At 40.4% G+C, this 53,040-nt stretch overlaps 3 protein-coding genes and 1 long non-coding RNA gene across 7 annotated transcripts; 2 read left to right on the top strand and 2 right to left on the bottom strand.

The window, feature by feature from the left end:
- Nucleotides 1–561: 561 nt before the first annotated feature.
- Nucleotides 562–10,727, bottom strand: srsf4 (serine/arginine-rich splicing factor 4). Of its 2 annotated transcripts, XM_004911582.3 has the most exons (6): nt 10,417–10,727; nt 8,058–8,185; nt 6,262–6,374; nt 3,962–4,170; nt 3,005–3,046; nt 562–2,700 (listed from the first exon to the last, which is right to left on the bottom strand). In XM_004911582.3, exons 1-6 carry the CDS (start codon nt 10,536–10,538, stop codon nt 1,089–1,091), a joined length of 2,226 nt encoding a protein of 741 aa, XP_004911639.2. In that variant the 5' UTR covers nt 10,539–10,727; the 3' UTR covers nt 562–1,088. The 2 variants fall into 2 exon arrangements, with proteins under 2 accessions (XP_004911639.2, XP_004911640.2); XM_004911583.4 differs by lacking the exons at nt 8,058–8,185; nt 10,417–10,727 and adding an exon at nt 6,744–7,924.
- A 10,347-nt stretch (nt 10,728–21,074) lies between these two features.
- Nucleotides 21,075–26,106, top strand: tmem244 (transmembrane protein 244). The gene is made up of 3 exons (XM_031896903.1): nt 21,075–22,176; nt 24,442–24,525; nt 25,760–26,106. Exons 1-3 carry the CDS (start codon nt 22,166–22,168, stop codon nt 25,929–25,931), a joined length of 267 nt encoding a protein of 88 aa, XP_031752763.1. The 5' UTR covers nt 21,075–22,165; the 3' UTR covers nt 25,932–26,106.
- Nucleotides 26,107–26,802: 696 nt separating this feature from the next.
- Nucleotides 26,803–28,134, top strand: LOC116408849. Its single transcript, XR_004221312.1, has 3 exons — nt 26,803–27,015; nt 27,721–27,765; nt 28,044–28,134. It is a non-coding gene; the product is annotated as an uncharacterized LOC116408849 (long non-coding RNA).
- Nucleotides 28,135–28,199: 65 nt separating this feature from the next.
- Nucleotides 28,200–39,637, bottom strand: mecr (mitochondrial trans-2-enoyl-CoA reductase). 3 transcript variants are annotated; one of them, XM_012956964.3, is made up of 10 exons: nt 37,506–37,530; nt 35,274–35,371; nt 35,060–35,191; nt 34,684–34,827; nt 34,427–34,529; nt 33,884–33,986; nt 31,545–31,618; nt 31,005–31,065; nt 29,140–29,212; nt 28,200–28,995 (listed from the first exon to the last, which is right to left on the bottom strand). In XM_012956964.3, the coding sequence occupies exons 1-10, from the start codon at nt 37,526–37,528 to the stop codon at nt 28,829–28,831; spliced, it is 978 nt and encodes a 325-aa protein (XP_012812418.1). In that variant the 5' UTR covers nt 37,529–37,530; the 3' UTR covers nt 28,200–28,828. The 3 variants fall into 3 exon arrangements, with proteins under 3 accessions (XP_012812418.1, XP_012812419.1, NP_001016371.1); XM_012956965.3 differs by lacking the exon at nt 37,506–37,530 and adding an exon at nt 37,336–37,360; NM_001016371.2 differs by lacking the exon at nt 37,506–37,530 and adding an exon at nt 39,361–39,637 and having other exon boundaries at nt 28,625–28,995.
- Between the last annotated feature and the right edge of the window lie 13,403 nt (nt 39,638–53,040).

Here is a 53,040-nt window from a genome sequence, read left to right as displayed (position 1 = left end):
GAAACCAGTGTATGCAAGTCATCCCCCATTCTTTAAGAAACACTTACCATAAACTTATTTCACAATAAGATGAAGGTAATGTAGCATTTATACCAAGTGTCTGTAGTAACAGGTTGTAATTTAGGGGGGGGGGGGGGGTAGCATTGCAGTAAAACTATGATGAGGAAGTAATGCCAGATTATATTGCCATACTGTATTTATATGGCACTGACATACTCTGCAGCAATTTTGCATAGCCTATACACCATTTACATCTGTGGAGCTCACAATCTAGGGTCCCTATGCCATTCACACACACTATGGGCAATTCTTTCAGAAACTGCCTGTATGTTCTTGGATTGTGGAAGCAAACTCATGCAAGCACCAGTAGAACATACATGCTTAATTATTTGCTTCTTTTTGCAGAATAAGTTGTTAGCATGTATAATTTTTTATTGGGCATAGAACCTTAAAATACCTTAAACCTTAAATACAGCAGAGTTTCAGATCTTAGAAATGTACATAACTTTTTTCTCTCAAAGATTTTTAAAAAGATAAGAACGAATGAAAGATTTGCACTAGTAATTTCCAAAGCAATGTCTTTATTTAAATTTAGGAACAAGATTCATTTTTCTGAAGTCAATACAATTGCGAGAGTACCAAAATTAAAAAGAAAAAAAAAGGAATATAAAAAAAGAAAAACCTTCCCAAGACCCCCGCTTTTCAGGATATTTTTCCAGGCATTTCTAAAACTCCTTAAGAACCGACTGAATGAGAGGCCAGACAGGGCCCAATAACAGCAGAATGCAAACTGAGTCATACAAGGTTACTATATATTGTACACTTAAAAAGATTGTCGCACCCTAGTATGTCACCAAATTCAACTTGCAAGTGCTGTAGAGGGAAAACCAGCTTGGGTTTAGCTATAAATCACATGAATTAAGCCCATGCAAAATTTGTAGCAAATATGCATGAAGAGATTTCTTTTGCTCTAAATGTCCAGACAGACAGACCTAGTTAGAAAAAAAAAAATAAATTTGAAAATAAAAATAAAATATTCTGCATGGAAAAAGCTAAAAGTAGCTTTATTTGTAAGCAGGAAATGCTTGTCACACACCAGCCTCTGCGCTTTCCTCAGTACAGGTCTCTGCACTAACTTCATCACATGCCTCAGTGATTGCATTGGCTTCAGCTTCAACACTAGCCTCCATAGGAGATGCTGATCTGGAAATAGGTTTGGGAGTCTCCTCCTCATTTTGAGTGACCCCAATTGTTTCAGCATGTTGTACAACTTCAGCCTTGCTTCCTTCCTCATTTTCTGCCTCCTGGTCAGATTCTGTAGTGAAAGCCACTGTGTCTTCTCGCTTAACTTTTTTTGAGCGCTCAGCACTGCTACTCCTTCGTTCCCGACTTCGCTTTCTGCTTCTCTCTTTGCTACGGCTGGATCGTCTACTTCGTTCACTCCTACGGCTTCTCTCCTTACTACGGCTTCTATCCCTGCTGCGTTTTGACTGCCTCTCTCTAGATCTATCCCTACTGCGGCTCCTTTTCCGGTCCCTACTGCGATTTCTAGAGTGCTTATCTTTGCTTCTGATGTGGTCCCTATCCTTGCTCCTGTTTCTTCTCTCTCTGCTATGGCTCCTATCTCGCTTTCTGCTATTCAGCTCTTGTCTCTCCGTGCTTTCATTTCTTCCCTTTTTATCCCTGCTATTGCTTCTGCTTAGCCTCCTCTCTTTACTACGACTTCTGCTTCGCTCAGTGCTCCTGCTTACCCTTTCTTTCCTTTCCTTGCTCTGGCTGTCTGTTTCCCTCCTTCCTCTGCTTCTACTGCGGCTCTTACTCCTTTCACTATCTGCACTCTTATCCCTTCCATTTGCTCTATCTTTGCTCTGGCTTCTACTTGCTCTTCCCTTGCTGTGATCGCTGCTACCCCTCCTCTCTTTGCTAACACTTCTTGTTTCTCTCCTCCCCTTACTGACGCTTCTACTCTCTCGTCTCCCCTTGCTGACGCTTCTACTCTCTCGCCTCCCCTTGCTGACGCTTCTACTCTCCCGCCTGCCCTTGCTGACGCTTCTACTCTCTTGCCTGCCCTTGCTGGCGCTCCGACTCGTTCGCCTCCCCTTGCTGGCGCTCCGACTCGCTCGCCTCTCCTTGCTGGCGCTCCGACTCGCTCGCCTCCCCTTGCTGGCGCTCCGACTCGCTCGCCTCCCCTTGCTGGCGCTCCGACTCGCTCGCCTCCCCTTGCTGGCGCTCCGACTCGCTCGCCTCCCCTTGCTGGCGCTCCGACTCGCTCGCCTCCCCTTGCTGGCGCTCCGACTCGCTCGCCTCCCCTTGCTGGCGCTCCGACTCGCTCGCCTCCCCTTGCTGGCGCTCCGACTCGCTCGCCTCCCCTTGCTGGCGCTCCGACTCGCTCGCCTCCCCTTGCTGACGCTCCGACTCGCTCGCCTCCCCTTGCTGACGCTCCGACTCGCTCTCCTCCCCTTACTGACGCTCCGACTCGCTCTCCTCCCCTTACTGACGCTCCGACTCGCTCTCCTCCCCTTACTGACGCTCCGACTCGCTCTCCTCCCCTTACTGACGCTCCTACTCTGTCTCCTTCGCTTACTGATGCTCCTACTCTCTCTCCTTTTTCTGCTGTGGCTCCTACTGCTTCTCCTTTCTTTGCTGCGACTTCTGCTCCTCTCCCGTTGTCGGCTTCTACTATGGGATCGAGAGCGGGATCTGCCAAATAAAGACATTTTAAAAGATGTAAAACAAAACGGAAAAAAGCTCTAAGGACTTTACATAAGTTAAGAACTTTGGCTGTTTATTGGAGGGGTTTAATATATCCAGGATAAATTTAACTGACTACACTTAATTTGTTTTGCCTGCATAGCCAGTGGTACTGCTCTGCCAATAAAAAACTAATATACACCAAACAGATGATACTGTAATTGACAATTTAAAGTTGTTGGCAACTGAATGGGGATCAGATTAGAAAGTATATTTTTAAAGAGGCTGTACATCATTTTCAAAACCTTCTGACCTGGATCTGGAGTGGCTGCTTCTACTCCTCCTTGAGCGGGATCTAAATAAAAAGTAGAAGTTAGTAAAAACCTTAGTTTGCTACAAGGAAAAACGAATATTTACTGGCAGAGTGGTGGAATTGAAAGCAATTCAAGGGGATGCACAGTACTCTGACTCCAAATACCCCAAATTTTTTTTGAACACCCTTTTTTAATACAAGTATCATAATTCATTGGCAATGGATGGAGATAATGATTGAAGTCAGAATAGAAAAGTGCCTGGATAAAAAAAATTAGTGCAATTTTACCCAGCAATATGTAACCCTGCCACCCGCCTCCTAAAACGAAAAAAGGCTTATATATATAGTGTCCCTCATCTCAACAGTTTGAAAGCATTAAGCATTTAAAACTGCCATTAAGGAAGTCTTAGTCAGACTTCCTCTTTATTAGTCAGTAGTGACGTATAGTACTTCCCACAGGTATTTAATGAGTTTAGAAGAAAAGCAAGCAATAGGGGCAACAGAAAATACTCCAAGCTGAAAGTTTCTAGGAAAAGGTGAGAAACACTGCTGAAATCACCCTATTTAAAATTTTTCAGAATAATTTACAAAGACACAATTTAAATATTTCTGCAGCATTATAGGAGGCCCTTAAAGGACACAGGGTATATATATTAAGTTTATTCAATTACAATTATATGTGCACATTATATCATTAAATTATATTCTAAAGCTAGAAAAGCTATTAGGTGGACTAGGTGTCAGTAAAATTCTGGGTTAATGTTACCCGAGATCAGCCATTGCTACAGGTAGGAAGAAAATTCATAATTCTTTTCACTGCCATGCTAAGTAAATACTGTCAGACATTTGCAGTGTTGTTCTAATGACATTATGTGCTGGCACTGAACATTTTAGCACTGAGTAGAAGTTCCAAATAAGACAGATCCTCTATTATGAAAAATGTAAAATATTACCGACCTGGAGCGACTGCGAGATGAGGAGCCTTTGTTCCTGGAGCCAGCCCTGTCTTCCACTAACTGTATCTTGCGCCCATTGATTTCACTCCCATCCAGCTTTTCTAACGCTCGCCTCATGTCAGAGTAGGAACGGAATTCTATAACGCCTTCATTTTGTCGACGCTGGTGGGCATCTGCATAGGTAACCTCTCCAGCCTGCCGCATAAAATCCTGTGGGAAAGACATGCTAGGCATTTAAACAACAAAACATACATATTTTGAAGGAAAATAAGTGAATATGCTGATAAGTAGTGAACAAGAACCAACATGAATAACATGACCCAAATAGTTTAAAGGGATTCTGTCATGATTTATGGTGTACTTTTTATTTCTAAATACACTGTTTACATAGGAAATAATTGATTCTACCATTTAAAATACTGGTGTGCAGGCAGCCATTTCAGTACATTGTGCCTGAGTCTGAGCTTTCAGCAGGAGTCAGCACTACACATTAGAACTGCTTTCAGATGTTTCTGTTACTGTTTCGCTTACTCTTATGACCTTACTTTTTACTTTATTTCAGGGTTATAACTTTTTGCTAACATTTTATAAATCTTTCTAATACTATATTGATGGACAGACTGTTGTTCAGGGGTCCTCAAACTTCAGCCCCCCAAGGTCATTTACCCGGCCCCCGCTGCGTCCTCACCCCTGGCTATTACCTGTCAGCCTCAGCGCATCACATCACCAAATCCCACCGTCCGACACTACTGACGCATCCAGCAGGGGCCCGTAGTTTGAGGACTAACTATAGTCCGGCCCCCCAACAGTCTTGAGGGACCGTAAACTGTCCCCCTGTTTAAAAAATTTGAGGACCGCTTCTTTTGTTAATACTGTTGCTGTTCTTATTCTGTGTGCTACCACTAGGTGGTGTAGGAGGATATAAATTGATGTGCTTAAGTGTGTCAGTTGATCTTGATTAAGGGCCTAATAGGACTTGAAATGTTGCTGTAATGCCCTAAAGTCTGCAATAAAGGCATTTTAAATATATTAGTGCAGTGCTGTTCAAAATTGATTTTCAACTAACTCGCTCTGTCAGACATTAGCCCAATAGTTTAGGGAGCTGCTGGGGGTGCACATCAACCTAACTATAATTTGACGGTATTGTTGGATCACACTGAAATTGGTTAAGTAAAGAATATTTTACGTGTACGGACATCTTAAAGTTGATTTTTATTATCCCTATTTAGCATGTATAAGGTCCCTTTACGTGTCACAAAACATGAAACATATCATATACCAAAATGCAGCTAAAATGACTATATGCAGGCAGAAGTGCAGCATACACACCAATACACGAGTCATCTTCTGTTACTTTAAAAAGCAAGGAAACACAAAATCATGGAGAGGGAATATGTTAGGCACCACCCAGTGAATTTAATCTCTCAATGAACTTTTTATAACAGCACCTCGCTGCAATATTACCTGGCTTTTCCAGTAGTTGCTTGGTTAGACAAAGGCCTCATTTACTTATGCAAGTGCAGTGAGCAAATTGCAATTTCAAGCACCATTGGTATATTTTTTTTCTCCACAGTGCAACATTTTTCCCACAAATGGGCCATTCTCTTGATGTAATTGGATGCACATGTGCAGAATATTTTCAAAATCTGCACAGCATCATTTGCAAGTGGCTTGTGCATCCTATTCTTTTGGCGCAAGTGTGCTGCCCCTATTGACCCAGGGTGCTTAAGGAACCATGGAGCTACTGCCTGGTCCAGGTTCGTTTTTTTTTTTTCTCTTACAACATAAAGTTAGCAGTGAATACTAAAATTAAATCTATTGGTTTCTAAGTATTAGGTTGTGTAACATTCAGAGCTGCTGTGCCTTCTTTACCCCCCGTGTCTAGGTCAGCAAACCTGCCCCTGACATGGTTGCAAGTTTAGTAAACACCCAGTAGCCTTAGTGATTCCTGTTTTTGTTTTAAACCTGAATGCCTGTAAGTTACAAGCTGATATAAAACTAAGAATTAATGGCAGCAAGGTACTAAGCATATTACTATAAAGAATTGCAGCATGTATTCCATATATTTATAAAGTATTTGCCACTGCAAGTGGTATTTTTCTGCTATTATTTTAGTATCATCTAATTCTTTTGATATTCAAAGGGAACATTGATAATGGTAAAATCTGCCACAAAAGATGGCAAAATACTATACTTTAATGATATATTGCAAAGTCTGCCCTTTACCCACTGTTCCTGTGCACCCCCTTAATGTGAGAGAAATAGTATACTGTAGTGATAAACGTGTTTTATGCTGCCTACCTTTAGATCTTGCCAACTGCATCTTGAAGATAGGTTCTCCACTCTCAGTCGGTACATTGTACGGACTGGAGGGCCATACTTGTCACTGCCACCTTTGCGGTAACCATACCCGCCTGGGACACACAAAAAAAGGAGAGAGTTTCAGAGAAAAGAGGCTCTCAAGTAGGAAAGGATTGGCAAAAGAAAATGTACCACGCAGGCTACTCCTGCACATTTTACATGTACAGTGTCTGTTCTTAGGACACTATGATCAACTATCACACCATTGTGTGGTAGAGCAGCCGACTATTCAACCCACCCATTAAAATGTTCTAAGTGTTTCTAAAATATACCCTCTAAAGAACTGCATCTCTAGCACGCAACACATCACAATCAGTTCCCTATCTTTTTCTTACTTCATGATACCTCGGTTAACACCCACCCCTATACAACAACCCTTCAGGCGTCCCACATGCAACATACCCCCTATCCCATTCACTTACCTTGGAGCAGGGGACTCCCTTCAGCCACCCGCGCTCCATTCGCATGCCCCAGATCGTACGGCCGTGAGGAACCCCTGCAACCGACTGCCAAACCCAACGCGCTCCCCCACGCACGCGCCCCCCCAGCGGCACCTCCTCGAATCTCACGAGAAGAACAAAGAGGAGGGGGGGGAAGGAAGAGGCTGCGTGGAATTTGCAAAGGAGGAACGCTAGCTGCGCCAGTCTCCTGTCAGCCTCTGGCTAAGGCACCATTGGCTGTTCAGTTACAGATCACCAATTTTTTCCCTTTCGTGTCATCTTTCCTCCCCTTCTTAAGCAATAATTTTAAATATCCAAGAACACTACTTTAAACTTTATTAGAACCATTATACAAGCTTTGCTTTCTATGTACTCTTTAGGAGTTAATTGTATTAAGTGTCAGCTAGATTAAAAACTATGGCTATGCTAAAGAAACCAAAACAGAGGTTTGTCTTCTAACTAAAAAGTGATTTTTAAAAGGGATACCGATACCAGAACGCAAGCAGCATTTCCTATTCGAATTTGACTGTAAAATGTTACCTTTAGGGCAAGGGCACACTAAGTGGTTCAACGCTGTCCTCCAACATAGAGGAAAGCGAATCCACTTTCATGCACACATTTACACAGCTCCATTGACAGGCCTGGCATCCACTTGTTTGGAGTTACATAGAGTGCATAGCGTCATGAAAACCTGAATGTATGCATTTCACGCCTTAATCCACTCTGTGTTGCTCCACGCAGGCTGATGCAAGTCTATAAAAAAAAAAACACCTGCAGAGGAAAGTGATCAATAGCCTAAGCGTGCCCTTGCCTTTAGTTCTACCTAGCTTTCCCAAACTGCGAGATTAGCTTAAATGCCTTTTCACTTATCTTGAGAGGGTTTGTGCTGGGTAAGCTTAAATAGGTGGCAATACCTGTGGGCAGGGCTACGAATTTACATGCTGAAGGCATTTCTGTCTACATAAAGAAATGCACATTAAGAATCAGAGTTAAAGACAATAAGGCCTAGCACTTTGTTAGACACTAACACTCTAGAAACAAGGAGGGAATCAGAGAATTTGACAAACCAGAGCAAGCCCATGTTTGAGAAAGAAAAGAAAATAGTGCATTTGTATAAGTTCTATGTTTAATTATATCTTCAACATTAAACCTACCTGTTTAAAAATCAGATTTCAGTCCTAATCAACCCAGTACTGACCTGTAATTATGAGCTAAAATGTTTTCTAAATCTGGCAAAACTGGATTGTGATAAACCTTAAATGTGCATACACATAGATCTGCCTACTATATACTCACTTCGGATGTCCCTCCTTGGGGCACGTGCGTGCTCCACAATGACTCTCTCACCACATAGTTCCCTTCCATTCATTTCATACACTGCGTCCTCTGCATCACGACTGTCTTCAAACTCAACAAAACCATACCTATCAATGGAAAAAGTAATTCAGATCTCTTTACATTATAAATACAGGCCCTTTTAAAGGAATTGATAATTTCTGGCCACAATTCTTGTAACAATCTAGCAAAAGTTAGTTCTACTCCAGAAGTTTAGCTGGTGCTGCTACATTGTTTCAGGAGTGGGGAACCCCCTTTGACAAAAAAGCACTGATGGAAGATATACAGCATCTGCCCTCATTATTCACTATGTACTTGCCAGCAGCCACAATTCTTACTGTCTCAAATGAGTTATATCTGTGTTTAACAGATAGCGCACAAAATGCTTGGAGTACAAATGCTAGGGTTGGCACCTGGATGGTAAATATGATGCTAAAGCTTTTAATATGAAAGAATGCTAAATATATATTAAGGCCTGTATTTGTTTCCAAAGTGGCAGCCCTAACTACAGCTGAGTAAGTAATTTTAGGATAGCAGTTTTATAAAAAAGCTTTGGAGTTTGCCAAAGATAGCAGTTAAGGCATATAATGTTTATTGAAATTTTCAGTAATGACACACTGTCCTGAATTTAAAGGAAAAGTAACACTAAAAATTTTCAACTAAAAAATTCTATTCTACCCTGCCCCAAATAATTGCCCTATCCTACAAACCATTTATTATTTTGAATGCTGTAGTACAAAATACCTGTTAAAAGTTGGCTTCCGGTCATTTGAAGAAAGGCGATACGGCGATGCAGGTGAAGTATCAGGGGAAGCGTCCACTAAGCGGCGATCGATTGATCGAGCCCAGCCTTCCTTCTGTAGTCAGGCTAGACTATCAATCGATCGCCACATAGTGGACGCTTCCCCTGATACTTCACCTGCATCGCCGTATCGCCTTTCTTCAAATGACCGGAAGCCAACTTTTAACAGGTATTTTGTACTACAGCATTCAAAATAATAAATGATTTGTAGGATAGGGCAATTATTGGGGCAGAGTAGAATAGATTTTTTAGTTAAAAATTTTTAGTGTTACTTTTCCTTTAAGCCAATACAAGTTAACAATTATTCATTACTCTAGCCTGCTTGCTTGAGAACTGTGCTTCATGTAGCGGTTATCCCCATCTTAATTTCATTTACATTTGTCACTTAACTTCAAACTTTATTTCTGAAAGCAAATCGTCCTTATTAAAAACTAAATAGTTGATTTGCTTATGCTACATAGATGCTTCCAACAGCTTCTCTGTATGATGATGTCCAGCTTAAAGGACAAGGAAAGGCTAAGTCACTTGGGGGTGCCAAAATGTTAACCCCCAAGTGACTTAAATCGCTTACCTTGTACCCCGGGCTGGTGCCCCTGTTAGGAGAAAACAGCACCAGCCCGGGGTAACTGTAGCGAGCGCTTCCTCCCAGCGCTGCAGCCAACTGTCCCGAACAAACGCATGCGCAGTAGAGTGAAAAGCCGACTTCTCTGTCCAAAGATAGGCTTTTCACTCTACTGCGCATGCGATTGTTCAGGAAGGAGGAAGCGATCGCTGCTACCCCTGACTGGTGCTGTTCTCTCCTAACAGGGACACCAGCCCGAGGTAAAAGGTAAGCGATTAAAGTCACTTGGGGGTGCCTAACATTTTGGCAACCCCAAGTGACTTTGCCTTTCCTTCTCCTTTAACAGACATCATAAATGTATTATTTTTAAGATCTGAATTCGAGCTGGTACACAGTAAGTAGAGAGATCGCTTTATTGCCATGCACTGTAATATCACATTGATTTCAGTGTTCTGGAAGATGCTGCATTCTCTGACCACTAATTGCATCTTTGGACACTATTAATACTTAACCAGTGGGAACTGATATTATACTGGAAAGTGTTTAGAGATCCTAACGTAAGATGCACAATAACATGCATGCTGTAACTGCCAGCTGTTTCTAAATCAGTGTTCAGCAATATGATGTAAAGTGTGAATATGGATATAGAAGGTAATCACAAGTGCAGCTACAGATGTACGAATACATTCTACAGTTGCTATTTGCGTTTATTGCTCTGGCGCTGAAAGTGCATCTGTGGATAGGGAGAGCCTAACTATCAGATCATTCAGATATATACCCATCTGCTGACCTTGATATTCCGCGGCAGTAACTAATAGTAACCACACTTTTGCTATAACCGCGCATGGCTGCACGAAAAAAAATCCCAGGGTTGCTATGGCTTTATGTGTAGATACAATTTCCCCAGTATTATAAACATTGATCCTCACTGTTCAAATTCCACCATCCAATCTCACCCATTTTTTAAATCCACTTCAACAATCTTGCCGAAGCCCTTAAAGAACCTCTCCACGTCTCGTTCCCGGGCTCTGTGACTGAGGCGCCCGATATAAACCCTGGGCATCATTGATCGCGACATGGCCACGGTGGTCGTAAAGCGCTCGGATATTTCGGTTGCTTGCAAGACCTCCCGCCGTTCTACAAGGTGTCGGGGAAGACCCCAGGCACTTCTCACGAAGGTTCTGCCGGATACACTGCCTGTGCGCGGGCTTCAGACCGGAAGAGGAGAGAAAATGACACGCTCGCTACGCGTCAGCCTCAACGTGAGGCGTAAATCCTGATTGGCTCTGCTATGTTCTCTGATGGCGTAGTGTTGTAATGGACTGTTAGAATTGTGATATCCGATAGCAATAAAGTTATTGGAATAATCAAATCCAATCTGTGTAACAGTAAGCAATGCGAAAGAGTCACTCGGTAGTAAAAATGTTTTTTACTACAGCATCTGATGTAGTTTGTTGCACAAGTAACACAATTGGAACTTGGGCGCTTAGTTTAATCGTGTGATTGTATTTGTATAATGAATCTATCAAATGTATGTATGTATAACTTTATTTATAAAGCAGCGCTGTACAATCTTACATAATACAAAATTACACACAGGGAGGACAAGTGTTATAATAAATAAATACAATAAATATATATAAATGCACAGGGAATAAGTGCCATGTGGTATGAGACACAGTAGGAAGGAGGTCCTTGCCCCACAGAGCTTACAATCTAAGTGGTTGGGTGACATACAGGCACAAATTGGAAGGTAAGAGTGCACCAGGTATGGGCATTTGCCAAATCCTCAAAGTGCAGGACTGGGCAAAATAATGTTTTAGTGCTCCAGAAGGTATCCAAATGCAGGATTCCAGTTTTTTACTAAAAGCATTTTCAGGGACCAGTAACACCAAAAAATGAAAGTGTTTTAAAGTAATTAAAATATAATGTACAGTTGCCCTGCGCTGGTAAAACTGGTAAGTTAGCAACAGAAACGCTACTATAGTTTATATAAATAAGCTGCTGTGTCAACACGGGGGCAGTCATTGAAGCTGGGAAAAAGGAGAAAAGGCACAGGCACATAGCAGATAACAGATAAGCTTTGTAGAATATAATGGGGTTTTATCTGTTATCTGCTAAGTAACCTGTGCCTTTTCTCCTGTAAATGGCTGCCCCCGTGGCTACACAGAAGCTTTATTATATAAACTATAGTAGTCTTTCTAAGGAAAACACACCAGTTGTACCAGTACAGGGCAGCATTATATAGTAATTACTTTTATACACTTTCATTTTTTGGTGTTACTGTCCCTTTAAATCTTAATACATCATGGATTCACGATACCCAGTATGCGAATCAGTAGTGCAAAATGTGAGTTCTTATGACAGTATTCTCATATCACTTGCATTAATAGTAATTTCAGAAATACTGGTTTATTTAACAAAACACTGCAAAAAAAAGTATTTTTTTTAACCCATAATGCCACGTTCTTACAGCACAACATAGCTGCTACAATCTGTCGCCATATTTGGTACCAAATGCTGGAGGGTCATATTTGTGGCAGTGTGGTGCACTCTTTGACCCAGTATGACCTATGCCCAACCTGACCTCAATAAGTATGCACAAAATTTTGGCCTAAACCACCCAACATATGGGCACTGTTAATTAAATATATTAATATCCTTAATTTAGACTTAACAATAAACCACCTTTGACACTGTATATAAACATCAGAGAAAACACTTGTACAAGATGAGACAATTAAGGTACATTGAAATTTAAGGATAAAGTTACCTTAAGATATATTATACAATGCCACCTACTTTAATTAAAGGTGGCCTTACACCTTCAGGTTTTAGTCTTCTTCCGATGAATCTTCTAATATTAGTTGTACGTTTAAATGCAACGAACTGAAACTAACATTCAGACTGAAATTGTATTATAAAGCCCTTAAAATACAATCGAAGGTGTTCTGAACATGAAATAGTTGGCAGACATCAGTCGTGCAAAAGGATATTGTCCGATACACAATACATGCACAAATTGTTTCATTTACCAACCAAAGTTTTTTGTCCTGGCTGATTGACTAAATGACCGATCGCCATGCTACAAAAATTAAGTTAATCTTAAGCTGCAGGCATTCCTTCAGTTGTCTCAATAGTGCCCTTAAGTCTCCCCATATTTCTCCCATTCAGATGATCAGAAGCCTCATAGGAAAAAAAACCGCTGAGTTGTGTAAAGAAAGTTCCCATAATGCCTCACTCCTGCACCGAGACCAAGACCAGTGTACATGCTCAGTTAGTAAGACTATGAGGAAACTTCCTGCTGATTGGCTTAGATCACACATTCCTAAGGGGGGGGAGGGAGTTTTTAGCATTCTTGAGGCAGGAGAGAGGAGAGAGGCGATGGCTGCATGTCTCTGGCACAGAAAAACAAAGACAACAAATCTTTTGACAGAGGACTCAGTGCAGCATTACTGTGAGTGTTTATGGCTGTATTTACATAGACCTTTCTGATAAAGCTTACTTAGTTTTAACCTTTCCTTCTCCAATCGTATAAATTTATTCAAGTTACAGGACAGAATAATAAATCGACTTTTAGAGTCAGTATACTTATTTCAGCAAGATATAATTTATCAGAAATTTATTTTGGGAATGTTCCCTTTTTAGGCGAGTTCTCTTTCAGTTTACTGTCTGCTTGTAAGCCTGACTTTATCTGATTTCCTGGGTCTATTGAGCTTCTTATTTGATTTTTTGGTTCTCATTTTGTGCCTGCCCATGCCCTGTTTTCTGGATACAATTGATAGCAGCCTTCCTGCACCTTCTGTTCTGTTTTCTGATTTTGCTATTTCCTTCTTGTTCTCTCTTAGTACTTAGGGGCCTTTCAAGGCAAACACTTGTTTGCTTGTATCTCAATAATCATTAACACAATCACTAGCACAATGAGCATTCGTTGAGTGTGCAGCCTGCTGGGTATATATTGGTTTTCTCCAGAGAAGTGCCTGCCCCCTTGCCAATGTCCTCATGTCAGCAGAGCATCAGAAGGTTGATATAAGTTTGATATAAAGGAAAAAGTGGGAACTTATCTAGAAAGAATTTGCATGGGGGGAAGACACAAACCCCACTGGTTGGTTCCCCATCACACCCTTTAATATGTCTATACAAAACATGTAAAGGCTCTTTTCTTAATACATATAGAATAAGGAGAATCACTGAGTCACTAGAGTGCAAGGTCCAAGCTTTAAAGGCACATTTATTTATGAATACCATATTACAATGTAATGAGACATAATATTCCTTTTTACAGCTAGAAAAAAAGGAATGTCATGCCTTTAATGACTATTGGAAAAAAAAACAAGAAGAGAGAGACAAACGGAGCAGGCAGGATTCCTACTGGATCAGCAATCAGACCACTGGCTATGGAGAACTTGGAAAAAGATCTGGGCTACAGATCACATTTTTTTTTTTTTTTTGTATATTCTTTATTTTCAGTTTTGTATTTATACAGTACATATCAGAACTAAACCGCTTTTTACTATAGGCGTAATAGACACTTCATATATTGAGATGAGACAAATATACTTAAATTATTTGCAATCATGCGTGATATTATACCAGTTTTCATAATATTCTGCTTTTACAAGATTATTTACAATAGCTTTTTAGTATTTATTATACTTAGTTAAGCTGTGACAGTGTTGTCTCCTGTTGCTGTCAATATTACCCTGTTGTTGTCTGATATGGTACTGAAGGAAAAAAGAATGGTAAGGAGGGGGAGGGAAATAACTTTTTCCAAAAACCAGAGAATGAAAGGGGAGAGAGAATATCCATAATAAGGGGAACAGAACTTGGAAGTGCTCAGTCGCTCAGCCGCTCCGTTATTAACCTCATATCGTTTCCAGCAGTTAACGTTTGACCTTTTCATATAAATCTGCTTTTTAGTAGTGCTCCTAGTCCGGTATCATTCATTTATCTTTATAAGATTCTAGGAACATAACCCATGGGGACCATGTCAAGACAAATTTGTCTGGTGTCCCCTGGACATTACTAAGTAGTTCTTCCATCCGCATTACATTTCCCATCTCTTTAACCCATTCATTTATAGTTGGGGGGATAGTAGATTTCCAGTGGCGTGGTATCACTGTCCTGGCAGCCCCCAAGCAGAAGCCTAAGAGGGACCTTTTATATTTGGTAACTGAACCTGGGAGGATTGAGAGGATGCCTATCAAAGGGTCGGGTTTCAGGTCTAGGCCTGTGCAGGAGTTAATAACCTTGAATATTTGTTCCCAGAATGGGATCAATACTAAACATTTCCACCATATGTGCAAAGGGGTCCCTATGTCTATTCCACATCTCCAGCACTGATTCGTAACCGTGGGGTAAATCTTATGTAAAATTTCGGGGCATTTGTACCACCTTGAGATTATTTTATAATTTGTCTCTTGAGCTTTGCAAGCTATAGAGAATTTATGCGTAAGATAAAAGCAATTTCCCCATTGGTCTCCTGTGAGATGTGTCTGCAGCTCCCCCTCCCACCTCCTAGTGAATTTGGGTAACATGGTAGTTTTGCTAGCGGTAAGTAGCTGATATAATATCGAAATTGTATGCTGCACCGGGTTATTTGTAAGCATAATTCTTCAAAGGGAGTGGGGGGGAGGGCTACACTTTGTTTGTTACCTGGGCCCATCAACCAGTGCTGTAGCTGGGCATGTTTTAACTGAGCCAAGAAAGTATGTGCCTCGTCAGGGCAGATAGTTACCAAGGGGAGTAGTTTGCCATCCTTTAATGCTTGAAAGCATACAAAACTCTCATTGTACCTCTTTCCTAGAAAAGTTCCCTTGGTCATACCTGGGGGGAAGTTGGGATTTCCTACGATTGGGGAGAGTGGTCCAGTACGATAGATTAAGGAAGGGCTGCTTTTCAGTAGTTTGTCAGCTTGAAGAATGGTTTCTTTACAGATTATTGGTAAGAGCCCACTATCTGGTCTTTGGGAGGGGGGGAGCCACCAGAGGGCTTGTAGTGGCCTGTCCAAGATAGATTGTTCTATCTGTACCCATCTTTTAGTCTTTTGGTGCTGGAACCATTCTGTTACTCTTGAGAGGACCGTTGCTTCCCAGTATTTTTTAATATTAGGTAGGCCTAGCCCGCCTTTTGCCTTCTGGCGAAATAGTATTTTCCTATTAATTCTGGGCTTAGAGCCTGCCCATATAAAAATAGAAAATATTGCATTCAGTTTATCAAAAAAGCTCTTAGGTGGTTCTGTAGGTATTGTTTGAAATTGGTAAAGGAGCCTTGGTAAAATGTTCATTTTTATCAGGCCAATACGGCCGAACCAGGAGAGTTGTAAGGGCTGCCAGGAGTTAAGATCATGGGTTATCTGGGTGAGGAGTGTATGCTGATTAAGTTGATATAACTTAGTTTGATCAGCAGGGATGTTGATACCTAAGTATTTTATGGAATCTTTGCTCCACTTGAATGGGTAATGGTCTTGTAATGATTGTTGTATCAGTGTGGGTAATGATACATTCAATGCTTCCGATTTCCCAAAATTAATTTTGAAATTACTATATTCACCGTATTCCCTAAATTCTTGCATGAGTGCTGGGAGAGATATTAATGATTGCGTGATGTAAACCAGTAGATCATCTGCATATAAGGCAGTTTTATGGTGGTTGCCCCGTATCTGCACTCCTGATATATTACAGTTTTGTCGTATGGCAATAGCTAGGTGTTCCATGACCAGAGCGTACAGGAGTGGGGATAGGGGGCATCCCTGCCTTGTTCCATTGCTAATTTTAAATGGTTCTGAGAGGCTTCCGTTAATCTTAATTCTGGCCCGGGGGTAGTTATATAGTGCCATTATTCTGTGTATAGCTTTATGTCCTAACCCTATCTGGGCGAGAGATTCCCGGAGGAAGGCCCAGCTGACCCTGTCGAAGGCCTTTTCGGCGTCCGTCGACAGGGCCAGCATGGGTATCTTATGTCTCTTAGCATGGTCTAGTATTGTAATAGTCTTTAGCGTGTTGTCTTTAGCCTCTCTCTGGGGCACAAACCCTACTTGATCTGGATCCACTAGGTGTGGTAGGTATGTTTTGAGTCGTTCTGCTAGAATTTTGGCGTATATTTTTATATCAACGTTCAATAGTGATATAGGCCTGTAGCTGGGACAGGTTAGAGGGTCTTTCCCTGGCTTATGTATTAAGGAGATATGGGCATCTAACATTGCTGAAGGTGTGCATGGGTTGGAGTCTAAATTGTTGAAGGCATCTAGCATCAGGTCTGATAGTTCGGATCTCAATGTTTTGTAGAATATAGCCGTGTACCCATCTGGTCCTGGGGCTTTTCCAGATGGGGAAGCTTTTATGGAGGATAATAGTTCTGCCTGTCCTATCGGTTCTTCAAGTAGGTCTCTCTCTTCCTGCTTAAGGCAGGGTAGTGCGGTCTTATTAATATATGCTTTTATTTTTTGGAGAAAGGCTCCTTCTGCTATATCTGTGGGCTTTTTAATATTATAAAGATCCGAGTAATATTTATGCATAGTGCTGGCAATTTCTGTGGTTTTATAGACAATTTTATCATTTTGTGTTTTGATAGCGGGGATATAAGACATTCCTATCTTTTGTTTGACCGCACGTGCCAATAATTTACCCGGTTTATTGCTGTTTTCGTAATAAAGGCTTTTACATTTCTGTAAAGCATATGTTGATTTTTTATTTAATTCTGCCTTCAACAATTCACGGGTGGTTGTGAGTTCGGTCAGGGTGTTTTCGGTTAAAGAGTTTTTATGTAGTTGTTCTAGTTTGCTAATTTTCTGGGTAAGGTCTGTAATGAGTTGGGATTGAGCTCTCTTATGTCTGGATCCATGTTTTATGAGTACTCCCCTAAGTACTGCTTTTAGTGCTTCCCATTTTATAACGGGATGTGTTGTGTCTGGGGCGTGTACCTCTTTAAAGAATTTTAATTCAGATTTTAAATCTGATATACAATCTTTGTCTCTTAAGAGAGATTCATTAAGTCTCCATGTCCAGGCCCTTCGTTCAGATATGGGTAAGGATAGTTTTAGGTAAATAGGGGCGTGGTCTGAGAGAAATTGAATTCCTATTTTGGTTTCTGTTACCCATTCAAGTGCAACGTGAGATAGAAATAGATAGTCAATCCTGCTGTATGTTTGGTGGACCGGGGAGAAGTAGGAATAGTCCTTTTCCCCTGGGTGAAATGTTCTCCAACTGTCCATTAGTTGGTTGCTATGGAATTGGGTTTTGATATGTTTTAATTTGTTATATGAAAGGTTAGATTTACCCGAGGAGGTGTCTAATGTAGGGTCAAGAGATACATTAAAGTCTCCTCCAAATATGGTTACACCTTCTTGGAAACCTTCAAGGCGGGTCACTACCATTTCGAGGAATTTATGTTGGTTTTGATTTGGAGCATAGCAGTTTACTAGTGTCAGTATGTGTCCCGAGATATTTAGTTTCATAAATATGTATCTCCCATTGGGATCTATTACAGTATTTAGGAGAGAGTAGTTTAATTGCTTGTGTATGGCAATAGCGACCCCTTTGCTTTTGGAATCTGGGTTGTCGCTGAAGTACCAATTTTTGTAGTATCTATTTTTAAACTGTGGTCTGTGACCCGTCTTAAAGTGAGTTTCCTGTAGAAAAATAATCATAACCCTTTGTTTATGCAAACCTGTGAGGATTTGTGCTCTCTTCATTGGGGAGTTAAAGCCTCGGACATTATAGGAGCAGGTTATGAGGTCAGACATGGTCAAGTCGGTTTCGTAGCGTACACGGATGGGAGCGACTGAGCGACTGAAGGGGAGAAAGAAAAAACAGTAACATTAAGAGCAATGTCATCATACATTTTCAGACCATTTAACGGTGTGAATTATAGTGCATATCGTAACCTTAATTAACCCATCTATGGTATGGGCTAGGCATTCCTGCCTTAGCTGTGGTAGCCTATGTGGGAGTATAGGCACGGAGGTCAGTAACAAGTGCGAACTATAATATAGTAAGAAAAGGGGTAGTGAGGTATACAAGGTTATATTAACCACTGGGGATAGTGAGCAAGTGCACTAGAGCCATATTAATGATTTCTTTGTGGGCGGCTATTAGTTTTAGTCCGGGCTTTGCTGTTAAGCGTCTCAGGCCTGTATTGGCCAAGAGAGTTTAAGGGGCTCAGTTCAGTTCATGTCGAGGTAATTCTTTTCTTTGTTGGTGTGCTTTGGCCACTTCGTGGGGTCCGCTCTCTTTGGGGTCGAAGTTTAGTAGAGGTGGTGTTGTTTTGATTGTAGCCAGCTCCAGTGATCCAGTCCCAGGATTCCCAGTCCGGGGTCTCCACTTGTGGTAGTTGTAGGCTGTCCAGGAAGGCTGGGATGTCTCGGGGTGACCTTATTGTAATAGATTTGCCTTCTTTTATCACGATCAGAGCGAATGGGAAACCCCACTTATATCGGATGGCCCGTTCCCTTAGTAGATCTAGGACTGGTTTTAAGGCCCTTCTTTGGCGTAAGGTGTGTCTGGATAAGTCTTGAAATAGTTTCACCTTTGAGTTAGCAAAGTCGATTTCTCCTCTGTCTCTCGCTTTCATCATTATGGCTTCCTTGGTTTTGTAGAAGTGGACTCTGCATAGCACGTCCCGTGGGGTTTCAGATGTTAAGTCTCTGGGTCTTAGTTCTCTGTGGACTCTGTCCAAGTTTATTGTATTGTCAGGGTGCTCACCTAAAAGCAAATTGAATAGCTTGATGACTGTGCTGGTGAGTTCTTGTTGAGTTATGGTTTCTGTGAGTCCTTTAATCCTGATATTGTTTCTCCTGGAACGATTTTCCTGATCGTCCAGGAGGTTTTGTAGGTGTAGAAAGCGTGCTTCATATTGCGCAATAGTCTTGTCCGCCTTAGAGATATTAACTGTGTTATTGTTTACCGCTTTTTCCAGTTGTGTATATTTTTCTGTTATCTCTAGTAGCTTTGTGTGTAGTAGGCTGATTTCTGTTTTTAAAGTCGTTTCTGTCTTATGGACCAGCGTTTCGATATCTTGGCGTGGGGGCAGAGAGAGAATGTGCGCTCTTAGTTCTGCGTCTAGTACTGAGGCCGCGTGTTGTTTAGCGGGCGAGTGCGTAGGCCCAGATTGTGGTCTGTCATTACCATCGAGCTGGGAGTTAGTTGGGCCCTCTTTCCTTGCTGTTTGAGAGGCCTCTCGTGAGCTTACACGCATTGGGTTAGGCACATTATGATCAGTAAGCGCAGTTTGAGTATCGACTCGTGTCTCTGATTCCCCTGATATTGGGGTGGTGTGTGGGGTGGTTACCGGTTGCCATTCCTCCCCAGAGTCCCATTGTGGCGATGCCGCGGGTTGTGTTATAAAAGGTGCGTTAATTGAAAGCGGTATACTCGCCGTGGTTTCGCATTCTTCCATCGGGTCTGAGTTTTCTTTTTCCTCCTCCGATGCAGTCCTAGTGTCGGTACTGCGCGTTGGGGAGTTCCAAGATGGCGCCTGTTCGCGCGCTTCGGTCTGCACCTGTGAGCAAGATACCGAGCGGCGTTGGAAATACTTAGTTAAGTGCGATTTTTGGGGTATTTCCTGTGTCTCTGGGCTTTTGCGACCCCTCTTGGATTTGCCCATGTTTTTTATCTCGCTGTTTTGCCCGTCTGCTAGCGAAAAGAATAGCTCTGTGCACGGAGCTCTCTTCACTCACGTCCGCTCATCACCACGTCCAGGCCACGCCCCCCACAGATCACATTTTTAATTATTGTACTTTATAAGTTATTTGTATGTGTAACTGCTATTAAAAGCAGTATTTGTTTATTCGTTTGTGCACATCTGGTTCTGTCTCTTCAAACAATATAACAAAAATCAGCCCTCAATTCTACAGCCCAGGTTTGTTAATTAATAGAAAACTTGTAATTGATGTATTGATGTCTAGGCCTTTCTCCCATAGATTTGTGAGAAGTTCTCATCATTGCAAAAAACAATGTAGCTAACCAACAGTTGATTTCAATTTTTTATCAGATTGAAACCATTGTAGCTATAAAGTGCTGTGAAGTCTGTGCAGGGCTGAAGTGCTTCGTATTTAGTATTGCCACCGATCCAGTGTTGACCCGGACAGCCCGGTTTTTGAGAGGCCATCCTGGACTCCCCCTGGATTGACTCGGCAATCGACCAATCGCTGGTCGCCATGTCATAACACCACCCACATGAAAGGGTCTTGTCCTGCCCCCAATAGCACTAGCCTCAGGCCGTGACATAACTGCCGTCCCCCTCCTCATAGTGCAGGCTGTCGAAAGGTGGCAACCCTACATATTTGTGCTGGTTTTCTGGAGTGGAAAGGAAAAGATGCAGTTATGTGTCTGAAAATCTAAGCTGCACTTGGCATCCTTTGATGCTCCATTGACTGTAAAGCGACAGGTTGGCTAGCCCCAATTCACCTAGCAAAGAGGTTATAAATAATAGATTTTTTATTTTTAAATATTTATTTTTGTTTATTATCAATATATTTCTCCCCAGGGTCCTTGCACTGCTGGGGGCCCAAAGCAAATTGATCAAAGACCATAAGTAGCCAGAATAACTAGAAGTAATGTTGTCCCCACTAAATAGTGCTTTTGGGTTTGGTGTCCCCAGTAATATAGGTTCTTAGGATTAACTAGCATGTTGAAAGGTTCACCTCATCCTGAGTTGTTTTTGGCTGGAGGATTGTAGTTAAAAATTGCTATTTAAGTTGTTCGCCACCTCTAGTAACAATGTCTAGAAGTTTATCTAATGCTTCTTTTGACCCACCCAGATTTGAGGTTTGCAGGGCAAAACAGATTTTAATGCAGGATTCTGCTGGAAAAGCTCTATTAACTGATGCATTTTGTAACATGGTTTCCCGTGACAGAATCCCTTTAAATATTATTCAGGGGCTAAATAGGTCCTTACAAGCTCAGATTTGGTTGTGCACTTTTGTCAAGTTGGAGCCATACTACATGACAGTCTAGGAATGTAAATAATCTCGGGTTAGTTCCACTATGCTATAGAACTGTAGTTTATCTGTCCAAAATTAAAATATAAATGGTGATGCCGCCATACATTTCTTTGTCAGAAAGTTGTAAAACCATTTCACCAGTTTAATGCCAATTTTTGGGATTTGATGTTAACACCAGCAAAATGTTAATAATAACGCCAAAACTTCCACAAACTTTAATTTAGTGTAAGTTGTACTGTTAGTGGCTTTGTATGGCGATATCTGGTGCTCCAGATTCACTAAAGTGTACAAAACAGCTGTATTCACGAAATTAAGTTTTTGGCCTCAGTGGCCAAAAAAGAATGTAAAAAAAAATATTTCCCCACTTCCTGTTACTTAGGAAGAACATCTTTGGCTGCACCAGGAAAGCTGGATAAGATGGATTAGTGATGCTGTGCTCTCAGATGCCCAGTATTGTCTTACAGACTGGAGCCCTTATTTGTGCTCCTGATGTTACTGAGCATAAGGAGAGAAAATGTTTGTGTCCTTTCTGTGACTGGGAATGAGAACAGTAAGTCTACCTAGGGTGTTGGCAGGGTGTGCAATGTGCCTACTATGCCCACAACATCAGGCAGTCTTAGTTACCAGGTGTACACCTATGGTGTGCTTTCGATTAGAAAAGCTTCCTTATGGCACTCTAGCACTATTCTGACAGTTCTACAGGATGCAAAGACTCATCAGGCATGCTGGAAATTCTTCACTAAGCTGCTGGAGTGAGAGAAAAGATGGCTGCAAGGTATGGGATGTCAGTTAGTGAATGGAAACTGTGGTGTTTGTGTGTTTATCTATATTAGTGAGTGTGTTCAGGTCTACAATAGTGTCTATGAAGGTGTATCTATTTTTAGATTGTAAATTTTGATGAGTAGGACCCTCTTAAGATCCTATATTGAATAGAATTTTATATAAAATGTAATCATCCTTGTGTTGTACAGCGCTACAGAATATGCTGGAGCTTTACCAAATACATACATGTAATAATAATGATGTGTATGAGTATGAACAAGTGTTTGTATTTGTATGACAGTGTGCATTTATCCATATTGTATCAAGTACAGCAGCAGCCCCAGAAAGGCCCATGATATTCAATACATTTATTAAATGTACCTTAGGTATCTTGCTCTGTCCAGGGCCCCCTATTAATCTGCCACTACTTCTGGGACACTTAATTCCGTAATGCAAGGCAATGTTAAGGTTGTAGGTTCTTTAACTGCATGCCCTGTTGGAGGGCTGTAAATGTTTAATTTACTGGTTACGGTCAGTGTGATCTGACTAATAAAGCTTACTAGGTTTTGGACGTGTTTGGGGGATCTCATGGTTTTATGTAGGTACTCTAATGTAAAAAAACATGAATACTATAAATACACCCATAAAAAATATATATTTACTAGATATAAACATTAATGTGGTAAAGATTTATGCACATATAGCACACAAAAGATATCCTTTACACTCTGAATTTGAATGACCATTATCCTTTGAATGTCTCCTTTTTGTACAGATGTCTTTTATGCTGGAAAATTATTTCAGTTCAAGCAGTGACAAGGATACAAATGTTTGTTGTGGACAAAAAAAGCTGTGACAGTTGGTCTTTCTGCAGCTTCTCGCTTCTCCTTAGATATTAACTGAATAGATTTTTAGTATATCCTTTAATCCTCTTTGTTATCACAAATCCCAAACTAATCCCAGAGAAATGCAACCTGGTACTAGGTACTATGGGACTTATAGGTGACAATTATATGTGCGGTGGTGATAAATTAAATAGGGATAGTAAGGAGGGACAGTTATGTGGAGCGATAGAAGGAGGAATAGCAAGAGGTAATATGGAGATAGGAGAAGTTCCAGTGAGAGGTTATATGAAAAGATGGAAAAGATCGAAGCAAGTAAAAGAAGGGGTTATAATTAGTGATAAGCAATTTTTTTTTTGCCAGACATGGATTAGCCGTGAATTTCCGCATTTCGCCATTGGTGAATAGTTTTGTGGAACTTCAGCGTAATTTCACTGTGAAAATTTGCGGTCTCATAAAAAAGATGGTCTCGTAAAATAAATTGCGTCAAAAAAGATGCGCAGCACCCGTGTTTTGCAAATTTACAAATTTTTCCATGGTTTCACAAATTTTTCAGTGAAGCAAAATGGGACAGATTCGCTCATCACTAATTATAATGAGAGGCTATATGGAGAGACTGGATAGGTTACAGTATATAGAGAGGCAGAAGAAAGTACAAGGAGCAGTTATATGGATATAGGAGAGGTTTAATTGAGAGGTAATATAAAGAGATGGAATGAGTTATTGTGACTGGTCATATGGAGTCATAGGAGGACGTGCTGGGAGAGGTTATATGGATAGAAGATAAGTTATAGGGGTAGGTTATATGCAGATATAGGAGAAGAAATAGAGAGGAGTAGCATTGACTGCTGATGAAGAGCATGTATAGAGGTAGCCAGTATGGTCCTGATTTCCAGTTTGCATGCTTTTGCTCAGCAATCGACACCAGGGAGCCCACTGGGGGGGGGGGGGTGCAGATTTATCAAAATGTGAGTTTAGAGTTAAATACATAAAAACTCACCCATATTCTATCCATTCATATGGGATTAATGCATAGAGCATTGGTGAGATTTTATGTATTAAGCTCTAAACTCACATTTCTATAAATCTGCCCCTTGATGTGATGCAGGCACACATGGCAGCTGCCAACCCTTTTTCACTACTCTGCTTTCTTACACCAGGTACAGGGCAAGGGGACAGCTGATGGGAACCCAGGTGGGGGGGATACTTTTTAAAAAGTGGTTTTGAGAGTTCCTTGTCTTTTAAGTAAAGAGATGGGAACAACACGGGAGCAGGTTATGATATAGACTAAAGGAGAAATAATAAAAAAACTATATGGAGAGAGTAATTATCACATTACAATTTATGGGATAATATTAGGGGAATGGGATTGATAGGATAATTGCTAAATTGTATTCCACCAAATGACTCTCATCCTTGTCTCCTTTGTTTGGCAGCATATCTGTGAACATTCTCCTCTGCCTTCTAATCTTCTACTCTCTCTTCTACATGGTATGCAGTGTATGTACAGGAGCCATGAGGTAAGAGATTAACATTTCTGTCAAAACAACTCTTAAGGATATCTGGCATTAAATATATCTTAAATGCCAAGCTGGTAAATGGAGAGATGGAATGAGTTAATGGGACAGGTTATATGAGATAGGATGAAGTACAGAGAGAGGTTATATGGAAATAGAGGAAGTGAGATGTAATATGGACAGATAAAATGAGTTATGGGGGTAGGTTATAAGGAAAGACAGGAGAAATTATAGAGAGAGGAGTAGCAACAGACATGTGGACAGGAAATCAGTCTAGTCCTAGTTTCTGTGTGCATGCTTGGTAAACTACATAGTATGAAATGCTTGTACAGAAGCCATGAGGTAAGAAATTAACATTTATTGCCAAAACAACTTGGACTCTGGGCTAAATGCTTCAATCTTCTTTTTGGGTGATGATCTAAACAAAATGATTTATGTTATTTGGCTTATTTGTTTTTCTTGTTTGGGTGACTACAAAAGTTTTAATCCCATGGCCCAATAAGTTGAACTAAAGTAACAGCTTCCTGTTTATGGCAACCTTTTCACACCTTAAAGCAGAAAGAAAGTCATTTTGGCATTTTACTGCCAATATATTCGCCACATTAGTGCCACCTAGAATGCTATATTTATTCTGCAGAAAGCATTACCATACCTGAGTAAACAGCTCTAGAGGTTTTCTCTGTTTGTTTAAGACAGCAGCTGCCACCTTAAGTAGCTTCCTGCTGCAGCTTTAGCCCTTAGAGCTCAGATCACACATTCCTAAGGGAGTGGAAAGGGAGTTCTTGTTCTTAGCATTCTTGTGGGAGGGGGAGCAGGAGAGGGGAGAGAGCTGTGCAGACTCTGAGAGGAAGTCTGATACCCTAAGAACATGTTCTGATAAAGCTTACTTAGTTTTTACCTTTCCTTCTTCTATAAGGACATGTAAGACTTAATAAACATACTTTTACTTTATTGAATTGTGTTGGATTTTTTCAAGTGCCTGTTCAGATTCTGGTTACATAGCATAGAGACTTCCCAGACTTTATAATTTCACAATGGAACAATGTGAGAGTAGTTGCATAACACCGTGAGCCCTAGAGGGGCCTATATATTGACTTTGACCTAGATATTGCTATAGAGGACTGCACTGACAGGCACAGCATCGACTTGTTATGGTGGAAAAGGCCTTGGTGCCACACAAGCCCACAAGTAATTTTTCCATTTCTAGAATAACATTTTACCTTTTATTTGTCAACAGGATAGAAACATTTGACTGGAAAATCCCCTTTGACCATAAAAGGCAGCCATCACTTAGCAATGTATATTATCTAGGTAAGTACAGATCAAATCTGAAAGCAAAGGTGTTAAAGGGGACATTTTGTGTGAAAAACAAAATTGTGCCAATGAATTGTACTCATCTAAATATATAAAGAATGTGCTTTAAAAAGTATTGTGTAGTGCTGATTTTTTGAAAATTTGTTCAAAAACCCTACTAGTGCGGCCCATCTGTTCCACGTCCCGCTGCCTTCTTTCCGAGGCTGTGTAGGTAGGCCGGCAGCACTCTGCACTGTAGAATAGGAACCAATTAGCAGCTAGGCTGACCATATAGGGAACTGAAGCCTGTTTTGTGTGACTACAGGGCTGTGATTGGCTATCCCTCTGTTTCTGTGCTTCTGGCAGGGACCATTAGGTCACACCTGCCCCTCATTTAAAACATGAGAGAATCTCTAGGGAGCTCTAACAAAGGGGCCATTTTTAGAGATACTATTCATTTTTAGACCAGAGTGAGACCAGCACCATGTATTATTTATAACTGACTACAAGATTTTTTTTGTTTGTCTCCTTTAAAAAAAAAAGAAAAAAAACTCAGAAAATGTCACAGAACGCTTTTGGGAAATCATAAAATGGGTAGTTCACCTTTAAATTAACTTTTAGTATGATGTAGAGGGTGCTGTTTTGAGACAATTTGCAATTTCATTTTTTTAATTTGCAGTTTTTGAATTATTTAGCTTTTTATTCTACAGTTTGGAATGTCAACCGCTGTCTGGTTGCTAGGGTCCAATTTAACCTAGCAACCAGGCAGTGGTTTAAGAGAGTCAGGAATATGAACAGAGGAGGGCCTAAATAGAAACATAAGTAATAAAAAGTAACAATATAAATAACATTTTAGCTTTACAGAGCAATAGTTTTTTTGCTGATGGGGCCCCTATTTAAAAGCTGGAAATAGTCAAAAGAGGAAGGCAAATGATTCAATATAGGCCAGTCTATAACACACTAAAAGTTAACTTGAAGGTGAACCATTTCTTTACTTGCATTAATAAAATATACACATTATGATAACGACAATGGTACTGTAACTTTTAAAATTAATTCTTTATCTTTTCTCAGTAAGCGTGCTGTCACTAGAGATCACATTTATTCTGAGTGGTCTCTTGTTTGTCCCTTTAGTTGGCTCATTGGTGTGGGATTATGCCATTACTGTCACCACTCTCCATGTATGCATATGTTGCATAGGTAAGTAAACCCACACTTTATTAAGGACACATCAATATTATATTTGTGTAAATGTGATTCTATATAACTATGTGATAATAATGGTACCGAGATTTGACTTGAAAACTTATTACTGCCTTGCAGGGCCAGAACTAGGGGTAGGCAGAAAATACCTCTCCTGCCTACCCCTAGTACGTGCTCTTTTGCCCCTGCTGCTTGTCTAGCATAGCAACAGCAACAGCAACCAGGCCTCAAGCATTCTCTATAACAATTCCCATACCTGTATATGAAACAGTGCTTTAACAATCACCTATATATTTCTTCTTATGATGATTTTGTTTATGTGACTCCATTCTTCTGACAGTTCCCCCTTTCAATTTTGACTATCTTTGTACCTTCTTGACTTAAGACCAGGGGCACATAATGTGCTTTCTCTGCTGGCATAGATAAAATGCATTTTTTTCTCTGTGTCTGTAAATGCATTGACAGGCACAGCATCAGTGCACACATGGGGGATTTTGCCATGAATGCCAGAAATGCAAAAGTATGCATTTTTGTGCTGAGATCTGCCCCTTGTGCAGGAGACAGTGGATAGTGTTTTGTCCACTACAGTCTCTTAATTTTTGGGCAGCAGTATGCATCACTATGAACCAGATTATAGTACAGATAACTCATTAATAACTCATTAATGAAGATAATTGTTTTTTTTTTCTTTTTGTTTTACAGTGACCACTGAATTTCCTTTGATATGGCAATGGTGGGTTGAAATAGGTAAGGTCAGTTTTTTTTGTCTTTAGTGTGAAGAGGAACAGATTGATCTGCATTTACTCACATTAGCTACCATATATGTTTATTGTAATTTAAGTTACCCACACACAGACTTACATTGTGCCGTAACCATTCACATATTGTACATATGAGCCACACAGGTTGCACAGATCAACCTGAGTGAAAGTGTTGCCCAATATAGTACCTCTTGTACCCTATTAATGTTAAATCAGATAAACTGTTCTTGCCTGTGCTCTGACCTATTTTGTTCCCTGTTACAGGCTGTGGAATGCTACTAATGCTTGGCTGTGGGCAGACTCTTGCACATTTAACGGTCACAGGGACACCCAACAAGCATTCTGAATTCTAAAAATTATGCCAAAATACTTGTATATTTGTCTTCCGTCATTACAAGTGTAATTCCAAAAGCCAATCCCTGGAAGGGCCTTTATTTTTATTGTTTATATGGATGCACAGTCAAAATGGTTCTCCAGTGATTGTAATACTCAGGAAATTATGTTGTTTTTGTATTTTAATGTAAATAAATATTCCTTTTAATCAAAACTTTAACTAAAATGTGATTTTTCCCCACAAGTGCACTTTCATATGTATAACAATGGCACATGGGCATTTTCTTTGCTATAGTACAATAATTATTCAGTAGTGTGGATGCCTAGGGTTTTGTGCCATGCTGTATACTTTAACAATCCATGTAAATCACAACCGGGAAATATACTGCTACTGTCCTTTAAGCAGAGGGCAGGAATAATTATATGATCATACTAGGACTAACAATTAGTACTCCTATGTTGACTGCTTTATTTGGATTTCTGTATGTATAAATACAACATAATCCATAAAATTTAAAATGCACATATTTATTAATAAATATTTATCTATATCTTTTTCTAATTATTTTTCCATCCTTTAACATCCACACACAGACACATGTGGTTTTTAATAAACACAAACCCATTGTGGGACTGTACAGAGCTATGAGGATCTGTGTTTAACACTAGAAATGTACAATCTTTGAATATGCAGTGCTACACAATTCATTGCCAAGTCACATTATTAGTATTTGCTTGCGGGACAAGAAAGGAGTCTGAGAATCTTGGAGGGCTCTGGAGAAATCTTCTAGAGGCCGTTGAGTAGATGGAGGAGGAACAAGCTTTCCACGGCGGATCAGATCACAAAGATCCCGTATCATCTTTACAATTTCCTCACGATCAGCTTTTAGATTAAAAAGGAAAATATAATGGGAAAGGTAAATCTACAGAGTGCCCAGAAGCAAGTGGAATGGGGAAGATAAAAATGGGGATAGATAAAAGTGGATAGGAAAAAAAAAAATGTATAAAGTCACATGGATGTTCTTACTCTGAGCTCGTTCTTTCTTCCACTGAGTTACCCAGAAACCACACAGTTTTACATTTTTAAATATAAGTGCGCTCTGAAGAAGAGAAAAAAAACATACAGATTTGTCAAATCAGTCAGTTAAAATATTAACATGTAGACAAACTCAAAGCTGGGTATGTCATGTTGAGAAGCATTTGTTCCATTCATTGAAGCCTGACTCACAGCAATGATAAATACACTCTTATTTTTCTGTACATATTGATAACCATGACCCACTATGTGATGTGAATGGTGAACTAAAACCCAAGAGCTTAAACTTCATCCAATCCCCATAAAATACACTATCAATTTTGATATAATGCTGCTTATATCAGAAGGTAAATATAATAACACCAATGTTTATTAGATGTCTGTGTTTATTCTGATGCCGATACATTGCCTTCAATCTTTGGGAAAGCACATTGCTCATCCAGTTCTGTAACTAGATGCAAAAAATTATCAGTGTAGCACAATGTGCAACACAGAGTTCTATTTTCCTGAGTCTGTCCAGTAATCCTGAAATCACATACTTGGATTTTTTAATGCGACACTCAGTAACTTGATTGGAAGACTTTTGAATACATTCAATTACATTTAGTTCACTCCCATCCTACCCCCATCTTCAGATTACAATGGCTATACTACTGAATACAAGACTGAATGGGTTATAACAGAGTTGCACTATGCTTAAAGGAACAGTAGCATCAAAAAATTAAAGTGTTTTAAAGTAATTAAAATATAATGTGCTGTTGCTCTGCAAAAAAACTGGTGTTTTTGCTTCAGAAAAGCTACTATATAAATCAGCTGCTGTGTAGCCATGGGGGCAGCCATTCAAGCTGGAAAAAAGGAGAAAAGGCACAGGTTACATAGCAGATAACTAGTAGATAAGCCCCATATAATGGGGGTTTATCTGTTATCTGCTAAGTAACCTGTGCCTTTTCTCCTTTGAATGGCTGCCCCCATGGCTACACAGCAGCTTACTTATATAAACTATAGTAGTCTTTCTGAGGCAAACACACCAGTTGTACCAGTGCAGGGCAACAGTACATTATATTGTAATTACTTTTATACACTTTCATTTTTTGGTGTTACTGTTCCTTTAAAGGAACAGTAACACCAAAAATTTTTAAAGTTTTTTAAATCAATTAAAATATAATGTACTGTTACCCTGCACTGGTAAAAGTTGTGTTTTTGCTACAGTAATGCTAATATAGTTTATATAAATAAGCTGGTGTGTGGCCATGGGGGCAGCCATTCAAGCTGAAAAAATGGCTGCCCCCATTGCTACAGAGAAACTTTGTTTATATAAGTTTCTGGGGAAAACACTCCAGTTGTACCAGTGCAGGGCAGCAGTACATTATATTCTAATTACTTTCATATACTTTCATTTTTTGGCATTACTGTTCCTTTAAGGTATATCTTACAATTGCAGATGGATCAAGAGATGCACATTCCACAGAAAAAGTGAAGGGTTTGGATCTGACTAGCTGAGCCAGTTTGTTAGACCGGAATTCCACTGGACACAAGAGATGTGCATGAGGCCTTGCCTTTCGCTGGTCCTGTGAATTGCTAGTTTTTAGAACCACTAAATAATGTATTTAACACCACTTTAACAAAACTATAGGTACTGTCCTCTGTCACACAGGAACCATTAGGCTACTACATGCAAGGGTTTAGCATGGATTCAGGATAACCTAGCAGCAGTACCACAGAGTCAATAATTTTGCTTCATTCAGAGTAATCCACCAGTGCTCTTATGAGGATGTACAGAAAATTTTCACTGGGTGAAAAAATGCAGTGAAATCCAATTATAAATAATACAAATATGTATAATATGTAATACTCACAACAGGGACAGTAACAGGCTGCTTTGACATCCCTCCATATGTCACCATTGTGCCACCATAACTAGGAAAAAAATAAACCATCAAACACTCTGCAATAGTTTAACGAAATCTGTGTTGGCTTCCCAAGTGACATCGAGGTTGGGGATGGGTCAACGTTCTGATAGGCTGGAAGACAAATGTAAATAGTGCCCCAGCTTATGAGCACATTGTCCCACCCACAAGCGCATCATCACTCAGAGACTGTCACAGGTTAGTATGGGTTGAGCTGTGGGGAGTTAGGGGGCCACATCCGTTATAAAACAATATTGGGGCTAGGGTTTAAGTAGGCATTGTATTCTGTGTTGCTGGGTGGCAGAAAGCCTAGATTTACACAGTTCCACTGCTTTAGTCAACAGGAAAAGCTATTAAACAGAGCTTTATAATAAATAATATATTACAAAGAATCTGAATTGCACCTTATATACAATAATCCATTTTATTGTTACTGTGTCATTCATAGCTTTGAAACAAAACTCATCATCCAGTGGCAGTGCAACTTACTCCAAATGACGCAACATTTCTGTTGTGCTTTTTCCACCAACACAATTTAAAGCCAGTCTTGGTCGAGGACAATTCTGTAAGACAAAGAGAGAAGTCTGAAAAAGCATGCTGTACAAGTCAAGTCTATCTGCATACACACACATAATTTGGATGTAGAGATGTAAATTGATATCTAAAGCAAGTGCCCGAATGGTGACTCAGCATTGTTCCTGAAATAAATGGTGCAGATTAACATTCACCACTATGTTAATAAACAATGGGAATTATTTTGAGTTATGTGGCCTGTAAACGCCATTTCATTACTAAAATTATGCTTAGGGACACAGTACCCAGTAGAAATAGACATGGACAGTCCTTCTGTAGTTGCCTCAAAAGCATTATTGGCAAACTCCTCGTTTTGGACAATTATTGTTTAATTTGCCCCCTGTGTAAAGCGAAACACTCAAGTCAAATGTTTTCCCTCACCATAATTTAAAACTTTTACAAATTTAATCCCTGCCACCAGTCCTCAGCTTTGACAAATGTGAAATGCTGCAGTTTTAAAATAGCAGTGACTTCTGTCTGTCAAATATAATCACTGGGTTTAATGCACAAGGGAAACCCTGCCACAGACTATCTAGAAGTGAGCTACAGGTAAGGGTGAAGACACACAGAGCTACTAGTAGCATTCTCAGTATGGTCTATGGCAAGTAGCCTTGACAAGTAGCTGCTACTAGTAGCTCTGAGTGTCTTCACCCTAAAAACGGTGGAGAACAAGCAAACATTAGGGTTAGCTCAATGTAGTGCAGTTACTGCGTCTGTCTTTTCTCTATTGTCAGCAATGGGTATTTCCTTTTAAGGGTGAAGACACACAGAGCTACTTAGTAGCAGCTACTTTGAATGCCTACTAAGGGCTCTGGCACACGGGGGAGATTAACTCCCTGTTCGCGGGCGACTAATCTCCCCCGTGTGCCAGAGCCCTAAACCCCAAGAAATACCCTGCCATAGACAGTACTAAGAATGTCCTCTGCTAAAACACACATAGAGACAGTTATCAGTAAATGATCAGCATTGTCTATTTCTGTAGTCTTGAAAAGTAGCTGCTACTAGTAGCTCTGTGTGTCTTCACCCTTAGGGCTCTGGCACACGGGGAGATTAGTCGCCCGCAACAAAACTCCCTGTTCACGGGCGACTAATCTCCCCGAGTTGCCATCACCTGCCATCCCACCGGCGAACATGTAAGTCGCCGGTGGGATGGCACTCGCGGCGGCGTGATTTCGGCAAATTTCCTCGCGAGGCAACTTCGGCGTTTTGCCGAAATCGCCTGCGCAGCGTGTACCATCCCACCGGCGACTTACATGTTTGCCGGTGGGATGGTAGTTTGGGGAGATTAGTCGCCCGTGACAAGGGAGATTTGTCACGGGCGACTAATCTCCCCATGTGCCAGAGCCCTTATACTGGCCAGCAATTAGCTTTTAGCTTCTTGAAGCAATTAGAAATTAGCTTCTTGACAGACAAGAAGCACTGTCATCTGAAAACAGCAATGCTTCCAGTTTGTCTAAACACTGGCCACAGACAGCAGCCATGGGATAATACAACCCATGCTTATGCAGGCATGCTTAGGAACTCAGTAAATGCACAGGCGCAGGGAAAACTACCAGGTATGGTGAACTAAACTAACTGTAAAACCACAACAATAAAATGGAAACTAAATGTGCAATCTAGGGTGGAATGCAAAGCTGCCTTAGAGGTATGACCTTATAGGAAAACTATACCCCTAGACATTGCAGCCCTCTTTAAATGCATCACATTAAATAGTCTAAATACAAACCACAGTTTTTTTTATAAACAAGCATTAGTGATGAGCGAAGCTTTTCGCCAAGTTTCGCTGCAAAAAAAAAAAAAAAGAACACCCATAGACTTCAATGGCTGTAAAAAAAAAAAAATGTTGGCTATTGACTTCAATGCATTTTGCGAATTTCCCCCGTTTCATAAACTTTTTGCAGAAGCAAAACGGGACAGATTTGCCCCTCACTAATAAGCATATTACGTTACTGCCATTTTAAGTACTAAATTCCACTCTCTGGCTCTATACTCACACACAAACCAAAGGCATGCATATATATGCTAGGTTACTCTGACAATGAATAAAGACAGCTGTTTCTCTTACTCCCACACTGCTTTCTGTTACAGTAAGAACTGCATTAGTGACACAAAACAGTAAAGCGATATTTACGGACATGGTGGCAGTTTAGCAAGATCACTTATTATGATACAAATAATCTGTTGGTTAAGTATTTGGTTTGAAGGTATAGTTTCCTTTATATTAGAAGAAATATGGATGTGCATTAACCCAATACCTTGAACAAATCCTTCATCTCAGGTTTGCGGAGCTGTTCTTCTGTGATCACATGATCTGCTCCCAGGTCACGGAGTCTCTGTATTAAGCTCGACAGGTCTTCCCTGCACATAAACAGTTTTTTGTTACCGTACCTACAATCTTTAACTTTTCAAAGGTGCATATTCCAGATATAAACTTTGGCTCTGCTATGCGACGGTCAAATAAGTTTTCTTTATTTATGTATTTTAAGCTTCCCCCTTCTTTACTTTTTCATTCTGACAACTCTTGAAATCCCACACTGTACAGTCGGCCTTTGTTTCCAAAAAACATCATACCTTTTAAAAATTTCTAGGCTAATAGGACTACTATCCTTGTGCTTCTCTGATATTTAATTGCCTTACTTTAATATTCCACCCTTTCCTGTGCGCCTATCCTCTACAATCTATGCATTTATAGAAGGGACCTATAAGGACCCTTTCTGGAGATCTTTAACATCCTTTTTGATTCTACATATGCAGAAAAAACCCCAATATTATGTTAGCACATTCCCCCTAACACATACCTGTCCCGCACAACATTAATGGTGGTGATGCCCAGTGATGTTGCAATCTGTATAACAGCCTGGCCCACGCCACTGTTGCTTGCATTTTGTATTATAGTGTCACCTGGGATAGAAATGGAGATAAAATTAAAGGTTTTGATTCAACTGTAAGCAGCCTGCACATCAAACTCTGATTTAACTAGATACAACATACATTCTCCCATAGCCTAAGCACATATATTTTTGCACTTTTATACGTTGTATTTGCACCCTCGTACCTGGCCGAAGAGTCTCAAAATCAGAGAGAAGTCTGTAAGCAGTGCAGGGATTGACGCTCACAGTTGCAGCTCCTGCCACAGGAATGTCACTTGGAACTCGCACAAGGGAATCCTCGCTGAACACGGCCTCTGTACACCACGTGCCTGAGATACAAGAGCTAGAACTAATGTTAGAAGCAGGACAGAGGAAAAAGATGGGGTGGTGGTAGTAATGAACAAACATAAAACACAGCAATGGAGCATGAAAATTCAGTAAGAGAGACAGTCATTATATGAAAATGTGTATGTGCAACTAGGGGGAAAAAATCCAGAAAAGCAGTAGATGCAAAAATGAAAGAAAAGCAATTAATTTGCAGTGTGTGCTATTGCTACTTACCTAACCCTGCATCCACAGGAACTACCCAATCACCGGGCCTCATGGAGGACACATGTCTTCCTATTTCTACTACCACACCTACTCCCTCATTCCCTCCAACAGCTGGCAGCTGAGGCAGAAGAGCATAGGTTCCTGTAAGAAGTGGTAGGATTTAGGTTAAGGGGTAAAATGGGATGCTGTCAATAAAATGTCTTAAGTAAAGTTACATTGTTACCTTGGACCATGTTAATATCTGATGGATTAATAGGGGCAGCCAACATTTTCACTCGAACCTCATTATCTGCAGGGTGTGTAATGTTCACATTTTTCAAGCTGCAGTTTAGAAATAGAAGTAATAATATTTATAAACATATTGCAGCATAACACCAAGGGGCTCATTTACTAACACAGTGCAAATAGTGCAGAAAGCCATGGCAACCATTCAAATATTTGCTTTCATTGTTCTATCTGCAGCTGCAAATCACTGATTTGTTTCTATGGGTTACAGTCCATGTGCAAATTTGCTTAGTGCTGGATAATGAGCCTGAAAACAAGCTGCATACAGCACATACATTTTTTTATGTAGCATGGAAGTCAGACACCAGTCTATCCCAGAGGCCATGATGGGGTTAACTGATCGATGGATATTTTGTTTTAGGTCATTAAGAATCATTTGTAGGCTGATTTTGATTTAATTACAACAAAAATTGTTTTCAGTACAATTTGTTTGTAAATCTTTTATCTGAAAACTTTAATTTCCATTTTAAAGCATTTTTATTGTAGAGAGCGCTCCATACAGTAGTGAATTGGTCCATGCACTGGAAATAATACTGAAGGTAAGAATTGCTTCGACCTTTTAGAAGTGAGCTAAGGAAGTTTTTTTTTTTAAATTAGAACACTTTTAATATATGTAATTAAACTGCAAGTGGTTTATCAACTTGTATGCAATAAATTAAGAGCCAGTTTTCTCCGGCTGATGCATTTGTAAATTAATCTGTGTGTAAACCAATAGTGAAGTAGTATATTTTTTTACACTGGAAAAACTTTTATTAAAGTGGTAACATGTCTCCCTTTGGAATATTTATATTGTATAATATATTTTTCTTCTATTTTTTCTCTTTCTTCCCTTTTGAAAACTGTTATGCAAAAGCCCCCCTAAAACATGAACATACAGTAGAACAGTGCTGTCCAACTTCTATGGTGCCGAGGGCCGGAATTTCTCTAGCATACATGGTGGAGGGCCACTAATGGAAGCCAGTTTTGACCACTCCCCTTTTTGAAACCACACCCACTTCAAACCACACCTATTTTATCACAATGGTGGTAGCACAGCAAAATCCCAAATGCTTGATCCTTACTGTGGGGATATCAACCATCATTCATATGTGAAAGAATTAGGTCATATTAAGATATACCCTTAAATTCCATATGCCTCCTCCTCCCCTGTGGATAGCAGAGCAACCCCCAGTACATAATTACACACCTTAGGGACCATTTAATAGCTATTTCCAAATGCTAACAAACTCCCACAACAAACCCCCTGCCAGGTTCACCTCCCACAAGCAGCATAGGGCAAGCAGAGTATGGCACACACAGGAAGCACTCTGCCTGTCCTACCCTGCCTGTGTGTGCCATACTCTACCTGCCCTACCCTGCCTGTGTGTGCCATACTCTGCCTGCCCTACCCTGCCTGTGTGTGCCATACTCTGCCTGCCCTACCCTGCCTGTGTGTGCCATACTCTGCCTTCCCTACCCTTCCTGTGTGTGCCATTCCCTCCCTGACCTATGCTGCCTGTGTGTGCCATTCCCTCCCTGACCTATGCTGCCTGTGTGTGCCATACTCTACCTGCCCTATGCTGGCTGTATGTGCCATACTCTGCCTACAGTACCTATGTCTGAGGTGTGAAGAAGTAAACAATGGGAGTGATTACAGTCTGAGCCTGAGGTGTGAACACTGCAGGGGGTGAACAATGCAGGGATTAAAAGGTGTTAAAAACACAGGGGATTACATTTTTAAACAATACAGAGGGATTACAGCCTGAATCTGAGGTGAGAACCATGCAGGGGGGCAGTAAATCTCAGTACTGATACCATTTAATGCTTACTCAAAGGTAAGCCATCAAAGCAGCCAGACAGGTGGGGGGCCACACAGAGGGGGGTCGCGGGCCGCCAGTTGGACAGCACTGCAGTAGAATATCTGCTAGTACATTTTGTACAACAGAATACAATAAATATTACTTTGAATTTAGAAAAGTTAATGCATTTTGACCTTGCTCTATTTTTATAAATGTACTTACATATCACCACTGAAATTATACAGGATGCACAGTGAAATAAAATGGTCGGGAAAATTTGCATGTTGTTTGTGCCAAGTGCATGAGTACAATTTTCCACATTTTAACTCTGTTAATAATTAATTGATCTATTAACTTCTGCTAAAGTTTTTAACCCACTGTAGGTTATGTACCATAACTCCTGTGCTATCTGCATGCAAGCAGTGGTACATTTAGTACATAGTTGCTCTTGTGCACCAGCTTGGGGTAGCTACGAGAAAGCGATCCTCTTCCTCCTTCTGTCTTTGTGCCGATTGCGCCTGTGCATTAGAGTGAAAAGCCACTTGTTAATCGGTGCATGCATGGGAAAAACTGCAGATGCACCAATCAAGAAAGAGAAGGGTCTGTTCCATATTTAGTTGCAAGAGTCCCAAAGGGGGCTAGGGGAATTATTTTTCCCCAACAAACTTTTTTTTAATATATTTTAATATATAGGTACCCAAGGATCAACCCAAGCAGGGCCCTCCAGTGCCTATATAGTCATATGGCCCTGTTATACTGTTCAACTGGAAATATACTGTTCAAGAGAAATGGGACCGCTAAATGTGCATTGATCAACCCCCTCTCTTTTGTATGCTTGTAGCTAATTTGGCCAGATCACCTTCATTGTACTTGTATATTTTAATTAGCCTTGGAATGCTCTCACAGCCCCTCTTTGTTTATATTCCAGCCAGATGGCAATTCTAGTAGCATTCAACAACCATATATTTATAAGTGGACTTCCAATGATAATATCATAAAAAGGTATCTCACCAAGCATCATAAGAATGAACTGGTGGGATATATGTGACTCATGGTATTCTAAAGACTACATCAGTGGTTGAGTGACTCCCAAACTGTGGGGCTGACCCTCATGGAAAAGCCAGAAGCGATGACGTGGAGCTCAGTGCAGATTCACCTGTATTTTTCAAAAGTCATCCTGATTTAAGCCACCCTCACCTGCTGTCAGTAATTAGCACCTGAAACATGGGATCAACACTGGAAGTCTTACTATTTCTGTCTGAAGCTGTGGAGCAGGGAAGGGATAGAACAGGGTGAGGGGAATGGCAGGCACAGCCAAGATGCACCTAGATCCCTTCAGATGTAGGTTGACATCTCTGTTAGTGAAATGTGGGTAGAAACCCATTTGCTCTCCTAAATACATATGAAAGCCCTGCTTGAGATGGCAGAAGGGTGTGCAATTGCATCAGGACCGACTGGGAGGCTCTCAGTGCCAGGCAGTAAGAAGGATGGAAGGCCATGTAATGTGGGGCTCTAGCTTGAAGGTCATTTGGGGTATAATCCAGAGAGAACAATTTTTGTGGCCCTAAATATTCTTGGACTTATGACTGACTGGCTATTACACAAATAATTCCCAATTGTAAGAACTAAAGGGCACGCTGACCAAGTCGAGCTTGAAACAGAAAAATCTAACCACCACTAGTCTGAATGAATAATCCAGATTTAGGTATTTGTCTCAAGTTGTTAGGGTACAAGTCAATGCAATAAATGTTATCTTTTAATCAAGTATTGTTGCTATAAACGGGCACCTGTTGCCCTGACAATGTTTCCCTCAGTGGAGGTGCGGGCTAACAGAACCTGCCCGCTGGGTGCAATTTACAAAAAAAAACAAAAAAACAACTATTGTTTCTGGGGGTTTGGGACAATTTTTACAATGACACCTTTTACTCTTTAATGGCACCCTTTAATCATATGTAATAGAAACGCTTAGTGATGTGCTAATTACACCTTAAAGGGAGAACAACAGAACTTTTTCTAAATCTCTCTATAATGCGGACTGATAACATCCAGCTACATGGTAAATACTCATTGTCAGCCCACATTACAATATTATTAGAATCAAATTTCCACAATAACTTGTATAAATGTTCATTCTAAGCACAGACCTCCTTCCCATGATGCACTATTTCTATTCCCACCTATTCTCCCCCATAATGCTTCCCTGTTCCGGATACCCCCCTTTTCTTAAAAAGAAAACCACACACTTACCGTAATACTTGTAACGGCTCTCCGTGCTTTTCGTAAACTAGCCCGCGGGCCGCCAGGGAGCTGAATGGACGGTGAAATAGCCGCAACCCTAGCCACATGTCGGCTATACCTCAAGCTTAGTTACAGATCAGTGACGCACAATCTCCGCCCCAAACCTAAACTGTTGCAGACATTGACAGGTACGGTGTCCGCCTTAGGACATCTGTCTGAAAATCTAAAGTGCGTCCTGCCCTTTCCAACTTTAAAATCTGCGTGTTGCAAATAAATTCTTAGTGCACTTGCCCCACTGCGGGTAACAGTTATGCGATCCCTTTATATTGTGCTGACAGGTCCCGCCTCTGCCCCATTTATCCTCCTCCTCCCTCCCCCTGCCATGTACGCGATTTGAGCCCCTCTTACCTTCACTTGACAGGTCCAAGCTTCTCCATTCATCCTCTTCCATTCATCCATTGCAGTGTCGGACTGGCCCACCAGGATACCAGAAAAACTCCCGGTGGGCCCAGGTGTCAGTGGGCCCTCCTGCTCCTAACCATTTGGCCTACTTCATGTCATTCCCTATTTATGAATGGGAACAAAGAGGAGAAATAGATGGAAGAATAGATGCTACCATGTAAATAAAAGAGACTAGGAAAATAAAAAGGTTGAGTGAGGAAAAGGGGGGGGGGGGGTTATAGTTTTGAGAGTTGGTCTATAGTCCAAGCTTTTCTGGTGGGCCCCTGGGGTCCCAGTCCAACACTAATCCATTGTACCACTTCAGTGCAACGTCCCTGCTTCAAATACATTTGAACTTAGCTGCATTTTGACGTAACGCCACCAGTGCTATAATTAGTGATTAAAATATATCTATATATCTATATAGATACATATATGTACAGTGGAGGAAATAATTATTTGACCCCTCACTGATTTTGTAAGTTTGTCCAATGACAAAGAAATGAAAAGTCTCAGAACAGTATCATTTCAAAAGCACATCAAAAGGAAAATCGAAAAAATAACTTTAAATAAAAGATAGCAACTGATTTGCATTTCATTGAGTGAAATAAGTTTTTGAACCCTCTAACAAAAAAAGACTTAATACTTAGTGGAAAAACCCTTGTTTGCAAGCACAGAGGTCAAACGTTTCTTGTAATTGATGACCAAGTTTGCGCACATTTTAGGAGGAATGTTGGTCCACTCCTCTTTGCAGATCATCTCTAAATCCCTAAGGTTTCGAGGCTGTCTCTGTGCAACTCTGAGCTTGAGCTCCCTCCATAGGTTTTCTATTGGATTAAGGTCCGGAGACTGACTAGGCCACTCCATGACCTTAATGTGCTTCTTCTTGAGCCACTCCTTTGTTGCCTTTGCTGTATGTTTTGGGTCATTGTCGTGCTGGAACACCCATCCACGACCCATTTTCAGTTTCCTGGCAGAGGGAAGGAGGTTGTCGTTCAGGATTTCACGATACATGGCTCCGTCCATTTTCCCGTTAATGCGAATAAGTTGTCCTGTGCCCTTAGCAGAAAAACACCCCCAAAGCAAAATGTTTCCACCCCCATGCTTGACGGTGGGGACGGTGTTTTGGGGGTCATAGGCAGCATTTTTCTTCCTCCAAACACAGCGAGTTGAGTTAATGCCAAAGAGCTCTATTTTGGTCTCATCAGACCACAGCACCTTCTCCCAGTCACTCACAGAATCATTCAGGTGTTCATTGGCAAACTTCAGACGGGCCTGCACATGTGCCTTCTTGAGCAGGGGGACCTTGCGAGCCCTGCAGGATTTTAATCCATTGCGGTGTAATGTGTTTCCAATGGTTTTCTTGGTGACTGTGGTCCCTGCTAATTTGAGGTCATTAACTAACTCCTCCCGTGTAGTTCTAGGATGCTTTTTCACCTTTCTCAGAATCATTGACACCCCACGAGGTGAGATCTTGCGTGGAGCCCCAGAGCGAGGTCGATTGATGGTCATTTTGTGCTCCTTCCATTTTCGAACAATCGCACCAACAGTTGTCACCTTCTCTCCCAGCTTCTTGCTAATGGTTTTGTAGCCCATTCCAGCCTTGTGCAGGTCTACAATTTTGTCTCTGACATCCTTGGACAGCTCTTTGGTCTTTCCCATGTTGGAGAGTTTGGAGTCTGCTTGATTGATTGATTCTGTGGACAGGTGTCTTTTATACAGGTGACTAGTTAAGACAGGTGTCCTTAATGAGGTTGACTAATTGAGTAGAAGTGTCTAACCACTCTGTGGGAGCCAGAACTCTTAATGGTTGGTAGGGGTTCAAAAACTTATTTCACTCAATGAAATGCAAATCAGTTGCTATCTTTTATTTAAAGTTATTTTTTCGATTTTCCTTTTGATGTGCTTTTGAAATGATACTGTTCTGAGACTTTTCATTTCTTTGTCATTGGACAAACTTACAAAATCAGTGAGGGGTCAAATAATTATTTCCTCCACTGTATATAGATTTTGTAGAAAGCACTCACGTTTAAAGTTAAAAAAGGGGCCTGAGTGCAGTATTGTAGTAATAGCCAGTAAAGAAAAAATGCTGCACTCACAGGGCTTAGTAAAAACCAAAAACCAAATCTTTTGTTTTGAACGTGCATCCAACGTTTCGGCTTTATCAAAAGCCTTTATCGAAGCCACATAAAGCCGAAATGTTAGATGCATGTTTGAAATAAAAGATTTGGTTTTTTTTTGTTCTACTAAGCCCTGTGAGTGTGGCATATAAATATACTATATAAATATATATATATATAGATTTATATAGATATATATATATGTATAGATATATATGCCCCGTGGTCGGTGGACTGTCAACCAATGAGAAAAGGGCTGCCAATAAAAAAAGATGGTAACTTCTATAGCACACTTGAGCATGCCCTGATCTGCCAGGGCCACACCCTGTTAAAAAGAAACATGTTCATGATCCACCCAAGCTAAGCCAATTGCCCCCATGCCCACTATTTTTGATCCACAAATCAAACCAGCGTGTCCCTGCTGTCAGATGGACCCTGGCAGTATGCCAAGCTGCCCCCCTTAATGGTAGTGCAGAAATCAGGGATCAAATAAAAACCATGCATTAACCCCAGAAATGATTGGACATTTAGCATTATGCAGTTGTACTTAAGAATTTGGGTTGCCACCTGGTCGGTAAAAATGTTGTTTGATGCCAATGTTATAAATAGGAAAAAATATAAGAGGGCTGGTATTTTTTTCCAGAAAAGGTGGCAACCCTTTTAAGAATACTTAGAACATCAAGTGCTAAAAAGGGGGGAGTTAGCAATAGATTATATAATTTTTTTTCTAGCTGCCTTTAATTTAGGCTAACCACCTGTCTGGTTTTAAATGAGACAGTCTGGTTTTCACTTAGGTCATCTGGATCAAAACTGATTGGGTTTCATAGCTCTGAAACTGGACAACACTCCTATGGGTCTTACCAAATCCACCAATACACACCCCATGATTTAATGCATCCACTTCTACTGTACACATCACCGTTACCCCCACTGATGTTATCTCTCAACGTCATCCACCCACCCATTTCTGATTTTCAGAACAGGAACAGGTGGAAATCCTGCTTTAGATATTGTTTAAAAGTATATCTACAAGCTAGGGGTAACATCTTTCTTTCGTAAAAGGGCATATCAGGGAATGCTGGCTGCAGAGGGACAGAAATTATTTTAGATTGGGGTGGTGTAACTGTGAGGGCTGTGGTATAACTAACTGGATCAGGGGCATGAAACAGGGACCAGGCCATGGCCTGTTTTTTTTACTAGCTAGGCCTGTGTAATATCGGTTGGGTATAGGGTTGTCACTTGCCACCTGTCCCGTTTTGGAAAGGCTGTCTGTGTCAAAACTGCCTGCCCAGTGTTCCCAATTTGGAAAACCCGACAGGGTTCTCCAAAATTGATGACTGGCCAATTGCCACGTCATAGCCCTGTGGCGTAACTAGCTTGCCCGCGTGGTCATGTCCCTGCTTACTGATGTCAAATCCCCACCCCCTGTTCGGGGTTAAGTTCACTAAAAGGTGGCAACCTTAGTTGGGTGGCAACATTACTTAAAATATCCACTGCCATAAATAAAACTTGGGTTTCCACCTAGCCATTTTGTTTTAATTTTGCAGGCTAGTTATGGCATGTGCAGATTGTCCAGGTTTGAAAACATAAAATTAAGGCATCAGATATGTCAATGAAGATTCTCATTCATCCTAGTCATGATATACAGTATCTAGTAGAATTAAGTCTAAAACAACTGGACTTTTCTGAGTTTTTCAGAAAAACATCCAAGGGGGTAGTGAGCAACATGTTGCTCCTGAGCCACTGGTTTAGGGATCACTGATTTAGAACAAAAAAAAATCCACTTTGGAAACACATAGTGACCATTTTATCTTTCTACTGTCTTATTTGTCATATGTTGCTCCTGAGCCACTGGTTTAGGGATCACTGATTTAGAAGAAAAAAAAATCCACTTTGGAAACGCATACAGTAACCATTTTATCTTTCTACTGTCTTATTTGTCATATTATTCTTCATTCATATAGTACAAACATATTTTGCAGCAAAGGTTATACACCATTTACATCAGTCCCTACCCCAGTGGAGCTTACAGGCTAAAGTCTCTATCATATTCACAAGCTATGGTCAGTTTTACCAGGGACCAGTTAGCCTCCCTAGTTAGCATATATGCAGATATAGGGAGGAGATCTGCTCAGTGACCTATCTGATGCCTTATCTAGTAGAATTAAGTCTAAAACAACTGGACTTTTCTGAGTTTTTCTTGAAAACGTTTCACCACTCATCCGAGTGGCTTCTTCAGTTCAAATGACTGGTAGGGAATTCCCCGGTATTTAAACTCTTGATGGTAGTAGAGTCACAGACATCCAATCACAATGGTTCTACTGAACTTGTTCAGTTTAGTGTTAGCTGAAACTGACAGGTGTAAGAAGGTATGATCCAATCACAATGGTACCAAGATTCTCATTGATGAAGGTGTTAATCCTTCAAAGTACATGACTGTGTGAACTGTTGTGAAACTGCCGGGGTAAGGATGTCAACGCGCCATTGTATGTTGATGACAAGCGGTGTCTCAGGCCCCCTCCTCTGTTCAGGGATGGTTTTTCCAGGCTGGCATAAATGGCCTCTTTCACACCTCTTTCAAACCATCTGTCCTCTCGGTCCAAAATATGCACGTTACTGTCCTCAAAAGAGTGAGGTGTAGATAGACTGCTGAGTCTTGTCCTGAGGAGTTCGCCCGCCTATGTTGGGCCATTCTCTTACAGAGAGGTTGTTTTGTCTCCCCAATGTATAAGTCTGAGCACTCTTCACTACACTGGACAGCATAGACCACATTACTTTTCATGTGCTTGGGTGTAGGGTCTTTAGGGTGCACCAGCTTTTGTCTCAGGGTGTTGCTGGGTTTGAAAAACGCAGAAATGCGATGTTTGTTGAAAATTTTTCTGATGTTCCAGCAACATATGGAATGACTATGTTGTTTCGCCTGCTGTGTTCCTCCCTTTTGTTTGTAGGTCTGGTCTTTCTGTTGGTCTTTGATTTGGTTTTGATGAAGGCCCAGTCTGGGTACCCACAAGTTTTCAGAGCTCCTTTTAGATGTTTATATTCTTTCTCCTTAGCCTCTGCATTGGATGCCACCGTTTCAGCCCGATGATGTAGAGTCCTAATTACACCCAGTTTGTGTTCCAAAGGGTGGTGGGAATCAAACAGCAAGTACTGGTCTGTGTGGGTGGGTTTCCTGTATACTTCAATATCCAGGTCCCTCCCCTCTTTGATAACTATAGCACAGTCCAAAAAAGCCAGTTTGCTGTCTTTCACATCTTCCCTTGTGAACGTGATGTTTTTGTCCACCGAGTTTATGTGTTTGGTGAAGGCTGGAACCTCGCGTGCTTTAATTTTGACCCAGGTGTCATCCACATATCTGAAACAATGACTTGGTGTTGTTCCCTTGAAGGTGTCCAGGGCTTTCTTTTCCACTTCTTCCATGTAAAGGTTCGCTACAATTGGAGACACAGGCGAACCCATGGCACAGCCATGTTTTTGTCTATAGAAAACTTCCTTGTGCTTGAAGTAAGTGGTATTGAGACATAGGTCCAGTAAGGAACAAACTTGTTCTGGGTCAGCTTTGTTCTGCTGCTGAGGGTGGTGTCTTGTTTCAGCTGTTTCCTCACTGTTTCAATTGCCTCGGTAGTGGGTATGCATGTGAACAGAGATGTTACCTCATAGGACACCATTGTATCATCGATCTCCAGTTTTAACTCCTTCACTTTTTTGACAAAGTCCATGGAGTTCTGAATGTGGTGTACTGTGTTTCCAACTAAGGGGGCTAAGATGTTGGCCACGTATTTAGCAATGTTATAAGTCACACAGTTAATGCTGCTGACAATTGTCCTCAAAGGGGCTCCTTCTTTGTGTATTTTTGGGAGTCCATATAGGCATGGAGTGGCTTCGCCTGGGTAAAGGCGACGGTACAAAGCTGGACTGATGACCTTTTCCTTCTCAAGGTGCTGCAAGCAGTCTATAACCTTCTTCTTGTAGTTGCTTGTTGGATCTCTCTTGAGTTGTTCATATGTGTCTGAATCATTGAGCAGTGTGGACACTTTGGCATGGTAGTCTGATGTATTCAGTACCACTGTACACCTTCCTTTATCTGCTGGCAAGATAGTGACACTTGAGTCCTTAGCAAGTGATGTCAGAGCCCTCCTCTCTTGCAGACTTAGGTTGGAAGAGGGAGCTTTAGCATTAGCTAGGGCTGCTGATACTTTTAACCAGATGTTTTCAGCCTCATCCATTGGTATCTTATTGTTGTGGATGGATGATTCTGTGGCTGTGATGAAGTCTACCACTGGTACATACCGTGGGGCCACTGCAAAGTTCAGTCCCTTGGCTAAGACATCCTTCTCTGGTTCTGTGAGTTCCCTGTACTTTGAAGGATTAACACCTTCATCAATGAGAATCTTGGTACCATTGTGATTGGATCATACCTTCTTACACCTGTCAGTTTCAGCTAACACCAAACTGAACAAGTTCAATGGAACCATTGTGATTGGATGTCTGTGACTCTACTACCATCAAGAGTTTAAATACCGGGCAATTCCCTACTTCTTGAACTGAAGAAGCCACTCGGATGAGTGGTGAAACGTTTTCAAGAAAAACTCAGAAAAGTCCAGTTGTTTTAGACTTAATTCTACTAGATAAGGCATCAGATAGGTCACTAAGCAGATCTCCTCCCTATATCTGCATATATGCTAACTAGGGAGGCTAACTGGTCCCTGGTAAAACTGACCATAGCTTGTGAATATGATAGAGACTTTAGCCTGTAAGCTCCACTGGGGTAGGGACTGATGTAAATGGTGTATAACCTTTGCTGCAAAATATGTTTGTACTATATGAATGAAGAATAATATGACAAATAAGACAGTAGAAAGATAAAATGGTCACTGTATGTGTTTCCAAAGTGGATTTTTTTTTCTTCTAAATCAGTGATCCCTAAACCAGTGGCTCAGGAGCAACATATGACAAATAAGACAGTAGAAAGATAAAATGGTCACTATGCGTTTCCAAAGTGGATTTTTTTTTCTTCTAAATCAGTGAACCCTAAACCAGTGGCTCAGGAGCAACATGTTGTTTACTACCCCCTTGGATGTTGTTCACAGTGGCCTCAAAGCAGGTGCTTATTTTTGAATTCCTGGCTTGGAGGCAAGCTTTGGTTGCATAAAAATCCATTGTAATGCCATGCAGACTGCGAGTCCATATAAGGGCTACCAAATAACCAATCATAGCTCTTACTGGGTCCCCCCAGGAACTTTTTTCATGCCTGTGTTGCTCCCCAACACTTTTTCCATTTGAATGTGGCTCACACGTATAAAAAGTTTGGGATCTTTGTTCTAAACCATCGAATTATACCACTTTTGATATACATCTGGCGACTAGTTATGTTCTTTCCAGTAAACATGCCCATGAGCCCCAGCACTGTGAAAGTGTCCCCATAAGTGTATGATCGATAAACCATTTCTTTTTAGTACACTGTTTTTGTTGTGTTTTTTTCAGTTCAGTGCCAGTATCATTGCAGTTATTAAGGGTAGTTGCACCTGGTGGTATTGTGGCTGATGCATCAAAATTGATGCTGTTGTGTTTGCACTTCAATGCAAGTCAATCAATTGCACTAAAAGTTTTTTTAACTCTGATTGGCATAATTTTCGGCATTCAGTGTGAGAGTAATGTGCACCCAATTCTATGCAGTAGCATACAAACGATTGACACTAGCCACTGTGGAAACCAGGAGGTAGTTCCAGGGTTACCACAGTGGCCTACATTAATAGGTGCAACTGTGCTTAATTGATAAACGAAGGCAGGAGGACCCAGTACAGCTATACAGAAGTGCAAGGTGCACTGACCGCATCCAAGTGCAACTGCAGTGTGGTATGTAAATGACCCCTCTTGTGCTCAGCTATGCTTCTTAATTAATATTGGATTCAGTCATGTGGTTCAACTCCCACCTTTGCATCCACTGTGACTAATGAGAGCTATTCCATTAGAAAGTACAGCAGTTGTAATACTAAGAATGTGATTTACCTATCAACATACCATATATACTCGAGTATAAGCCGAGTTTTTCAGCACCAAAAATGTGCTGAAAAACTAACCCTTGGCTTATACTCGAGTATAAGGATTCGAAGATGGAACGAGTTTGTTGTGCGCACAACAAGCTCGTTGCATCTTCTTAATAGAAGGCTGCAGCGTGAGCAGAGTTCTTTAAAATAAAAAGTTAGGTGTTTTTTAATTTTTGTTTGTAGTTTTTTGAGATATAAAGTAATTATTGCTTGCTCTTTTGGTGCTGTTGGTAGTCTGTGGGTAACCTGTGCAGAGACAGATACCCAGTCAGTCATTTATGTAAAATAAGTTGTCCTCTTTGGTGGCAGCTTTTCTGTTCTCCATACTGTTCTAGGCCCAGCCAAGTTCTTCTATAGACTGACAGAAATCTGATATCATCCTTCACTCTTGGCATTCTTGGGTGCTGGTTGTAGTTTCAAAATATATGCAACTGCATTTCCCACCCTAGGTTTATACTGGAGTCAATAAGTTTTTCCAGTTTTAAAATTAGGTACCTCGGCTTATATTCGAATCGGCTTATACTCGAGTATATACGGTATATGGTGTAGCAAACAAAATGGGGATCAGACTTCCAGAATTTGAAGGACTATATACCAGGATATATCCTAAATATACAATGGAATAAAGAAACAAATGTGTCTAAACATTTTCTACAATGCTCTGATAAAAATCTCAAATTAATTTTTTTACAGGTATAGAGAAAATCATGCTGGGTTGCGGAGGTCGTAGCCTTACAACTCTTCATTTTTAAAGGGGTTGTTCACTTTTAAGTTAACTTTTAGTATGACGTAGAGAGTAATATTCTGAGACAATATGCACATTTTTTGTGGTTTTCAAATTGTTTCAGTTCAGCAACTCTCCAGTTTGAAATTTCAACAGCTATCTGTTCGCTAGGGTCTAAATAACCTTAGCAACCAGGAAGTCATTTGATTGAGACACTGGAATATGAATAGTAGATGGTCTGAATACTGAGAATTGCCTCTGCTAAAACATACGAAGAGACAAATATCAGTAACAAATAGCTGCAACTAGTAGCTTCGTAAGGCTCACAGAGCTATAGTAGCCAGCTATGTCAAGAGTAAGATTATGCAGCTTGTGGCGTATAAGTAAACACAATAAAACAAATACACTGCTCAAAAAAATAAAGGGAACACTTAAGCCTTTTACTGCCAGCTGTTTTGGTCAGACAGTTTTTGAACATTTTGCACTGTTTCACTTTAGGGGCCTTTCCTTGGGGGGACTTTTAATTTACCCAGGAAAACAATATATTGTTTTTTTCAGGACAACCTAAGCTTTCAAAATATGGTAATTCCAATTCTGTAACAAGATATAGGCTTCTAAATATTTTATATATAAATTTTATTATATAAATATAAACACACATACTAGAAACAAAAATTATTTTATGCACAAATATACAACTGATTTGGAAAGTCCCATGTCTCCTGAACGTGCCAATACCAAATATATATAGTTTTATGGAGATTTTTATGGAGATTTCTCACTTTGGTACACTACCAAATTCCCAAAGCACTGCTCCAGAAAGCTGCATACTTTACATTTCAAGGCCAAAAATTCCACTAACAGAAGGTTTATCCCAGAAAATTGTACATTTTTGGAAAAAATGGGTTCTGGGGAATCCAGAATAGGCACAACTGTCTGTCTACTCCAAACTACCAAGTTGCAATGCTTTCCTAAAATTATTGGTTTTTATCAAAATTTGTGAAATTTTTTAAAAATCGCTTCAAAGCTTCCACTCTATAGTATCTTATCTCCTACAAGTCATAAAGTAACCAAATAAAACACCCTAAATATGAACGCCAGGGGTCCACTGAACAGTTTGGTGCCCAATATGTATAGGTTTACCCAAGTATGTGGCATGTAGGGGCCCCAATGTGAACATACCCCCATATGATCTATCATTTCTGTTATTTCAGCCCCAGCAAAATCAACACATTTACATCATTATATGTGGGATAAAGCTAGTAAAAAGTACGCTCACCCCAGAAAGTCATATATTTTTGGAAAGTACACATTTCCCCGAATCTAAAATGGGTACCCATGTCTTTTTACTCCAAAGTACCAAGCTGTAAAGCATTCCTAAAGTTGACAATTTTGAAAACATTTCCAAAAATTCCCTTAAAGCTTCCAATTTGCAGCATCTTATCTCCCAGATATTATTAGGTACCAAGATAAAACACCCTGAATTTGAATGCCAGGGGTCCACTGAACAGTTTGATGCCCAATATGTATAGGTTTACCTAAGTATGTGGCATGTAGGGGCCCCAATGTGAACATACCCCCATATGATCTATCATTTCTGTTTTTTCAGCTCCAGCAAAATCAACACATTTACATCATTTATGTGGGATAAAGCTAGTAAAAAGTACGCTCACCCCAGAAAATGATATATTTTTGGAAAGTGCACATTCCCCCGAATCTAAAATGGGTACCCATGTCTTTCTACTCCAAAGTACCAAGCCGCAAAGCTTTTCTAAATTAGCAATTTTGATGACATTTCCAAAAATCCCCTCAAAGCTTCCACTTTGCAGCATCTTATCTCCCACATAGCAGGTACCAAGATAAAACACCCTAAATATGAATGCCAGGGGTCCACTGAACAGTTTAATGCCCAATATGTATAGGTTAAAAAATAAATATAAAGACACAAAATTGATGGCACACCAAGCACTAAATATAAAAACAGCCTTTATTTAATCACATTAAAAATCCATTGATTAAAAAATAGAAAAAAGAAATGAAAAATTTAAGAGTTAAAATAAATAGAAAACAATCTAGATACCTATCAATTTGAACATGGTCAGAAATAGACCAAATTAATGTTCTATCTGCGGCTGGTGTGTCTTATAATGGTGACTAGGTTAGCGAAAAATAACAGACTCTTACAAGTAACAACTTGAGCAAAGTGCAATCACATCGCTATCTTTAAAAATGAGTCAAAATGTATCAATCGCTCAGACTTGAGTTCAGTTAAACCATCATTCGAAACAAATGTTGCTAATATCGTGATGTCTTTGACAGCTTTTCCTGGCTGCTCTCCAGGTGACTTATTCAGTGAAAAAGAAGTTCTATATTCTGATGGTTGTGGACAAAATAAGCTCTAATTCAAAACGAAAGTTCAGGCAAAGGTAAGTATATCTCAGAGAGTCCTACCGTAAAAAACAGCTCTAAGCAGCTGGATAATTATGCTGTATTGGAGATTACTTTTCTATACAAGTTTGTACACCTATGTTAGGGCTGTAAATTTTTCGGATTAGCCAAATTAGTAAAAAACACGATGCCTTCACATTGAATTTCAAAATATAATTAGAATTCCAGTTGGAAAGAATATTATAATCTGACCGTGTTGAAATTGATAGGTATCTAGATTGCTTTCTATTTATTTTAACTCTTAAATTTTTCATTTCTTTTTTCTATTTTTTAATCAATGGATTTTTAATGTGATTAAATAAAGGCTGTCTTTATATTTAGTGCTTGGTGTGCCATCAATTTTGTGTCTTTATATTTATTTTGTAATTATTACACACATATTGCGCACCCAGTACTCTAGTGCGAGTTTACCCTCTCCTTTTTCCTTTACCTAAATATTTGGCATGTAGGGGCCCAATGGGAACATACCCCCATATGATGTGTCATTTCAGCTCCTGCAAAATCAACACATGAACATCCTTTATGTGGGATAATGCCACAAAAAAGTACACTCACCCCAGAAAGCCATATATTTTTGAAAAGTACACATTCCCCCGATTATATAATGAATAAACATTTCTTTTTGCTCCAAAGTACCAAGCTGTAAAGCTTTCCTAAGTTTGCAGATTTTTATGACATTTCACAAAATTGCATAAAAATGTTGCCACATTTATTTCTCACAATTTCTTGATAAAGATCAGATAAAGGCAAATCACCCCAAATAGGAACACCTAAGGTCTACTGAACAGTTTGATGCCCAATATGCATAGATATACCAAAGTCTGTGGTGTGTACTGACCCCAAAATGAAAATAGCGGATATGGATTTCTCGCCTGCCAAATCAACTTTTGCACACAGAGCCCCCTGACAGGTGTATTATGTGCCGTAACGCCCCCAAACTATACAGAGACCCCAGAAAACCATATATTTTTGTAAAGTACACATTCTGATGAATTCAAAATAAGTAAAGTTAATTTTGTACACCAAAGTTACACATGGCAAAGCTATGCTAAAAACAGATTAGGAAAACTTATACAGGGATAAAAATGCGATAAAACCACAAAAATTGTGCAAATCAGTGAAACAACAAAATAAGTTACACAACAGTGTAATTAGTGGTCAGAATATCTGATCCAATAGTCACGCTGTCAAACTAAACAGTTTTTAGGGAAAAGAAACAAAAAACAAAGTGGTAAAATGAAAAAACAAAACAAAAAAAAAAGTGTTTGTGTATACATGTGTGTACATGTGTAAAAGTTGTGTGACAGTGTGTAAGTAAAAAAAAAACTGCTAAATTGTGTGCTTTAAGTGCAAATGTATGTAAGTGTGTATAAATGTATGTGAGTGTGTCTGTAAGTGCCTTACCTGTCCTGAAGATCAGATCGCTGCTCTGTCCTCCATGCTGCAGTCCTGGACCAGGAAGTCAGTGGGCCCGGCGCTGGGGGGGAAGGAGGAAGCAGGAACAAGCATGCGATGCGATCGTGTCTGCTGCTTGTAAACCAGTCCTGCGATGATCGCGTTGCAAGACTGACATGACCAGGGCCGGATTTGTCTTCTGTGCACCCCGAGGCTGCTCCTGTTGGTCGCCTGTTGGACCCCCCCCCCCGCCGCGAGGGCGCATGCACACTTCTGTGAAATCAAACTGTCCACTTAGGTGGCAACACTGATTGACAATCAATTTCACATGCTGTTGTGCAAATGGAATAGACAACAGGTGGAAATTATAGGCAATTAGCAAGACATCCCCAGTAAAGGAGTGGTTCTGCAGGTGGTGACCACAGACCACTTCTCAGTTCCTATGCTTTCTGACTGATGTTTTGGTCACTTTTAAATGCTGGCGGTGCTTTCACTCTAGTGGTAGCATGAGACG

Source organism: Xenopus tropicalis, chromosome 2, assembly GCF_000004195.4.
Source record: "Xenopus tropicalis strain Nigerian chromosome 2, UCB_Xtro_10.0, whole genome shotgun sequence".
NCBI classification, from domain to species: Eukaryota; Metazoa; Chordata; class Amphibia; order Anura; family Pipidae; genus Xenopus; species Xenopus tropicalis.
Note: the sequence above shows the minus strand (reverse complement) of the source record. Positions and strands in the feature narration are given on the sequence as shown.

Excerpts from the sequence above, each read along its gene's own strand:
- srsf4 (XM_004911582.3), bottom strand. The coding sequence starts at position 10,538 with ATGTCGCGATCAATGATGCCCAGGGTTTATATCGGGCGCCTCAGTCAC. Across the intron at positions 6,375-8,057 it reads CCCAAGGAGGGACATCCGAA|GCGGGTATGGTTACCGCAAA; the intron begins GTGAGTATATAG and ends TGTGTGTCCCAG. Across the intron at positions 4,171-6,261 it reads GCAGTTGGCAAGATCTAAAG|GATTTTATGCGGCAGGCTGG; the intron begins GTAGGCAGCATA and ends TCTTTCCCACAG.
- tmem244 (XM_031896903.1), top strand. Across the intron at positions 24,526-25,759 it reads GTATGTACAGGAGCCATGAG|GATAGAAACATTTGACTGGA; the intron begins GTAAGAGATTAA and ends ATTTGTCAACAG.
- mecr (NM_001016371.2), bottom strand. The coding sequence starts at position 39,458 with ATGTGGCTAGGGTTGCGGCTATTTCACCGTCCATTCAGCTCCCTGGCG. Across the intron at positions 35,192-35,273 it reads AGATATTAACATGGTCCAAG|GAACCTATGCTCTTCTGCCT; the intron begins GTAACAATGTAA and ends CACTTCTTACAG. Across the intron at positions 33,987-34,426 it reads ATTAATGTTGTGCGGGACAG|GGAAGACCTGTCGAGCTTAA; the intron begins GTATGTGTTAGG and ends GTTTATGTGCAG.